This window comes from Agelaius tricolor, unplaced genomic scaffold (genome assembly GCF_023055355.1).
Source record: "Agelaius tricolor isolate 1412-34295 unplaced genomic scaffold, bAgeTri1.0.p SCAF_6, whole genome shotgun sequence".
In the NCBI taxonomy this organism is placed as follows: Eukaryota; Metazoa; Chordata; class Aves; order Passeriformes; family Icteridae; genus Agelaius; species Agelaius tricolor.
The window spans coordinates 8,447,469-8,502,432 of record NW_027269266.1 but is presented as its reverse complement, the minus strand read 5'-3'; the positions used below and the strand labels follow the sequence as shown (position 1 = coordinate 8,502,432).

The 54,964-nt window shown below is 39.3% G+C and overlaps 1 protein-coding gene across 2 annotated transcripts; it reads right to left on the bottom strand.

Annotated features, from left to right (window-relative positions):
* Positions 1 to 7,250: 7,250 nt before the first annotated feature.
* On the bottom strand, positions 7,251 to 51,726 carry WDR37 (WD repeat domain 37). 2 transcript variants are annotated; one of them, XM_071428636.1, is made up of 15 exons: positions 51,495 to 51,725; positions 46,372 to 46,403; positions 42,397 to 42,574; positions 39,689 to 39,785; positions 37,943 to 38,038; positions 37,711 to 37,775; positions 32,491 to 32,626; positions 31,064 to 31,135; positions 29,083 to 29,127; positions 27,322 to 27,398; positions 25,374 to 25,611; positions 24,317 to 24,458; positions 13,336 to 13,470; positions 11,920 to 12,034; positions 7,251 to 10,379 (listed from the first exon to the last, which is right to left on the bottom strand). In XM_071428636.1, the coding sequence occupies exons 3-15, from the start codon at positions 42,532 to 42,534 to the stop codon at positions 10,248 to 10,250; spliced, it is 1,488 nt and encodes a 495-aa protein (XP_071284737.1). In that variant the 5' UTR covers positions 42,535 to 42,574; positions 46,372 to 46,403; positions 51,495 to 51,725; the 3' UTR covers positions 7,251 to 10,247. The 2 variants fall into 2 exon arrangements, with proteins under 2 accessions (XP_071284737.1, XP_071284738.1); XM_071428637.1 differs by lacking the exon at positions 46,372 to 46,403 and having other exon boundaries at positions 51,495 to 51,726.
* Positions 51,727 to 54,964: the final 3,238 nt, after the last annotated feature.

The following is a 54,964-nucleotide window of genomic DNA, read 5'->3' as shown; positions in this document are numbered from 1 at the left end:
AGGAAGATGCTGAACACAGCAAGGAAAAACCTTTTCAGGAGGCAGAGAGAACAGTGGAAGGGACACCCCAGTGGCTGTGGCTCTCTAGTGGGAGGGCAGAAATAAGTGATGTTCTGGGGTAGGTGGTTCAAGGTAAAATGCCAAACAAGCAGATGAGGCTCTCACAAACCCTCGACTGCTGCAGGCTTGTGGGGGCCAACAGTATGGCATGGAGGGATGGGGTGTGGAAAAACCAGAATGCATTTGGACACTTAAGGACCCAAAAATAGGATGCCTATGTGTCTGTAACACCAAACACTGTGTTCCTGGAGCACTCAGGGCAATGCACAGCACTGCTGCAAGCAGTGTCCTGCTGGGGAGGCCTCATGCACAGAGAGGCTTCTGGAAGGAATGACTGACCTTGTGGCAAAGCCCTCTGTACTCAGTAATACAAACTGAGGCCTCTCTGGTAAGGAAGATATCATTCCTAAGGTATTATTCCTATTATTCTTTCTTAAACTCCAGCTATAAGGCTGACCTTTTAGGGGTTTGAGGAAGAAGATATTTTTTAAGACTCAGATGAATTCGATTTCTCAGCCTGTGACACCAGTCAGGATCCAGCTGAACTTGCTCCCAGAGCCTCAGCCAAGTTCTCAGATACTCAGTGTTCCTGCTCACTGCCCTGGATCTCATCAGCTCCTCCAAAAGAAAAGTGACAAAACCATGATGTCACCTTACCTGCTCCTCTTTTTACTCTCACAGACACTGACTTATGTCAGTTTTTTCATTTTCTCAACTCCTTTGCTCACTTCAGTGACTAAAGCCCATCACCCTCACACCTTCTCACCCTCTCCTGTGATTTCATGGTCGAGCTGATGTTCCCTTCCTCAGGGTCCTTGTCCCAGCCCCCTGCACAGCCACCCAGTGCCACCAGCCCCAGCCCTGACAGTCCCACAGAGCTCCTGGGGGAGGCTGGAGCCTGGACTCCTGCAGCATCACAGGGCCCTTCTTTGGTCTCTTTGCAAACACCAGCTGAGCTCAGGTACCTCTCTCCAGCTGTCTCTCTCCAGACCTCTTACTTCTACCCAAATTCCTACTTGCCCAATCTCCCTCAACACTCACCTGGTACTGAAGCAGGGCAGAGCTGCTTCTCCCTAAGTTCTGCCTGGCTCTTGGATATTGCCTTTATTTCAAGGTTTAGCTCTGAACATTTTTTTATTTATGTTATGTTACACCATCAGTGAATCACAACCTTTCCCTCTTCAGCCAAACTAAAATGATGGTTCTGGTCACACCCCAACTTCCTGCAAACTCCTTTCCTTTAGTCTCACAGCTGGTGGAGCTGAAAATGACATTCTCCTCTGACCATATCAAACATCTCTTTAAGAGCTCTGCACATCAAGTGTTGTTTTGTTTTTGTTCGTTGTTTCTCTCTCAGTTTGTGGAGGCCCACCCTGACCAGACACTCAATATCTTTCCAAGCAAACATTTCTGTCCAGTGCCTTATCCTGGCAATGCTCTTCACAAATCCCTTGTAATTCATCTCCACCTTCTGTCCCCATGGTTCCCACACAGCCTGGCACAGTGCAAAGAGCTGGCATGAAGAGGTGGAAGGGGAAGAGGGAACTTGCAAAGTTCTGAGAAGCCTGAAAAATGTGAAGGTGGAGCCTCCAGTACCTGTGGGTGTCTGTGAGCACCCACTTGCTGTCTAACAGCTTCATCTGTGGAGCAGGAGCAGCCCTTGGCATGCTGTGCTGGCAGGGTTTTGCCAGTACTCCCTCACTGCTTAATTCTCCAGAAGCAGCTCTACCTGCTGGTCTCTGTTTCCAGCAGAGCAAAACTTCAGGATTTTGGATGGTCTTGCCTGCTGATACTTGTATTTTTCTTGTGACTGCTGGTTTTGTGTGGAGCACAGCTAATCTCCACAGGAATATGGCTCTAATATGCTCTTGTTGTTAAATTTTCCTTTAATTCACTGTTCACAGCTGATCTGTTTATACCTGCTTTTTTAAGACCTTGCCAGAATGTTTCCCCAAAGCAAACCACAAGTTTGACAAAATAAATCATATCATTAAAAATACTACTGCAAACATACACCTGCATGGACATAAGGAAGATGCTGCAGTTGAGCAAGAAAAAAAGAAGAAAAAAATTCAGGTTTCAAAAGGTGGCTCCATCTCTTGGTGGCACAGAAAAGTTACAAGCAAGTTTTATTTCCTGCCATTTCAGGTGCAAGGGCTCACATGCCTGCACCAAAGTAAGTAAATGCTGTGCATTTGCTTAATTCAAGGAAATTGTATTTTCTGGTTAAAAACTATTTGGAGACAGAAGTATGTACCTCCTCTGTTACCTCCTGTTTTTACACTTGTTTCTGGACATCAAAAATCCCCCTTGGTAACTCATCTGCAGATGGACATCCAGTAGTGTCCTCAAGTATGCACAGGAGAGATCTACCAAAACATCATGTTTTCACAGAAACCCAGCATCAGTTTGGATGGTCAGAGGCATACACACATAGGCAGGTTTGATTTCCTCCATTTTGCTGGTAATGGCAGAAATGTCTGGGATTTTTATCTATCTATCTATGAAATTATAGAAATGTCTGGGCCTCTATGAAATCCCAGAAATGTCTGGCATTTTTATCTATCTATCTATCTATCTATCTATCTATCTATCTATCTATCCATCCACATTTATGATCAGCTAATCCTTCCATTTCCTTTGCTATGGAAGGCTCATGCTATGATGACTGCATTGGTGAGATTTTTGCAAGATGAAAAATGAGCATCTGAAAGGAAGTGTTTGTTCACTGAGCAGTAAGCAGTTATATCTGGAACTGATGCAGTGTAGCTTCAGTTTCCCAACAGTAAACTCTAAGTAGCCTTATATAATTTGGGAGGGAAAATAATTTCTCTGCTTTTCTTATATTTCAGCAAACCATGCATCTGTGGCCAAGAACTTTTCAGCTCATTAATTCAGCAGCAATATAAAATATATACAAAATTAGGGTATCATTTTCAAAAACAGGCTCCTGAAATGAAGTTTCTAGATCCATATTTAGGCTCATGAATCTGATTTTCCGAGCTGGCAACCGCCCGCCAGACTGTGCAGAATGCTGAGGGGAGCTCAGCACCTTTGAAGATGGCACCACTCAATGACAGCATCCAACATCCTGACAGCCTTCTGGCAGAGACAGCTTCCACAAGCTTCAGAAAACATGAGAGGCCAAAACAACATGTCTGGCAATTATCCACACTGAAAAACAACCTTAATTAATAATGATATCATCACTACGCCCTCTACCCTTTAAAGTGCTGCTGAAAAGTTTTGCCTTTCCTTCATGTCTCTCCCTTCTAATGCTTAATACTGTTCTTCAAGTTTTTATTACACCATCAACCTGATTTCAGTGGTGTTTGTGGTGTGGTGTGTCAGATTTTACTCTTTCTTGTCGTTAGGATTACTCACCTTTCTATATGCTCAGACATCACAGAGTACACACTGCTCCACAAAATACTCAGGTTCAGTTTCGTGTCTGTACAAGGCTGATCTCAGTGACATAGCAAAGATTTATATAAGGTTTAAAAAAAACCTAACAAAATTGAGATTTCTGCCTTTATCCAAATTAAGCACATTAAGGAATAACATGCTTTAAAAAATCATTAAAGTATTAAAAAATCATTAAAAGTAGATCATTAAAAGTATTAAATGCTAAACCCACATAAGTGCATGACATTATTTGATGAAGTCAGACAGTTATTTGTTTTCCTTGCTGTCAAAATGCCACCTCTGTGTAAGACTGATCCTGTCTGTATTTAAGATTTATACTTTGACCAAAATCAGTGGGGCCAACTGGAGTCAGACTTTTGATCACTGAAGTCAAAATGTATACATATTTTCACTTGGATTTGTGAACGAGACTGTCAAATTTTGACAGATCAACAAGGTGGAAATTTGAAGGAAAGGCCAGTTCTGCCTTTCCCAGAACTAAGGCACTACTGAAAACACAGCAGTATCTCCCTGATGCAATCTCTATGTTTGGATGGTTTACTTAGACAGATTCCCTAGTCAATTCAGGCTGTTCAGGCCTAAAATACTGAACCTTCCAGTGCTTGAATGGGGTCTCTAAGAAAGTTGGAAACAAAATTTTTAGAAGAGCCTGTTGTGATAGGGCAAGGGGTCAACTTAAGTAAAAGAGGGTCAACTTAGACTAGATATAAGGAAGAAGCTTTTTATAAAACTTCACTTGTGCCTGTGTTTCACAGGATGCCCAGGGAGGTGTTGGATGCCCCATCTCTGGAAACATTCAAGGTCAGGTTGGACAGGGCTCTGAGCAACCTGGTCTAGCTGGAGACATCCCTGCTTATTGCAGGATGGTTGGACTAGGTGGCCTTTAAAGGTCCCTTCCAACCAAAAGCACTCTGATTCTTTCTGGACTGGCAAAATATTCTCAAAGGGATTGTGCAAAATATCATCTTCTTCTTCCAAATCAACTATTCACTCAGGAAATTTCCAGTCTGGGAGTGACTTCTAATTAACCTCATGCCCTGCTGCCATACCTGGAGTTTGTATGTAACATCTGCACTTCTCTGCTAAGATTACAAATCCATGTAATTTGTAATCCTAGCAATGCATCAGCTGTTGAGTGATCTCTGCACCATTGCAACACTTGAAATGGAAAATTCAATGTATGCAAATGAATTTGTCTCTATACATGCAATAAGCTTTTCCCCCAAAATCAAGGACATAGAAACCAAGAACACTGATTTAAAAAACGCAAAGGAATCTTACCTTCCAGTTGTTTCCATTCTAGGCTCTAGCCATAAGCACATCCCAATATCCACGCTTCCCCTGAGCTCAGTCCTGCTGTTTTTCCCTTTGCAGGCTGGCCCTGCCCTGCTCCCATCTCTGCTTTCCCTTCTCCTCACTAAGGCAGGGGCATTCACCAGACACTGACTTCCCAGCAGTTTATCCCCAGCTGACCAATATCTTCCACCTTTCAGACATGCACTCCTATGAACCACTTTGCATTTTCTTTCTGCCTACCTCCCACAGCTGTCCCAATTTTATTCCAGTTTCTCATTCCCCTTCATTATTCTTCCTCTGTGTTCCTCATCTACAGTCTAAACACTTTCACCACAGATGTGCCTCTATGTTTCTCAAATGATCTTAATTCCTTCTCAAATGCTGGGTCACCACTCTTGCATACAGCACAGAAGCTCCAAACTACAGGAAAGTCTTTCTCCATAACTCTTCTGCAGCACTTGAAATCACTGTATGCTCCTTTCCAGAGCCTTAAGTCACCTACAACATCACTACAAATCTATTTTCTCTGAGCAGTTAAGGTGCACAGACTTGATTCAGCCTTCATTAACCCCAGACCATAAATGCATACAGCCTTCAGGCAACTTCCGTTACTAAAAATAATTTTAAAAAATCATGAAGATGAAGAAGTGCACATGGAGATCAGTCAGTTCTCTCCTCCCAGCACAGGACAGCTGGATGGCCTTTTTTCATTGGTATGGGGCTTTGAAATAAAGATGTAACTAAATTTGTTCTGTTCTAGGGAGAAGAGAAATACCACAAATCCAAGTGGGAGAGGAACTACACAAAATTAATGTTAAACTTAAACAAATGCCAAATGTGACAAGTTTCAGTGGAAGGAGGCAGAACTGTAACAGTTTCCAACAAATGGAAATGAAGCTTCAAGCAGAGTCAAGCAATACCATTAACATGCAATGGTGTCATTCCACTGCACAGCAGTCACCAGTCAGGTTGAACCTTCCATTTTCAAAACAGAGGCTTCCATTTTCAAGGCAGAGGCAGAACTTTGGGGTTTTTTCTACAATAACTCTCTTCTATTGTACATGCCACCACTGACACTTTGCACCATTTCCATTTTCCTAGACTAAGTCTGAATGCTTGAATTCCAACTTCTACATGGCATGCTGAACCATTCCAGAAACTCCCCAAACCTGTACGAGACATCCAAGCTGCAAATTCAGGAACTTGGGTTCAACACTGCAAACACCCACCAGCCTCAACCCTAAACCTCTGAGAAACAGCCCCTTGAGGTAGTACTGAATATTCTCACTTGGAGGACATTGATAAGCAGCACATCTACAAAATCCCACACTGCTCCAGTAGAACACCTCTCCCAGTTAATGCTAAGTTTTGACCAGGATTTACTGTTTGAATTAAACAGGATTTCCTCTGTAAGCTCCTGCAAATTACTTATGTTCAGAAAACTGACCTGTGGGAATTAGAAAAGGTAACAACACTCCTTAAAAATAAAATATCACAAGGCTGAGTAATTTTTCAGTGACATACTCAGGTCTCAACAGAGCATTAAATAAAATTTCTATGCCGGTCTAAAGAGCAAACTATGGTGCATGACAGAGTGGTTCTCCTGCAGCTCATCTTCAGGTTTAAACATAGACAGACTCCTGAAACCACTAGTTCTACATGATATTCACTCAGCTGTTTAAAATGATACTAGAAATACTAAGTTTAAGTCAGTTGGCAGTAAAGCCTGATTTGAAAGCCCTCAGCTAAAATCAACTGAAGCCCAGGGTTTGGCATTCTATCTCAACCCAGCCCTTATGTCAGTTGTGCTACCTTGGAACTCTGGTCTCTTATTTTTGGTCCATTTCACCAGCAACTGTGATTAATCCCAAATGAGAGATCCAAAGCACATTGAAGGAGAGTAAGGTGCACTCAGGTATCAGTCAAAACTCTGCCTTGGCTTCTGAAACCCAAGGCTTTCTACAACACCAAGTGCTTTGGGTTTTACTCCAACACTACACAGCTTTGGTTTGAACATGGGTGCAAAAAGCAACCAGCCTCTAACCTACAGAAAAACTGAGGGTGGGTTCTCCTCATCAGAGTCGTTTTGCAATACTTTCACTGTATTCTAAACATTAAAAAATTAGTTTAGATTTCATTTTAAAATATCAAGTTTGTAACGTGGGGTGAAAAGTCATGGAAATTTCTGCATAACAATATGCAATTACAATTTTTCTCCATACAGAATGGGAAAAGACAGTACAAAGGCAGTCCTGAACACCCTTTACTGGCAGTGTGACCATTAGTGCTACAGAAAACCTACTGTAATAAACAGACTTGGCCTTCTCTTCTAAACTGTGCTCATCAATGCCTCAGAAACAAACTTTTTTAGTAGAAGAGTGGAAAGTGAATAGGGAGATCCTCTGACTACAAAAAATTGAAATATTGACATCAACAGTAACCTTAATGCAACACAGAAAAACAGCAAATTGCAAAAAAAAAATTGTTGAATGTTTTAATGCATTTTGAATTGTAATGAAGAAAAACATTTTACATCTAAAAACAAATTAGCAGAATAATAAAAAGTGGTTCCACATAACTTATAAATTCTTTTCCCCAAAAGGTAGTTTTCACAGATTTAGGCAACAAATAAGATGTTTCATTCCAGATCTTTCTGATTGTAAAGTATACACAAACTTTGTGAAAATTGCTGTGCATTGCTTGAGAGAAAGACACAGAAGCTTGGTTTTGCCTGGTGATGAGTTTTCTGTGAAATTCTGCACAATACTGAAACTGTAACTGCAACTCTGCTCCATTTAATGAAATGCTGGACATTGTTAGTGCTGAAAAAACACTCTTTAGAACATTTAGAGCCATGAAATGTTTTAGTCAATGTAGTATATTCACTACCCCTGCTCATATGTTTAGCTTCAAGAGGAATGGCAGTTTGGCTTACCCTTCACTACAGTATAGAAAACTAAACTAAGTGATAGTTCAGTGTTCAGCTGATTTAAGTATTAGCCTGCTCATAAGAACGTGGCTCTAGCACCTTGTTTGGTTGATTCTTTTCAAAATGAAACCATGTAATGTTTCACCCATTCTGGTGCCAGCAGATGGCCCCTCTGGTGATATAAAAAGTTTGCAGCAATGATGATTAAACTGCATAGAGTCCAGTGGTTCTGTACTACATATGTATGAGAGAAGCTTAGACACTTTAGTTTAGCAGGACCAAAACCAGTGACCCTCTCCTCTGCCTCAGGTAATAAAGGAGAGCCATTGTCCAGATCCTACATGCAGGCCATGCTGGAGAAACTGTTTGTACAGGCCAGACACTTTTCTCTTTTTTTAAAAAAACAGCATAAACCTTTGTAAAGTTCTCTCTGTTACCAACTAAAAGAAAGTGAGTCTTGTTTTCTTAAGGAATAAAACCTGTAACCCAACATCAAATGGTTTTAACCCAGAGCAAAAAACCCAGGAGAAAAAGAAAAAAAGTGAAAATAAACATTGTCACTATCATTTAACTCTTACCACCAGAAGACTTAAAACTCTGCAGCTGCTTTCTGCAACCTCACTAGTTTGAGTATTTAAGATTATTCCAGTGCAGTTGTCCACCTTGCACCTCAAGAAAAAAACCCAAACCCCACAACAGAAAAAAACGTGGGATCAAACCACTCTGATGACATGTGACATGACAAAGACACTACATATATTCTCCATTAAATATTTTGTGTTTCCTTAATGTTACAGTCCAAAACAATGTTTAGGACCCCCATTTCCCTTCCATTCCTCACTGATGCATTCATTATCCCATCCCATCCCACACAAATGTTAGTTAACAGGAGAACCAGCTAACACATGTCTTAATGTCATTACAAACAGTGATGCAGAGGACATGAGCACAGCTGTAGTTGCACAGAATCATGATGATGAGATAAAAACCTCTGAATACATCTGCCAAGCCACCATGAACCCCAAGATTCCCACTGTCAGAGTGCACCCTTCCTTACCTTCACCCTTCATCTTACACTGTGATATGTCAGACAGTTGGGACAGCATCTCCCTTCAGCCAAAAGCAAGTGTCTGTCTGAAGCAGCCCCTTCCATTCCTTCCAAGACACCAGCTGCCACCTGCATTTACTGCAGCTGCAGAGTAACACCCCACTGCCAGTGCAAAACACCTAAACACAGTGAGGAGCAAAACCAAAGATCATTTGGGAGAAAGAAGGGAGAGCTATGCTAATTGCCCCCTTTTGGAACAGGACAGAGACTGCAGTGCCCCTGTCATGGCTGGGTGACACACGATGCTGACAGTGTATTGCTCCACTAGCTTTATGTGTTAACTACCTTAAGGATCACATGTAGTATGATTGTCTTTCCTCTCCTGTCAGAGATAGTACTTCAGCCACAGACCAAAGGTGCTTTTTTCTAGGCTACAGAGAGATTTGATGCATCTTGACCAACATTCATTTTTGAGGTAGTACTCATTTACTTTGTATTGCTGGCTCAAAATAAAAATATGGGAAGTGAACACAATTAAAAGTATGCTCACTGTAGGTACATAAACAAAATCATCAACCCCCAAATAAACTATTTCCTTTCTGGGCAGATAACCAAAAGGAATTAATCCTTCTCACAAAGGTTAGCTAACATTCACTGGTAAAGTCAAACTTTCATAAATGGTTTATAACAATAGCTATAAACTAAAGTGCTTCAGAATTTGCTTGACTAGATTTCAGTGATTAGAATCATAATATCCTGGATTTTTGCTAATATGAAATGTGATGAGGTTTCAGAATCACTTTATATAAGAAGGGCAGAATGAATCTTTTTCTTTTTTCAAAATAAAAAGTACAAAAAAGATTACAAATAAACCTGGCAGTCTGTACCCACTACAAGTTTCTTGCATTTTCCTTCTCAAATCTACTATTTCTCTAGTAACTAGAGTAAAAATGGAGTTGAAGTTGCACTATATGGCAGCACTAAAAAAAGTATTTAAATCAGATGCAAACAGGAAAATGTTTACAATCATACAACTAGCAAAATTCACACTTCATTTCAAAGTTTTAGCCCTGCAGATTCCTTTTAACACAAGGCAGATATGTAGAGTCATGGAAAAACGTAACAGACTGTATACACTCTCTACAGTAATTACATAAGTTTCACATTTATGTCACAAATGTAATGCCCTACTGTGTAACTATTAAATGCTAAATAACTTATGAACATTTATGTGCTCTACGCAACAGTGAACATATTGACCAGTGGATGGCAAAATATAAAATTTCATACACAAGACAAACTAATTTTTAAAAAATCACATTTTTCTGTACAACCCATGCAAACTGTGCACAATGTGGTAACAAGAACAACACTTGCTCAAGTCTCCCCTCAGGGAAGAGCTGTTACAGCGACAGCAGACCAGTGTTCAGAAAAGTCTGCCCAGGTGTAGAAGTCCACAGCGACACAAACGCAGAAACTCCCAGCATTTCACTTCTCCTGTAGCAAAGCAGGGATGTTGATGTTCCAGCCGATGGCCTGGCGGTCAAACCCACACGTGAAGAGGTTGCAGATGGGATGGTCCTCACACCAGGCACAGCAGCAAACCATCCTCCTGTGCCCCTGCCACCGCGCGGGAGGGAGGGAGGGAGGGAGACAGCGCCGTTACTGACACGGACTGGGACTGCTGGGAACAGCCCACTGCAGCTCAACCCTGCCAACCCTCAGCCCACTCTCTGCAAACAGCCCTGAGAATCCTAAAGGTCACTGCTACCTGCATCTGTAAGCTGAAAGTCTTCAGAATGATGTGACTCCTCAGCACCAGCACTGCATCCATAAGGACAGATGCAAAAGGCACATCAAATTTTTTTCAGTTTTCCAAGGTCTGTTTGCTATCTAGTTAAATAGGCCTTTTTCATTACATTTTCTTTACAAAAGCAAATCAAATTTTGATTTTAGCATTTTTAATTATAAAAGCAGTCTTAAAATAAGGAACTACTTGCTGGCAACTACTTTGTAACAAGCCTGCAAGACTAAGTGTCCATATCATCCATAATTCAGGAGGGATAATACTGCAGCAGGAAGAATGTCATACTGATGAAAATAGTTCAATAGCAATAAAAATGTCTAAAATAGGGTTCTGACCAACATTCAGGTTAAAAAATAAATAAATAAAGTCATTATTTCAGTAGTGTCAGCTTGAATGAAACTACTAAAGAAAAAAGGAAGATGTGCACACATACACAAAAAAATCCCCTCAAGACTGTAATTAATAAATTAAAAAACCTACCTAAATTAGAAAAAAAATCTGAAAGAGATTAAGTAAGTCTTAGAAGTCCTTCCTAAATTCTATCAAGAACTGCTGAATCAACCCCCAAAAAGGCCTATTTATGTGACATAATCCAATTAATTTTACTTAGTCTGATTTGCTCCATTAGTGATGCCTGCCATGCCAAATAGTGCCATGAATGCACAAAACCTGATGGCTGCAGCGAGGATGGTTTATTACATGGTAGGATGTATCTAGAATGTATGTGAATAAGCATAGAAGAAAAAAATTAAAATTTATCACCAAGTCATAAAAGGTGAGCTCACAAAACTGACCCTCATGTTTTCCCTCTATGTCTCTATGTCATGGAATCACAGAATGGTTTGGGTTGGAAGGGACCTTAAAGATCATCTGGTTCCAACCTTCCTGGCATGGGCAGGGATGCTTTCCAGTACACCTGGTCACTCAGAGCCCCATCCAGCTTGGAATGTATAAACCAATTAGATATTGTGTAATTTAAAAAGAAAAATCACCATGAGAAAATCACCATTAAACCTCATAGTGAGCCATTTTTCTGACATGATTCACATCAGGACATTAAAACACATCAGCAATGCTCTTACACACTTATTCCATTTCATAGAGAAGGCAGATATGTGTTGCACTTTAGCAAGGGAAAACATCATGATAAAATTCACTTGAAACACCATCTCCAACTCCAATAAAAACGTTCAAAATGTTTCACATTGGCACGTCGGTTATTTTGAATAACTAACAGCATATTTATTCAGACCAGGCCACTCAGCATTTGTTCAGCTGTAAGGCAGACAGACCAAATGCCATTGAACCCTGCCTGAGGAAGGCCAGAGGCAGGGAGGGCAGCCCTGCAGGTACCTGTCTGTTGCTGCGGGGCAGCCGCGCCAGCCGCACCCCGGACATGTCGAACAGCCGCACCTGCCGGTTGTCGTGGGGAAGGGCGATGATCCTCTGGCCAACACACACGTTAATCCTGCAGAGAAGGGACAAAGGAGGCTGGGGAGCAAACAACAGGCCTGGCAAGCAGAAACTGACAGCACAAATTTAACCTCACAGGAAGGGATGCAGCCGAATTTTTCCTGGCTAGAATTCACAAACGGAAAGAGAAAAAAAATATTGAACCATTGAGGTATTTTTTGTAAGAGCTGAAATGAGGGATGTGGGACTCCAGGCAGCTCTCCAAAGTGCAGTTTATTCCATCCAAGATGTTACAGCAGCCCAGGGTCGTGGGTGACAGAGACTGTGGCTACAGCTGTCAGCTCCAGCTGCAGGCAGGCCTGGAGACCCCTTGGTTTTGGTTACATTGCATTTTATACTTTTCTTTGCTGAGCATCTTAATACAGCAGAACCAATCTATACCTTAACTATTATCTATAGCCTATCATAACTACCATAATTACCATATTCATTACAGTTTAAGCTAGAAGTTGTTTTTCAGTTTTCTTGCAGTGGAAAATTCTGAGACTTTTTTCCTACTTGCAACATTTGCTGACTTGTTTGCCTGTGCTGTCTTTCTGCTTGGTAAAAACATCTTCTTGTTTGAGGTGGGTTTATCCTTTGCTCTAAGTCATAAAAACCCCTTTTAACTAACACACCCTTTGCCTTCTTGGTTATCCAGTAAGACTGGCTCAGCAATTCTTTTCTTCTATATCAAAACTTGCTTCCATCTCTATTCCTTCATCAGACTCTACATTTAAAAATCTTTCTGCCAAGCATACATAGCTATGAGACTTTCTTGTCAAACTTTTATCTTCCCAACAATTTTCTATTGTACTAGATCCTCAAATAGCCTTAACATCAGTATTTTCTTATAGAAGATTTCTTAAAAGCAATGTACTTACTAAAAATTAATGTTGATCACACCTGCACTTTATAGAACCATTTCAGACCTTTTTCAAATTTCTATAAATCTCAAGTTTAATTTCAGGGACAAAAAATAAATATATATTCAGTGAATTAATAGAATAGACTATTTCAGTTGAAAGGTGCCTGCAACAATCATCCAGTCCAACTACCTGACCAGTTAATGCCTGACCAAAGCTTAAAGCAGGTTATTAAGGGTATTGTCCAAATACTTCTTAAATACTGGAAGGCTTGGTGTATCAACCACCTCTCCAGGAAACCTGTTCCAGGATTTGACCACCCTCTCAGGAAAGAAATGCCCAGTCTACATCTCTGTGGCACAGCTTTAAACCATTCCTACATGTGAAAGTAATTAAGAATTCATTAAGAAAGCATGAATTAAGCAAAGCAGTAACCCAGAGATCTGCTCACCTGTTGACTGCAGAATCTGTGCGGATGGTTGCAATAGGACTCCTCATGTTTTTCAAATCCCAGACTTTTACTGTACGGTCATCACTACCAGAAACAACGTTGTCTCCCACAGTGAAAACTGCAGATGTCACAGTGCTAAACAACCAGGAGTAAAGACAAAGATGTCAAACTCTAAACTTCTTTATTAAGCTAGCATCTGATTAAAAGTTTTATTTTCTGCTCCCGTGCTTCCTTTAGCACATGTAGCTTGCCTTTTTTTTTTAAGCAGAGTAATCTGAAATTTTAAAATTCCAAGTAGTTAGGTTTGAATTAAAAAATATTCTTACAAGAAGCTATGACACTCAAGGTGAACAGGGCTTGAGTGGCCTGAGTGCTAAGAGAAGCAGCCCAACAGTAGAGACTCACTCTGGAGGCATCTTTCATATTCCACTCATTCTGACATGAGCTAAAGAGGCCCAGTCTTGGGCCTGAATTCACTTTTGAAGTTCTGCAGGTTTATCACACAACCCCAACAGAATTAGTAGCACAGAGTACAAATCTTCTTAAGTTATTTGAGATCAGTAACCAAGCTTTTCTTTCCACCCAAGATTTCTGTAGAACTATCCCAGACATTTTCATTCACTGCACAGATACTGAGGAGATCCCAAACACCTGAGATGCAGCTAAAGCTGTTCTGTACACACACAGGAACATGCTGTAATCCACACACAGAGTCTCCAATGTAGTTCCACTACCAATAGCTACAGCAATTAACAATCTCCAATGGTGATTTCTAGTCCTGTTTTACAAGCAGCTGAAGTCTGAGAGTCAGATAAAAAATGGCAAGTAGCAGTAAGAAGGACAAGCATACAGTTCTTCAAATTTTACCTAGCATGCCTAGAAATGCACAAGGGCAGTCAGAGAAAGACTGAGAATACATACTCATGAGAATATTTCTAGCAATTGAAAGTCCAACATATTACTTCCAGTAGCTATTTTATAAAGAATTGTTTTTTAGAATTTTATTATCTTTGTATTTTACAGCCTCAGATAACAGTATGTCATCAATATATTGGGCTCAAACAAACAATTTTCAGAATGATTCTATAACTATTTTTAAATACTTTACCTTTATTTCATATTAACCAATTAAAAGCTTTTATACTACAATTTTCATTGTAATTGTGTGAACTCCCAACTCAAAGCCAGTTATTTTCTGCCCACATAATGTACTAACAAAGCATTTTTAGGGAAGGCTTCTCAATTTTGTTTCTACAGATTTGATTTAATGACCTATCTTGTAACTTGGGTCATGCACATCAATTTCTTAGAACTTAGTAATTTTAATTTAAGTTGTCAGTTGTTACTGTCACTTTAGTTGTTCTGCAGAAATTTGAATTCATGTCCTATCCAAGCTGCTGATTAAGATTAGCACAAGCCAGGTCACAATGGACCAGTTTATGCAAGCCTCTTAATTTAAATTGACACCAAATTAAGTTTTAATTAGGATGAAGACCCACTTTTTCATGATACCAAGTTTCCTAACACATTATTAGAGTGCAGCTAAGCCACCAGGGAGATAATTACAGAAAGAACCAAGAGGTCTTCGAAGAATCTTCTGGACTTTGTGAACAAAAAGTCAAAAAGTTAAAACATACATGAAGACCACAACTGCTGAGTCACTTTCATCAGGCACCATCTCATTTGGGAAGAAAACTCACTCGTGCAGTCAAGCTGCTGCACAATACAGCTGGCATCTTCTTACCACCAAACTTGTCTCCAACCAGCCCAAACTCCTTTAAATTTACCAACACCTGCACTTCTCACTAGTTCTCTACAAAGAAGCTCAGAAAAAAAAAATCAGGCTTTTATTAATCTCTATACTGCTGCAATACATTTGAAACAAAGTGTAGAAGTTTAAAGTTTTCTATTCAATCTCCATAATTTCCACACACATTGGGAGACTTCCTAGCACACAACAGCATAAAGAATTCAAGTCATAGAAAATCTCCAGGTGAATGAATATACTGTGCTTTAGTATTCTGCTGCCAACAAACAAATCTGATCTCTTTCTCCATCATACATTTTACTCCAATTACAGCTGGAATACATTGGGAAACTGTCTTAAAATAACCTTCCACTTTTGGGTGCTTTTTTCAAAACTTTAAAGAGCTTTCCAGCTTCTTTGATCTCATATTGGTTTTGCTTTATCATTTATCATTTTCAAAAATGGTTAAGTTTCTTTGACCACATAAGGTTCTCTAATCCCCAGATTTATCATTTTTAAATGAAAACATTCAAAACTATTGCCAGGAAAACAGAATGCCAACCCCAGGTTAGATCAATCCTTCCTGCTCCTCCAAAGACTCTCAAAAGATAACAAAATCCTTTCCAGCTTAACTGTTCAGATATTACTGGGTACACCAAGCAAAAGTTTGTAAAATAAAAATGCACTTAAATTCTTCTGTAGCTCTCTGGAAATAGGGCAAGAGATAGAAAGGCAAAGGGAAAGCTGCTGGTCTCTTTTTAGTGACAACTTTAAAGGTGCTTAGTGGTCTGAGCCCTCCATTCACCCTCAGCTCAGCCCTGCAAGGCCCTGCAGGTTGGGATGTGCACTATCTGCAAGCACATGGGACTATGAAAACAATCTTTTACATAAGGAGCTTTGAATTTAATGGCTAAATATAAAAACACTTCTCACTGGACCCAGTGTTTATGACCAAAAATTTTGGTCCCAGTTCCAAAGCAGACATTATATGGATGTCTGCATAACATTCCCTGTGCTTTTACAAAAATGAAGCATGACTCTTCTAAGGGAAACACTCAATTCAATTGCCAAAGACATCTCCTTTTCCAAACAGGATTGCAGGGCTTGAAGTTTTAAGTCTAGAAAGGCCAAAACAGTATCACCATTCCCACAAACCTGACAATTCTGGGGAGGGTTATCAGCACTTCATTCATCAGAGTAAAGACAAAGTGGTTTTTTGGGTTTTTTTTTCTTTTTTACTTTAAAGTAGTACATAATGAATTAATATTTTTAAAAAATCACATGCATTAAAATTCAAAAGTACACTCAACACTACAGATCTAAAACATGAGCAAGTGCTACACTCACAGATCTTATGCAGTACAAATTACATTCTGTCTCCTCTGGTACTCCAACTGAGGCATCTCTTAATATGACAGATGCATCTCAGCTTTTTTTTTTGTTTTGTGTTTATTTGTTTTTTTTTAATTAAAACAAAATAGAAGAAGAAAAGCCACTTCCTACTTATAAACTAAACCAGGATTTCAGCCCAACTAAAGGGGAATGGTGAGAAGGAAGAAAGGGACACAAAATCTGTTGGAAGAAAGAAGTTAACAGAATCAGCCAATAAACTAATAACCTTTCAAAAGTATTGCTTCCATAACCCCATCCATATCACAAAAATTAAAAGCCTTTCCCCTCTATTTTCATGTGGCTAGATTTAATTTTTGTTTATATTAGTCTTCAGTTTGTTCTCACTCAGATAAAACTCTGGTTAACATCCCCTTGGCTAAATTAATAAAAAGTGTCAACAAAAGATCATCAGCCCCCATGTTAATTGAACGCTAGAAGACATTAGATTTTTAATAACTCAAAAAGATGACAGGTATTGTAGGACATTAGAGAAAAAAAAGAAAGAAACAAGCAAAGAGGAAGCAGTCTTATGACACTTCAAACTGTGGGTCCCACAGGGACTTTGGTGTGCTACAACTATTCTCCAAAAAAGCTTCAGCCTCCGCCAAAGCCCAGCAAAACTCATTTATCTTGTCACAGGGAGCAGCCGAGCGTGTACTTCCAGCTGACAGCGTGGCACTTCCTCAGCACACACCAGTGCCTGGCCTCCACCATCCTGCTCCCTGCGTGGGTCTCAATCACCAGAAATGCTGCGCTGCTCGCACTCCTCATTAGGCCCAACAGCTGTCTCCCAGTCACACTGAGACACAAAACTGCTTTGCATAACAATCTGCTGAAATTTCACACATAGGGGAAGGGGGGGAAGGAAAAACGTGGAAAATGTTGGACCATGAAATGCTGATGCAGAACTCTCGCTGGCAATGCACCAAAAAAGAAGTTAACACTGCTCTTTCCATTTTGATTTGCAACCTAAACTGGGATTTACCATCAAACTGGGAGACAACACAACTTCATGAACAGGCATCTACATGCATTAATCTGTGTGTGGGATGAAAATGGACTAAACCAGAGCTTTCAGATGAATTTATTCAAGGTAGCTTGAATACATACAATTACCTACAGTTGTATGCAACCAGCACAATTTGAGGGCTCAAATATGGCTCTCATTTTCAGTAGTAAAACTGAGAAACAAAACCTAAAGGAAGCTCAATTTGGTAATACATTTGCTGCACAAGTTTCCTTTGTTTTAGAGGAACAAAGCATATCCCCACATTAAGCAGTCTGCAGCCTGAGGGGAAGCCAGGAACTGTGTTTAAAACCTCCAGATGTGGACAACCCCATCTCAACAGGAGAAGGCACTGGCCACAGGAAGCCCAGGTAAGGAGCCCACCCACATTTGAGTGCATCCAGGCTTCAGAAATGCTAAAAGCACTCAACTCCAGCAAGAGCTACACATATCATTCCACATAATTCCCAAAGTCTGTCTGTGGATTTATCTCCAAATATCAGCAGAGCTTTTTTTCTGCAACTTAAGAAATGGTAAGAGCAAACCACGAAGGAATTACAGAAGCACAGAATCATTTAGGTGGGAAAAGACCTCAGAGGTCATTGAGTCCACCCTGTGATCAAACACCACTGTGCCAACCAGACCATGGCACTGAGTGCCACATCCAGTCTTTCCTTAAACACCTCCAGGGACCATGACTCCACCACCTCCCTGGACAGCCCATTCCAATGTCTAATCACCCTTTCTGTCAAGAAATTCCTCCTAATGTCCAACCTAAGCCTCCCTTAGCAGCTTGAGACCATTTCCTCTTGTCCTGTCACTGGCTGCCTGGGAGAAGAGACTGACCTGGCTACAACCTCCTTTCAGGGAGCTGTAGAGAGTAGCACTTTGATAACTCCATGCCAGTATCAGGCTGGCAGAATGTTAGAAGAGAAAACTGGGAATTCAAGCTGTGCAAGGGAGCAAGAAGTGGTGGCTTGGATGGGCTGAAGGCATGTAAAACATGCTGGCCCTAGTCTGTCCTGAAATAGATCTATGGAGAAGCACTCAGCAAGGGAAGGGAGGCACATTCAAAGCTGGATCCCTGAGCTATCAGTTATTAAGGCTGCTAACAAGTCTCAGAAAACCACTGAATTCTTATCATGCTCTATCTGTGTAGTAAATGCAAACCAAAATGTTTTGTAAAAATGTCCAGAAGCACTAGAAGCATTTCAAAAAAGCTAACCCTAGAGCTTTGAGCCCAGGCCATAATCTTCATTTAAAGAATATTCAACATGCAAATGTAGGATCAGAACAGTGTGTGAAATGCAAGTTTGGAGCCTTTTTTCAATGAAATGCAAGAGGAAAATGTCCTTCAGCAGACAAAACAAGGTAGGAATATTAATAGCAATATCAGAACCATCTAGTTAATCAGTGAGGCTTGGGAAGAAAACTGAATGTTTCATCACAAAAATTTTGCATGGGGAATGCCTAAGGCATTCTTTGATGAGCAACAACAGAAAAATAGTAGACAAAGCATCACTAAAGTCATTAATAACTGAAGCAAGAACAGGACTATCTTGAAAAGAACAGATGTGTTAGACTGATCAAACACCACTGATAGCATCCAACTGGTTACACTTTGTTTGGCACAAAAGGTTTTAACTAAAAGCCCAATTTAGTCAAAGGTGCAAAGCCTGCATTTTTAGGACTAACACATGCTTTAACTTCACCAAGAAAGTGTGGTTGAATAAGAATACCTAGCAGTGACCTTGTAATATTGGGCATATCTAGAATAAGACTGCTTCCAACAGGGATGTCTAATGGCATTGCTGCCTGGATAAGAGGCACTTCTACCCCTACCATGACTTGCTCTTTCAAGAACAATATATTCAAAACAGACACAAATAAGATATGAGAATTAAATCTTGCAGACCCAAGAATCTGAGAAAGCCAAATGACCTTGGCAAACCCAAGTGCCCACAAAAACTAAAGCAATTACTGTTCTCCTGAAACAGAATGCCATTTTGACATTAACTCTCAATTCACTAAATGTCAGAATTCAGCCCAGCATCCTAATCAGCAGCTGCTTAATAATTTTTGTATTTTTAATGTAGATTCTTCAGGAAGCATAAGAGTTGGAAAACAAAGTTGAAACAAGACATATTTGCAATTCTCTAATTTCGAAGTTCTCAGGATGAAGCACAACTCACCATTCAGCTGGCACATTCAGAGACATACAGGCAGCAAATGAACAGGAACTTTCCCTTCTGGTCTCTTAGAGCCACACAAGCAGAGTGAAAGGAGATGGAATATGCTGCAGTCCAAAAGAGCTATAAGCTCTTTGTAAGAAATAACATAAGATCCACAATCAGCAATTTTTTCCCAAGTTTGCCCAGAAAGTAACACTCATACAGATTCCACAGCTAACACACATTCATGCTTGATGCACTGGCCCAATTTAGCCACAAGGATCAGTAAGTTTGAAAAGTAGTAAACAAACTTTTTCATTTTTTTGGGCTAGGACAAAAATACCCACTCCAATTTATGGGGGTTTTTAAAGCGGAAAATGCATTCAATTGCCATGACAAAGTGGTGCATAACTATATACTGAACAACCAAAAAGCATTAACAAAGGATATTCACTTAAGGGTAGCAACACAAAGCTGCTTCTGAAGATATCACTTTATTCTTTGAAGGATGGTATTTGCAAATACAGACTTGGAAGCCCTGCATATTTTTTTTTTAAAGCATTTCAAGAGCAATGTCCCCAGCCACTGTGTACCTCTGACAGTCATTAAAGAAAACAAAACCTTTTATTATTTACCAAGTAATTTTTCAGCTGCGTATAAGCATCAATATACTTCAAATGTATAGCAAAAGCTGCAGTTTAAACACTGTATGTGAATCCACTAGCTAATAAACATTCTGTTGCCCATAGGGGATTAATTTATTTCCTGCGTTACTAAACTGTCAGAACAAATGTATAAAATCTGTAAAGTACTGGCTAGACCTGTATAGACTAAGATTTTTTTTTTTAAGCTGCAAATGGTAAACATTTCCAGCATTAACATTTTAGAAGGCTCCACACATCGAGACGCACCCCAGCACATGCAGAGTGCTAAAAGGGACAGAAAAACTCATCAAGCAGATATTCAAGGGCATGTCAACACCAGAGTTACTCAACCAGGCCACTGTATTGGGAAAAGCAAGGCTTCACAGCTGGGACAAGATGGGCTGTGCAGGTGTCAGCAAAGGAAAGCACAAGTGAAGTGGAATGAAAACTGCCATGTAGACGGCAGAACCATTTTGCTCCACGGAACAAAACCTTAGTTCAGTTTGAAGAGCTCTAATCAGTAACCTCTAAATTGAATAATTTCTCAACAGGAGAACAGATGTTATTATCAATCATGTATTTCAAAGCAGTTTCTGCTGGAAAAAAGATATTGGAATATGAGTCACCAGTATGATTTTTGGAGGCTTTAACTCAGGAGATCAATTTAGTTAAAGGCCACAAGTTAGTGCCTGGATTATAACATAAATGTAATCTTTTCCCAGGGCTCTATTAAACTCCTCATATGGGGATGTGACTGGGGATTCACAACACTACCAAGACAAATTCCTAATGGTGCACATACAAAACCAGACAATAAAAAATATTTATATTTAATAAACATCAGTCTTATTTCCACACCATTTCGTATTTTTTTCATCAGTAAAGAATACGTGAGATGAGCTGGGGAGCATGGCAGATCTAAAACAGTAAGTGACAAGATATTTTTACTGCTATGTGAGTAGGGCACAGGCAAATAAGTCATTTATTGAACTGAAACAGTCATATTCATACACACACACACATATATATGAAAAATGTAAACAAGTAATGTTTACAGAACTGGAAACTTCCATGGTAAGATACAACTTTGAAAAAGACCCCAGCTGAATGCAGACTCGAAGGGCAAAAGTACTATCAGTGCACTATACTTAGTCTATAAATGTCAAAATATACTTGGAAACAGACTTTGAGGCAAATTAGATGACTTGTAAATAAGAACAGAAAATACAAGAAGAAAATACAGGAAATTTCCACAATTAACATAAGAAACAAAGATCTTGAAGATAAAAAAGCCATAAGATGAATCTGAAGCTAGGGCGACTAGGAAGCACAAATTCTATAAGTTGCTTGTTTAACTTCTCTTGTTTAACAGGGAAGTTAAACAAGCAACTTATAGAATTTGCCAAGAGGTAAGTTGAAATCTTTACCATTGGAACAACCTAACACACAGTTGGCAATTCTAAAACTACCCCTTAATTCAAAACAGTTAACAATGCAAGCAGCTCAAGACAGACAGGTTGATCACTATGATTCCTTCTGGCCTTACTGGAAGAGAATTTATTTTCTTAAACTGTCTTAGTAGTAGATGATAAGAAACATTCTGCTTTTAATAAAGCTATGTTCAGGACACTAAAATGAAAGGTGATTTCTCAGTCCACTTAAAATACAAATAATCTCTCCCAGATGATGACATACCGTCACTTTTACATACAGGACAACGCACTGCAACTCTTCATTTTTTGACATCAATTAACTCTATAAAAGCTTTCTCTACTCTGTCTGTAACAGGATTCTTTATTCTCTCAGCACATCAGCATCAGTTTTAGTTTTTACACGATAACGAGCCGCAGCCCCAGCGTCGCTCATTAGGGCCAATTAAAGGCGCCGGCTGGGATCGCCCCGCTGCCTCGGGCCGGTGCTGCCACCTGCTGGTGAGCGGCGGCAGCGCGGATGCCGCGCCGGGAGGAAGGGAGGGCTGGGATGAGATTTTGGGTGTACGACACAATAAACACGGAATGCTGGCCTCGGGATTGAGATGTTTGGCATCTAATTATATTGGCATAGCGCATTAGGAGTTGATCTGGTGAAAAAATAGCTGCTCTGTGAGCGCCAGATTCATCAGGTACTATTCAGCCAGAGGGTGTTAAAACTTATGGTTGAGGACTTTAAATCATCAGTGTTAACAACTGTAACATCCAATTTATAGAAGTGATGCCAAGGGCCTATCAAAATATTAAACACTTGGCAAATTATTCAAACAGACATTCAGAAAAGCCAAAAAAAAAAAAAAGTTTCTACTATGCTGCTTACTGTGAAGAGATTGTTGCTGTGTTGATTAGAGGGTAATTTAAAAATATTTTGCCAGTAGGCGGTACAATAAAAGAACAAAAATAAAATTCCCCCAAGTATGTCTCAACTGCAAAAATATCAAACCCCTCCATCTTTGCTCTGTCTGCATTCACCAGTGAAACACCTTCTGTAATAGAATTACCCCTTCCACAAATGAGAGACCTCAGCAGCCCAGGCCACTGAAAAGTAAAATCAGTTTTGAGACCATCAAATTTAGGCTCTTTCACCAAATGCACTGTATGTCAATACTAAAAACTCATACATTCAAAGTACAAAACAGAGACAGCTGATACAGCAGAAAAACACAAATATAAAGATGATTAAAAGCTAGAGTAAGAGTGACTGAAGAGGTTGCACAAGGTCTATTCCATTCCTAGACAATAAACTCTGCTAGTTTATAGATCTCAGCAATAGAAGCCAAAACACCAGCTAATAGTTTTTACAGTATGTACCATCAGCCAAGGTCAACATCATTTGGTCTCAGCAAATATATGGGAAAACACAAGTGTCAGTCTTGGTCATGTCTCTAAAAAAACATCCTGAGACAAAGCAGTTAATCAGCTTGGGGGAAAATGCAAGCACCAATGGATACAAAACCTTACAACTTTATACAACGTTCTAGGGAAGTGATAGAAGAATACAAAAGTGATGAGATGAAACAATTCTAGGATGTAGGCCACAAAATCAAGCTTACTGCTTGATCAGGAGAAGATGGCCACTTATACAGGATGATTGTGAAGCACCAAGTAATTTATCAAGCTCAGGAGTCCAGAGCAGGTGGGGTTAAAGAGGTTTCTGGTTATATGTAGGCTATGAGAAAATGAAAAAGAGGTACTGAAACTCAGTCATAATGTAAATTACACAATTAACAAAAACCAAAACTGAGTAAATACTTGGGGTTTATATTTTAAGCTAGGATTAACAATCATCTTTTATTCTGAAGGAGGGAGGTGAATTTTTTTCTGAAACAGTCAAGCTCACACACTCACAAGTCAAGAAAAGATTTGCTTCCTTGGGTAAAGTATTTCCAAGTTACACCTGCATTTTCCATGTATCAGAGCTCCAAAACCAGCAAGTGAACACAGAACCAGAACACAGATTCTCAGGACTAGATTTATCCACGTTCAATAGTAGTCAGTATAAAAACATTAAGCCTAAATTGGTAACTAAAAAAGTTACATCAGAATCACTGTTTTGACAGAACATGACAATCAGTGCCTGTGCTTTTATTTCTTATTTTATGTAAAAATTAGAGGCTTTTAAGAGTAAAAATTAATCCCTTTGTATGCACTGGTTTCAAAGGAGTAACCTTTACTTCACAGTCAGTATCAAGACAAGCAGAGGCAATCTGCCAGATCCACTGCATTACAGCAATAACCCCAAACTGCAAGCATAACCAATGCCAAAAAGAACCTCATACCCTAAATCACCTTTAATTGTAACAATTTTTATCAAGACTTACCATATGAGCAAGAGCACACCAAGAGCCCTGGCTGCTGTTTTGGAAATTATGTACTGCTACATTTGAAGGAGGACAACTGGGGGTTTCTGTGAAAATCAGTCTCACAAAACAGGAATGAACTCAGCACCTCAAAAAGCACACAGGAACAGTTCTGGGCAGATTTGCAACTTTTCAAACTTGAAGAAAACCTGTGAAGGAGCTGTCACTTACTCAGTGTGGCCCTGAAAGACATTCACAGAATGGATAGAAGGATCTCTGAAATCCCACAGGCGGAAGGTGGTGTCGCGGGACGATGTCACCACGAGGCGCTGCGTGGGATGCGTACAGCAATGCGTGAGCTCCTGGTCGTGCCCTACGGCCACACATCACAACGTGTCAGGGCATGAAAATAACAGCTTTCATTTCCACATACACTTGGAATGACATGCTGATGATTTTTTCCTCTTTTTCCCAAACAGAAAGGAGTAATGGTCATTCTGAAATTTAATCTTGTTATGTAGGGGGATATAATATAAGTAAATAAGGGTTGTATAGAAAGTAATCTTAACCCCTAAAGAGTTGCAGCTGGGTTAATTATTAAGGATTAGAAGCAGGCCTGATGTGAACAGGCCACAGATGTAGCCAATAAGAAGAGTGTTATAAAAGAGAGGATTGGTTGGTTGAGGGGAACTGGAGTCAATTGGCTGCTCTAAGGACAAGGAAGAGTCAGTGCCTGGAGGAGCTGCCTACAAGAAACATCAAGGAGGTACAAAACTCTGGCAATATGGAACCCTTGCAATGAAATGATAATAGAATCATTGTAATGAATGACAACAAATGGTGACCCCTGATGTGATTTGGGAGAACAAGGACTTAAATGCTAAACTATAATGACAACACTGTTACTGCTGTAAAAGTTTGGGAATTTTGAAGGCAAAAACCGCACTACTTATTTCCCATTCAGTAGTGTAGGTTATTGCTGCTTAACACACTATCAACACAGCAAAAGCCTTTTGCAAGACCTAAAATTTGGGTACATTAAAATTAAACAACTATTTTTTCACAGGTTAAATCATAAACTTAAAAGAAGACAAATTCACGCTCAGAGGATTTACAATTTCAATTACAAATTTGCTATTTCAAAAACTACTACAACACTGAGCAGCAGATTGTACACACAACCTGCTCCAGAGAAACAACTTTCTTTTCTCAATGTTTTAGTATCTACAAATAATCCCTCATATAAAAACAAACCACCAATTTAACTTTTTTGCAAGTGAACAAATACCTGTAAGAGAATGGACAAGTTCAGAAGTCTCTACATCATACAGGTTTGCTGTCCTGTCCCACGATGCTGTCACAGCTTGCTTCCCCCCAACAAGCCAGTCAGCTGCTATGACCACTCCTTGGTGGCTTTTCAGTGAGGTTAATGGGGCTCTGACAGTGGGGCAATCACTGGAACCATCTCCATCTCCATCAGGTTCATCTTTATCTGAGATTTCAACTTCATCTTCTCCAGACACTTGCTGTAAAATGCAAGGGAAAAAAAGATATAGAATAAAAGGGAAGGAATGTCTCTAAGTTACATTTTGCAGTGTAAATGCTTCCCAGTCCCCTAAATGTGAATGTGGGTAAATTAATTCTGCTGCACCTAGCCTATTCCAGTACTCACTATCACAAACTTAGTTGAAGGAATATAACCAGTAAGTTAAATGCAGTTTTAATAGCTCCTTTTAACAACTTGCTGATGTGCAGCTGAGGGAACTGGACTTGTTCAGCCTGGAGAAAAGGAGGCTCAGGGGGGACCTCATTGCCCTCTACAACTCCCTGAAAGGACAGTGCAGCCAGGGAGTGTCAGTCTCTTCTCCCAAGGAACAAGAGAGAGGACAAGAGGAAGTGTCCTCAAGTTACACCAGGGCATGTTTAGACTGGATATTAGGAAAAATTTCTTTACCAAAAAGGTTATCAAGCCAGGGAAGTGGTGAAATCAACATCCCTGGAGGTATTTAAAAGATGTGTAGATGTCACCCTTAAGCACATGGTGTAGTGGAGGGTTGTGACAGTGCTGGATTAACAGCTGGACTTGATGATCTTAAGAGATTTTTTCCAATCTAAATAATTCTATGTATCTACTTTATTTTAAAATCTCCACCAAACTCTTTAGCTCTGAGTATCAGTCCCCTTTACTATCTGGTAAGTGTATTATCCTAGAGTTTCATTGCATCACAATATCAAGGGACTTTTCTCCTTTCCATTTTTAGAGCTAGGAAGCATCTAACAAGACACTGACTATGTTAATCTTTGGGAAGACAATAATTTACAGACATATTTTTATCCATTAAAAATCAAATCATTACAGCAATATTTGTCTGTTGGTCAATACACAGTCATCATGCAGTGCTGATGTAAAAACAAATTCTTTTGTTCATCACTAAACATCAATCTCTGAACTCCTTTTACACAAGACAGAAACATCTTTCTTTTATGTTACTTGGTGGTGGAAAAGATAACATTTGTATTTTCTTTCAAAATGGAAATGCCAAATCAAATAAACTGAATCAAATATTTTCCATTCAGATATCTGTCTCCTTTTACACAGTCAATTCTTGCTCCTACTTAGCCTACTGAGAAGCTCATGCTATAAACTATGTTTTCTTCACAATTTAGTAAGGGTGCTTTTAAGTAAAATTAGCATTTAACAGGTTTATACTTTAAATTAAATACTGACTAAAGAAAGGCCTAGGGACAACAAAATCAGACAGTGTGATATGTGCTGGCAAGGACTGATTAGAAATCAATGAAGACTCAAATAAATGCCAAAATTACAAGTCTTTACCATCAGTTTTCAATCCACAGGAACTATAGCTAATACAGGTTTCTCAGTAAGTTATGCTACAAAAATTTAACCAGTTTAAAAAGAACTTCATTATTACAAAAAAGAAGTTGTTTGACTGCTCATTTACACATTTACTACCTTGAACAAAAAGTCAATTCGTCTACTTGAAGCTGTAAATTCTATTCTGCACCAAATGCTTTTGAAATCATGAGGGAGTCTCTTTTCAAAGAAAAGCTGAAATGCAGCTGATAAACTAAAACCTTAAAATCCCACCTTTGGCAGTCCTGAAATCATGTAATATTAAATTATGTGTAAATTTAACATTCAGTCTTATCATAAAACCTGTATCTGATGAAATTGCTGTGCAATTAGTTCAGTTTGCAGCAAGCTGATTGCTTACATTGGAGTCTGCAGTTGGCTGAGGTGTAGGCAACTGTATTATGTATCTCCAGATGTGAGCTGTCTGGTCTCCAGATGCTGCACAGAGGAAGAGAAGCAAAAAAAAAAAAAAGAGAGAATAAGTAAGACTATTTCCATGGGCAATAAAAATAGGCTTTAATATTACATTTAGCAGTACTCTCTAAGTTGCATCTTTTCGTAACAGAAACCAGTATGAACTTTATGGTAAACAAGTCTCAACATCTCAAACATAAGTCATTATGCAAGATATAAGCAGCTTCCAAATTAATCACTCCTACAGTGAAACATGCACTTGAATACTGCACATCAGAACGTGAGTCTCACCCCTGCTCAGTATGTAGCATTTGAAGAAGGCATTTAATACATCACCAGATATTCATTTACTATTGCTCAAAATCCTGGGGTTCTTTATTCAATGATTTCTGCCATTAAATGTTTTTTCATCATGGTTTTAACAAGAAATCCAAAAATAGCAAGTGTGAAGCTATTCCTCTTCTGCCTTAAACAACTCAGCTTAACTAGTGGCAGTTTACAGCTCAGAAGGCACCATGTGGTTTTAACTCCATCTGTTTTAAAATAGACTTATTCATTATTAACTAAGGACAAACTCAAGATTGTCCTTGCTGTGGTCAGAACAAACATGTTCTAATCCTGCAGGATTAGAACTGCTCTCCAGCCACTCCTCTCCCAACTTATACTTGTGCTCAGCCTTACTCTGTTTTAGCTGCAGCATCTGGCATTGGAACTTGTTACATTTCATCCCATTAGTGGGATAGCACCCAGTGCTCTCATTTATTTGGATCCCTCTGAAAGGCCTCCTGTCCCTCACAAGAATCAGCAGCACCTCCCAGTTTGGTATCACCAGCAAACTTGCTAATGATGCATTTAACTCCTGCATCGAGGTCATAAATCTATTGATCAATCTATAGAACAGGACTGGCCCTAGAATTGATTCCTGAGGAACACCACTGGTGATCCTTTGCCAGGCAGACAGCCCCTTTTACTGCAACCCTTTGAGCTCTGCCCTTCAGCCAGCTGCCCACACAGCAGACCATGAACCAGCTCATCCCACAGCTGGACAACTTGTCCAGAACAAGACTGAAGGACAGCACCAAAACCCTTACTAAAATCTAGACAAACTTAATCCACCACATCTTCATCCACTGGACAGGTGACCTTATCCTAGAAAGATGTCAAATTAATTAAACAGCACCTTCCCTTTGTGAACCCATGTTGACAGTGCCTGATGACTGCATTATCCTTTAAATGCCTCTCAGCAGTATCCAGTATAATCTCCATAATTTGTTCAGGAAGTGAGATTGGATTAACAGCTCTGTAGTTCCACTGTTCTTTCCTCATACCCTTTTTGCAATATTGGAATAACACTAGTCAGAAGAGACCTCTCCAGACTCCCAAGAACTTTGGTAGGTAATCAGGAGGTATCCTGCCATAACACCCACTAGTTCTTTGAGTACTCTGGGATGAATTCCAGAACATTCACCTGATGTATGATTCTAAGTGTCTGGTTTGGAGCAGACAAGCACAAATGACAACATGACATGAAAAACACAGATGGCAAGATCTAGCTCTGATTTGTTATGCCTTCAAATGTAAAAATAATTCAATCAACAAAGATGCTGACAAGCAATAGGGAGAGAGGCTACAACCAGAACAAACTAGCAAATTACACTTATTTTCCATCAAGATTAACATACTTAACATATGAAAAAGCTTTACATACCTGTAAGAGCCACTTGCTCAGTGGGATGAAACTTTATGGAGTTTACTGTATGAAACAAAATAAAAGTTTTAAGTTAGTATATTAAAAGAATTGATTCACAATATTTTATCATTAAAAGCATTGAAAAATCAAGTAGTCTTAAGTTTTCAGCAATTTTTGGTAGTCATCTTTAAGGTGATATGGAAGTGTAGTATCAAGGAAAACAGCTACAATTGAAACAATTGAAAGCAGCTACATACAACACATTTTGTAGCAAGTTATTTCCTGAATCTAGTACAAGTGGTTCATGTTAGAGAGGATAGACAAACCACATTCAAATCATATGTAAGCTGACAGGAGATAATGCTCTGGAATTCCATACAGAGAATTTAACCATTCATAATTATTTCTAACTCAATGAAAACTTACTGTATGTTACCATTAACATCCTGCTTATTACTCAGCATTGCAAGAACAAATGCCTGAAAATCTGTTGCAAGTAACACAAATCAGATTTCAGTCCTGCAATCATATGTAATGAAAACAGGATGTCCTGCAAGAATGTCATCAACTAACAAAGCTCTTCAATTCATTTCATATGATTCATTCAAGACAAAACTTAGAACTCACTTCCATCCATTATACAAGTAAAATAGATGCATATGTTGTTGGGAGAACATGGTGTAATGAGTCTAAAAAAATACTCCTTAAACTGAACTAACTGAACTAACTTTATGGTACACCAGCTGCTGGTGCACCACTTCAAATCAATTGTCAAACAAAAGAAGTTTTATTACATAAAAAATACATTATTTCTATTAAAATTTATAGATGTATATAGTAATATAAAATGTATATACAATACAATTTATCTTTCATTGTTGTTCAAACACAGTTGTTTAAACACAATTGTTTAAATACAGGTTAGAACTTGTTATTTTCATAGTTATCCAAATACCAATTTTAAAAGAAAACTACCAGCATGAAAGTTCAAGTGAGTGAAGTTTTCAAACATGACTTCATAGAACTTAGAGGTCCATGCAGCAAACAACCTGAGATATCTGAAAGCATTAACATGTTACCAGTTGTTTCTGTGCATTTATCTTCGTGCTGTAGGAGCTAGAAGGAATGTAGCAGGAAAAAAAAGTACAACTCACAGCTGAAGCAGTTCTAAAGAATTTAATATTATTTGCACCCTTGCCACAAAGTTCACGTGATGTGCTGAGTTACCTAACCAAACAATCCTGGTCAATAACTGGGTTCCTCACTTTCCCAGGGTATGGTCACTCAAAGCACACAGGTAACAACAGCAAGTTAAAGCTATGGAAAACCTCTCCAGTTTTGGTCTATAAAATCCTGTATTCTAACTCACTAAGAGGCAGAAGGGTGTTAATCAAGTTTCTGTCAAATTGGACACCAAAAAATAACATCAAAGACACTCACTGCACTGCACGTCCCCACCCAAAGAGGGGTTTAAAAAACAGTTTCCACAATATTCATACTGGTAAAAAGAAAGAAAAATACCCATATTTAATTAACTGTCTTAAAAACAAGATCTTTGCATTATGCAGCAGATTATAGAGATCTTAAACAAAGAAGTGCAAAAAGATATTCACCTAGCATCTGTAGTTCTAACTCAAACAGAGATCCTGCAAGACAGCTAATTTCTGATTATATAAGCTTCTTTTGTTCTCCACATGCACAAGACCACAATGAGTTATGACATTTCACTTCTGAGTGTCGTAACTGTGCCTGTAAATTTCTTTATATGGACTTGTTTATTCATTTAGCATTTACAGAACTGTCTTAATGTGCCTCTCCAATAAAGAATCATATTAGAAAACATTCTCTGTATGAAAATTAGAGGAACTTCGCAATTGACTTGTTAATGATGTTGGCAACCCTGCAAGTGAAACCACAATAAACATTTCTGTAGCTGCCCAAAACACATTTCCCCCTCCCATGCTCTGTTCCCAGTTTCCACAACATGCCCTTATCTTACCTGAGCCAACATGCCCTACATACTTGACAAGGCACTTCCCTGTTTCTATGCTCCACAGCAAAGCAGTGTGATCTACAAAGATTAAAAAGCAGCTGTAAATAGTTAAAAACATATGTTTTTCATTTTTACCCTTTCAACAAACAAGTTATCTTCCACTGTAGTGCATACCATATGAAATAGATTTTAAATGTAGAACTCTTGACTACCACCTTATATACAAAACATTTTCTTATCATTGTACACAACTCCCCCAAAAAGTAAAGGTGCTGTCCTAATCAGATTAATTTTCAGCAAGGCAAATTGAAAGGCAAATTCTGTATAATGCTCCAGCTGTGTATCATGAGACTCAGGGGGAAAAAAAGAGGAAGCACTCCATGGTGAAAAAGGCAGCCACTACAAACAGGAATTCTATGCACAATCTATTTACTTCCTGTATGGAAATCCCAAATGCACACAGGTCACTGCAGAGCCCTAAAAAAATTAATTTAAAAAGGAAATCAATCCAAATGCCACTCCTTTATCCTGCCACACCCAAAAATAAATAATTAATTTCAGTATTTAAGTGGGTAGTACCTTAAAGCTGAATTGGAGAATTTCCAGGAGGTTTCCAGGTTAAATCAGGACAAAGACAAGATGTCCCACACAAAGACAAAATGTGCCCCCTCAGCAGGCACATAAAAATTGTAACAGTTCAGTTCAAGAAGCAGAGATTTCTGGTCCATAAATATTAGTCTAGTAAATACCTTCAGATTCTGTTCCAGCTTCAAAAGAATGTCACTTCAAATTGACTGATTCTATCTGCTTATGATTTATTTTCCTAATAATTTTCCAAAACTACACAAGTCTCTACATTGATTTTTAGACTATAATAGATTTAGTGACTTGTTCATTAGTACTTGTACCCCTTCAAGTGGAAGGAATAAATCTAATAAAGTAAATAGGACTGAAAATTAAGATTTTTAGCTGCCCCAGTGTCCTGAGGCAAAAGACAGAATGCAAGAATACAAGAATATGCAAACTATGACCACATATACAGCTTCTATAAAACAAAAACTAAACAATGCTAGGAGAGAAAGCCTGCAGGGGTCTCTGTATCCAGCCATATGGAATTCTGGGCCAGAGGCCTCCCCAGGCAAACAGCTCCCCATCCCACCCACCCACCCCACCCAACATGCCAGAGCTGACTAAGGAGAGTGTGACCAGCATGGAAGGGAACTGGCACACACTTTAGGAAGACCAACAAGCATGCTTGAACCTTCTAAGGAAAAGGAAATTCCAATTTTAAGAATTTTTCAGCTACAGAACTTCTTTAAAAGGACTCTTTCAAGTGTGAAGCTCAATTTTTGAGTATGCTTTGGATCTGTATTTGCTATAGCTTAGGGACTTAACCAGAATTTTCTAAATATTCAAGCAACACAAAACTTTACCAGCAGATGCAGTTCCCAACACCACTGGCTGAGTTTTCGCGACACTGACATCCCAAATACCATCCCTGTGGCCAACATATTCCTTTACCAGCTGACAGATTGCCCTTGATGTTGTAGTTTTAAAACTGGATACAATCTGAAATAGCAGAGACACCAACATTTTTTTTCCACATCGATCCAAGATAAGGTAATTATCTCACAAATAAAAATAAATATTAACTTTTCCATGATCCTTTAATATTCTGACAAATCACTACTGTCAAAAATTTGACATTTGATGGTAGGAAAGTGAGTTTGGATGCAAACATATCTCTTTTTTTTTTTCCTTTTTAATAGCAGCCATTTTACAGAATGCAAGGCAAACTATTCTGTACTACAATAATGCAATCTTATTGGAATAATGAGTTGTACAATTACAGAGGGCATGTCTCATTCAGTCTGGGTAAGGATTTTAATGGGAAAAAAAAAAAAAAAGAAGAGCAAACCCAGCAAAAGACCTTAAAACTTTCCTTGCCTATTCCCAAACAAGTACATCTGGCAACTCAGATAGTCACTGTTAGCCAGTGTAATGTCTTTGAAAAAAAATGTACTTATTATATAACTCTAGTAAAACCAGAAACATTCCAATTTAAAACACTCATGGCTGCTTTGCTTTAAAAATGCATGAAGCTAATCAAATCAAACATTAACCTGAGAGCATATGCCTGTTTATTTGTGTAATGAAGCTTTTAAAAATATATGTCAAACTCATCTAAACATTTGATAAGCATGCTCCCTCCAAGTTAAGCTATTAGGGGAAAAACAGAGAGGGCTCATTAAATCCAAATTACTATGTGCATAAGTAATATCAAACAAAAGGAAGAAAAGTGTAGTAAAAAAGTAAAACTACAAGTCACTACAGTGCAGGAGTGCTCAAAACACTCAGCATCTACAGAAAGGATGCAAATTGCAGAAATTCTACATTTTCAGATAAAGGAACTGCAATATTCAAAAAAAAAGTTTCTCTTGCTGAACACTTCCAGAGACAATTGAAACCAAGAGTCATGAATGATGGCTTAAAAAAGGTGAGACCACCATTACAAATACCCTATTTTTACCCCACAAGTCTTGAAGCTCCTAACTCTTCTTTGAGAAAGACTACCTCAAAAGCTTTGTTAAACTGAAACAAAAAGACAACTTCAATTTATCAGCGTTTTCCTCTGCATGGAATTACAGGCAGGTATTTGACCAGTTAAATCAAAACCTTTAAATACATCAACACAAATCACATTAAGACTTATCTACAGCTTAGTAAAAGGTAGAAAGTTAATTAAGTCTACATTTCAGATACAATAAACTATGGTTAAATCCCATTAGTTTCTGGTATTAAAATAGAAGGTCTTAAGTATGTCATTAAAGCAAATTACTTCAAAAAAGATTTTTAAAGCTAAAAGAAAATCTTTAAGAGCATTCCAAACCCTGAGCATGTCAACTCTCCAATGATGAAATGATAATGCCCTATTTGAATTCCAAATTATCAGCTAATATGCATTTTGGTTTCACAGCAGCAGAAGGAACAGTCATTACAGATGCACTGAAAAGAAAATGGGCTAATAGTAAAGATTATTAGTTCAACCATACTGCAGAATTTCCTACATTTTGAACACCATCCTACAGATACAACTTTCACATTGAATACAGTCCTCAAATTAAATGGACTCATGTATGAGAAATGGAACAGCTGAATTAAGTACTAACAGGAAAGGACTAATACAGCACTCAGCTCAAACTCCAAACTTGGTATTTTCCAACTCAGCCTGTGCTTGCATTCTATTCTGTCTTTCTAATGTTGAGTCAAACCCCTATGCAGAAGTTTTTTAGGAGAAGCTATCCCCTACCCATCAACAAACACAGAACTGCTGGACAGTGGTTTCACTGATTATTTAATGGCAAGGATGTAAAAATCCTTTTGAGGTATTAGCAGTCTTTAATTAACACACAGAAGAGTTCAAAAACACTATCCAGCAGTAAACATCCTGATACAGATATTTACTCAACACACACTTTTTCCAAGCTCTTTTTTCCTTTCCTTTTTTGCTGCCCTTCACCTCACAGACCAGTAATTGGATAAACTAGACAGGGCCTGGGCTACTTCCTGCTTTGCTAAACACACATAAATAATGTCCCAAGCCAGGAAAGGAAGTATTTAAAGAACATGCAACTTGCTAAAAAGAGGTGTCTGTAGTGCAGAAAATTTCTGAAGTAACTTCTGTAGATCATCATACACAAATAAACGACCAAGCACATTCTGAGTGTGTTTCAGCTTTGCTTGTCCTCTTTCTTAAATTGATACAGTTTCATGTACTTCCTTCTACAAAAATATTTTTAAATAGGAAAACAATTGTTTACTATGTGAACAAGTGAAAACTGAACACAAATGAAACAATTGCATGGCAAGCAGAGTGAGGCACCCTGTAACAAAGTTTCTTACACAAACAGGCACATTAGAAATAAGCATGAAAACCTGATCAACCCAGGATCATTACACTGTGCCTGATGAACACAATGTCCTGTGAAGCAACTTTAGGCAGTGAGGTCAAAACTACATAGCCAAAAAAAAGTTTTTTTCCTTTTAACTAATGGGTGCATAAATACTTTTTTTTTAAGAGACTTTATCCTGATCTAGACAAATCAGAGATCCTGGTATTTAGTTTGGATGGAGCAAGTTACATCATTTCAGCTTATTTTAGGACTCTGCATAAACAATTGATGCTTCCCTGATGTTGTAACAACTTTCATAAGCCAGGCTTCATTAACAGCAGCTATTACATTTTGTTAATATCAAAACATGAATTTCATATAGTGATTCCTGCATCTAAAACCAACTGCAGTTAAATTATGGAATCTTGTCCATTAACAAAAAAATGACTTTTAACAGTACCAAATGTTAAATCTACCTCTTCAGGATTTGGACACTGGTGGAAAACCCTTGCTGCTAAAACCATGCTTTTCTGAAATGAGTTTTGCCAACTTGATATATAGCTAAGTGATGAAAAATATTCCAGTATGGAAATTTCATATGAAGGGCTTGAATTAAGAATGTTTACTTCAGCATTTTCTCCAAGAGAATGAACAGATTGCTTTAGTATTTCTTACCTGTCCTACTATTTTTTACCAATATTAAAGCAGTCAAGGATCAGCCTTCTCATTAGATTAAGCAAATAGTGAAAGATTTTTTCAGGAAAAAAAATAATTCTATATGCACTGCCAATCTGAAAAATGTAGCTGTGTGCAATTACACAAAACAATTGGTTTGTAAGACTTAAGCCTCTCCTAATCTTCCACAGGCAAAAAAAAAAACCAACCAATGCAAAAAAACCACAGACCTAAGAAACCCCTGTATGGTAGTAGTATAAAGGCAGGGCTGAACAGAAAACTTGTGACCTCCTGCCCCAGGGAGTTTGGAACACAACCATTTTGGGAAACAGCATTGTTCATTCAATGCTCATAGAAGTACAGCCATAAAACTTTCAAAGCTGCTGAACTCTTAAAACTCTAAATGTATTTTTCCTCAGACAGGGTATTGGGGAACTACATCCAGTCAGGGTAGAGATGGAAAAATCATGGTTTGTTAGAAAGTTATGTTTGCTATAGTCTCTCTGTGGGTCAAGAGGCAATAGTTTACAGCTTTGACTCTTCTGTGTGGGGAGGAAGGAGAGGTCGAAATAAAGCACCTCTGTGAACTGCATTAAGATCTCAGAGAACACACTGGACAGAGATATTCTCAGTGTTGTAACTTCCTTCAGCTCCTGTCTACTCCCCAGTACATTCTGACTCCAAGTTGCAAAATACATCAGCACATGCAGATATCTGTTGGCTACCAATTGATACAAGAGATGAGCATAATGTTCAGGTATTAAATTCTTCATGCTCTACTACTCATGGCTGCTTTGCTGTGCATGCATATCAGCTCCCCAGGAGTCTCCTCCTCCTCATACTTCCCAGCTTCCCATGGCGAAGCTGTGAGGTCTGCCTGTCTTGCTCAGGAAAAAATAAAAGTGCTACACTGCAAGAAAGTAAAAGAAGACAAGGATTTAACACTTGCCTTAAAAGCCCAAAAAAAAAAAAAAAAAAAGAACCCCATAAACAAAACAAAAAAAAACCCCACAAAACACAACACTAGAAACACTAGAGGGTATTAAATTCATAACTACATAGTAGGTGCACCAAAACTATACAACCCCTATTAATATCATGTTGTCACTATTAAAGTGGTCTCATTAAAAAATTTTCAAGTCATTAAGTCTTGAAAGAGGCACCTTTATACATCAAATTGGCAAGAATAAAAGTTTGAAAAACAACAAAATAAAAAGGAGACCACATAAACCACAGTAGCTTCAGTCTATTTCACCACCCTATTCTTACTCTCAAACTTTCATACTTAAGAGAAGGCATTTCCAAGACACCTACACCACATATCAGCCTGCATTACAGGTCACCACAGAGCTGACTATACAGCTGGTTCACATTCCAGATTCCACTGTGGTTTGCTCACATTTTATTTAACCTTAATAATGTATCATTAAATGACTCTGATATAGAGGAAAAAAGAGCAGCAGGTAAACTCTCTGCAAAAACTGAAAAAGAGGAGAGAGTGAGGGAAGCAAAAATACCAGGCTGATGCAGATGTACAAAATAAAAAGCATCAGAAAGGTTAACTGTGCCAGTACACCAAGCAAAAAAACATCACTAGCTACTGATGAGCAAGGCTTGCAACATAAAGGAAACAAATTGTTCTAGCCTCATAGCTAAAATTAAAAATTATTTTTAAAAGGAACATGTAATAGTACACATAGAGGCGCCTACTTAAATCCCCATTTCAACTGCAATACCCAAATCTTTATTCAGAAATCCACTAGCAAGTTCTCTATTTCCCTCAGAAACAGAATTATTTTTTTAGTCCTGTTTACAAAACATCACTCCCACATACACATGTGCACACTCTCTCCCCTCCAATATCCCTTCTTCAAAAAGGGTGAGCAATTATTGTAACAATATCATATGGTATGGTTGAAGTAATGGGTCATTGATGAATCCAAGATAAACATACTGCTCTTCAGGAGGCAGATTTATTTACAGACCAGTGCTACCCAGCTAAAAAAAAACCACAATTCACAACTTAAAAGACAATCACGTTAGTTTCACAAGTACACATGGAGTAGAGATTAATTTGTCTCATACCTTGCTAGTAGATGCCTTGTAAGTTGTCTTTAATTTCTGAGAAAGCTGACTGGTACTATGACTGGCTGTGGAGACAAATAAGTTCAAAGGAAGATATTTCAAATACAGCATTAGCTTGTTTGTATAAGTAACTGGTATTCATTCCCTTCAGTAACATTCTAAGTTTTGGTCAACAAAGTACAAAAAAGTGGACTCAAAAATACTGGTTTAGGATTCTTTGTGGCTGTCTTACCTTTTGTTTTCAGTTGTCCTTTGCTCAGTTCAGCACCATCGACTGTCTGTCCTTCACCCGCTAGGCGCTCATTCAGCGTATCAATCTCCCGTCGCACTAACAAAGCCAGAAATTCACATTACTACAGAAACTGACTATCATTAATAACAGCACTAACACATTATTTAAGAGCTGTTATGGTTAGTAAGTAAGGTATTTTCTGCTAAGGAGAGGAAAGGAGATGAACTGGGATTTTATAAAAGCAGGTCTCACCAAGACATAAAGCAAGACTCATACTGAATTTTCCAGAGATCAACCTTGACCCAGATACCACGCAAAGTATTGGAGGCTTCTAATTACTCTTACTAATAAATGAGGCTATTCAATTTCTGTGAAATGCATGGCCCATCTGTATTCAGTTAAATCCAGCAGAAGACAGAAAACTTGTGGCATCATAAATATTTTAGCCACAGAATTAGCAAATCCTTTCTTAACAGAGGTTTCATTAACCACAAAATAGCATTCTTCCTGAATACTTGTCTACTACTAGAGTCTCACAGGAAATGTAGTGCTGCAAATGACTATTTTTTATACTTTGGAATTTATTTTTTTTTTAATTCTGTGTACAATAACTCCTGCAGTAGTGTAGGAATTAGACCAAGAATAAAAAATATTAGACTGAGCACGAGAAGAGAAAAATTTAGAAATTGTCAGGGGGGTGAAAAGAGATCACAATCATAATTAGAGCTGTGAGGTGAAGAAAGATAAAGAAATGGAAATGGAAAAGAAGGAAAATAATCATACTCTGGAGGGTACAAATCCACCACTTGTTTTCTGACAAGTATTTCTGAAGGCTGGGGATGGAAATTCTACTTTTCTTGCTACCAACCAACTTCTCAGCAAGAGGCCAAGAGTTCAGTTGTGCAAATTGTCGCTAAAAAATGCGTACTTTTGATGACAGCCTTTAACCAAAATAATCACAGGTTTTAAGAGGAAAAAACCCAGAACATGTCAAAAAAAGCTGGCAGGAATTTTTTTTTTCCATAATGTGTCTGGTTTAAATGTGGGAACTGATTAGGTGTGGAAAAAAAATTGACTTGGACCCAAATCAGACATATTCCACAATTCAGAATCCAAGCCAATGTAACACAGCTTGAAATTCCAGCAAGGGAATTTTATAGACCTGTATTACTTAACTTTGGATCCTCTTACATCACCTTGGATCACTTACATTATCAGACAACTGCACTGTCATCAAACAAATATCTTTTTTAAGATAACACCTGGAATTTTTATCTGACTGCTTGACTTCAAAACTCCTGAACAGCTGCAGGTGCTGGTTATGCAATGTGTAAGTAGTTTGATCCAAAACCACCCCATTTTACACTTTTTCAAGCAAGTAGGTTTTCTAATTTTATTTACTAATATTACATCATTAAAATTAAGCCTGTAAATATAAAACATTGCCAAAAACTTCAAAGGCTGGATGGAGTTTCTGGAGATTAACATAACCAGAGCCTACAACGATAAGGAGACAGAACCTTCACTGGCTTCCACAGACATCAGTTCTCACTGCTTGCACCAAAGAGCTAATAAAGTGCTTTTTCTGAAAAGGTACAAACTCCATCTTTGGCTACAAGTTTAGAACAACTACTAAACTGCTCCCAGAAAAGCTACACTAATTATACTGCATTATCCAATGTAAACATTTTAATTATGAAATGAATATGAACAATTCATAAGTTGGAGAAAAAAATAGATACTCACATTCCAAATTTTCAAGATACAAGTTTTCAAACTCCCGCTCTATTTGCCCAAAAAGTTCAAGGAGTGTATTCCGGACAGCAGATGGTAACTTAGAATCCTAGGAGGCAAAATACTGGGGGGTTATATTTTTCTTTACATATATTTGATAAAATTACTCTTCAGTCTTGAACTGATTTTAACAGTTATCTCAATGTCCCAGCAAGGAGGCAAATTAAAACTACTGCTAGTGTAGAAACAAAACAAATAGCTCTGTGCATCATAGAGTTATTTATTTTATATATTCTTTCTCTTTCAAGGGATAGAATTCAAATCACCTATGGAATTTGTTTTGGTTTTCTCTACTAGAGAAAAATTATAAAATCAAGATGCATGTACAATTCATTTAAAAAAATAGAAAGTGAGAAAAAATTCTTTTTAATATCAATATGATTCCAGATCAAGAAGAAAGAATACCTTTGTTTGATAAAGTAATGCAAAAGTTGACTATGCAATGGGTTAGAAAGTTATGAACACAATGCATCTTATTACCAAAGCTTAAGACAAACTACAATTTTAAATGTATTTTTGACATTTACCTGCTTTTGTCATTAACCATAACTAAGTGTGAAGAAAACTACAACTTCTAATCCTTCCCTCTTCAGATATTACTCAAGCATTCTATTCTTCAGATGCTCATAGACCACAATATGTAAATTGGCTTGCTACATTTACTATTTACCCAGGTAGCCAGCTATAAACTTCTTTTTAAAAAAGCTTTCACTTCACTGAGTCACCTTCCGCCGCAGCCCCGGGAATTGTCTGCAGGCACAGCGGGAGAGGCCGCCCATGACCCTGGCTGGGCAGGTTATTTCCAAAGTTCAAACAGAGAGCAAGAGAAACCACTCATAGCCATGACACAGAGCACACCTGCTTTGTGCACAATTTCACCCAGGTTCACAGCTGGTTTAAGCTGTGGCACTGTGCTGGAAGAAGTGGGACCATGCTCCTTATGCCCCTCTACCTCATTCCTTTCTTCATCTGCCTCTCCCCTGATAGCGTGAGACCAGAAGCAAAACAAATCCTAATTAAAACCAACTTGAAACAAAACTGATTAAACAAAAATACTAAATTAAGCACTATTAAGAAAAACACTGAAGTTAGAAGAATTATTTCAAATTCAATTACCCAATAATTTCACACAGCAAGGAAGAAACTAACTTATTCTTAAACAACTTTTGCAACAAAAAGGAGATGCAGAAAAGTTTTTCAAACCAATTCTCAAAGCCTGAAAGTATAAACAAATCTAAACTTGTAATGAAGTAAACAACATAGTAAAATGCATTCACTTCCTTTCCTCTGTTTAAAGTTGGCATTGCTTAAAACAGCTTATTAAAACAGCATGTAATAATGTTATCTCTTTATCTGCAAAAGTCCTTAGCTAGATGTCATGAGGTTTACAGCTCCACTGTGAAGGGGCACTAATACCCTCTCTCTACTTGATAGAATCTGCCACCCAGCTGCTCAAGGTCAACAAAATCCAACAAGATGATAGATAAAACATTTTAAACATCTATGCATTACAGCCTAATACACTTAGAGTTTGCTAAGAAATACTAAAACAGCTTAACATTTTGGTTTACTATGCAGGGCTGAAGCATATCTTGACCTCTCAGCTGCCCTTCACACCTTTCCTGAAGAAAGGCTGCAGTAGTTCCAAATGCATGAAGAGTTTTCTATCTAAATACTTGATTCTCCAACTTCTAGATGACTAGAAGCAACAATCTAGGCTCTGTTAATTCCCAGAAAACTAATGCTATGATTTACTTAAAAATAGATTTAATTAAAATAAAACAGTCACAACACTGAGAAAACACCAGGTTTTCCCTTCAGTGTTTCTGCAGACTTCAGTGTGAGGTTTCTCGTAGCCAAACTCCATTTGTATTTCAAACCAACTGTCTCATAAAAATCAAGCTTTGCATCATCTTTGCCAGTCCCACACTAACACAGTGTAGTCAATTTGACAATAAATACTTTTAAACTGGTATTTGTTTATATTTGCCAGTACTGCTTCTGACAGAAGCCTTACCTACAGGTAATCTCAGAATTTTTAGGTGCAACACTCCAAGTCCAGATTGCACCCACTACTCTGACATGATTAAGAATGCTACAGAAGCAGTGGCTGCTGTTCATTCCCTTAAATTTAATCCCAGAATAGCACACCTTCATTTGAGCCAAACAAGAAAAAACCCACACAAACAAAAATCTGAGTTAGCTCACACTTCTGTCAGGCAGGCAGTATTTGTTTACTTTATGGAAAGGAATGCAGAACAGCATTCCAACTAATATTTTCCCTATCAGAGTCATCATAAGAAGTATTTGGTTATTCATACTTCTGGATTGCTGCTATTCCAAGAAAGCAGGAATCAATCTTGATTTTTTTTTTTTGCAGGTGGGAGGGAGAGGTTGCAGTGAATAAACAGGCTGTTTTATGGCTTGATCATTCACCTAAGAAAACACAGAAGCTGATAAACTCCACAGGTCTCAACACAACCTGAAACACTGTCAACATTCACATCAATGATCTCCAAAGGCAGTGAGCACTTACAAGCAACAAAATCTGCTATTCTTGCAGCTTTACTGGACATACCTCAATATTTAAGTTTGTTTAGCTTCTCCCCACAGGAAAGACATAAAAAAGTGATGCAAGGTCCCAAGCAGCAGCACCTTACCTGCCCTTCCAACATGTCTCTCTGCAGCCCCGCCCGCTCCTGCTCGGAGCTGTTGGTTCTCCGGATGGAAAGGCTGTGTGATTTACGTTTCTGCTTTGCCTGGCGAGCAGATGCACAGCTTCCACTTTCTATTGGCATTACTTCAAAAAAACAGCTTCACAGAGGCTCCTATGATAAACTAAGGACAAGCATTATACATTACTAATTGCTTTGCCAAACAAACCACTATTTAAATATTTTTCTCAACGTGGAAGTATTTAGTTCTACGGAACTTTGGAGTTGTTTGGGTTGTCATTAAAAAGAAGAGATCCCTCTTACTTACAGCTGTTCTTCAAATAACATTAAGTTCAAAACCATATGCATATACGTAAATAGAATGGAATTGCTTCTGCATTATTTATTCATTAGCTAACAAACCTCCACAAAAGGAAAATAAATTCCACTTCCTTCCTCATTTTGGAGAACACCAGCAGAGACAGCCCCAAAATGCTTCCAGGAAACAACTATTATGCATACTATAGTTCACTGAAATGCATGCAAAATTAAAACCCAGCTGGAAAATGAAAGCAAACATGGTAATTCAGGGACACTGTCAGGTTAAAAATGTATTATTCAACTTTAAGCATTACTATACAAAATTTAACAGATGTCCTTGTTCAGATTTAGGCAGAAACTAATTTTCATTACAAAAGTTCTGAAAACTACCTTCCACCATTTTTGGCAGCTCACGGTTTCACTTTCTTCAATAATGAAAATGCCCATGAATTTATGAGAGTAGTGAAAGTGTGCCTGACTTAACAGGCTGCTGGTGATGTGGTTCATTTCTGTCACCTTGATAAAGCCAAATATATGCATTTCAATATGCCTAAAACCACCTGACAGTATCACCAAACAGTATTACCATGTATGAGCCAATGCTTCCCCTGTTTAAGAAAAATCAAATTGTCTGATTTGTTGCATAAATGTGGAGAATATATATGAAAAATCAAATTAGGTTTGATTGCATAAATATGGAGAATATGTTCTTTACTTTCAAAATCTTATTTTTCAAACATTTTATTACTGGATTTTTTTAATTTAAACCCAACACTCAACAGAAATTAATTTTTGTTTCATGGAGTACCAGTTGTTAAATATTTCAAATGCTTCAGGATTGATTACCCAAAATTTTTCAATCATGCACAATAAGAACAAAATAAAAATTCATTCTCCAGCATAAATCATTTCTGAAACAACAATCAAAACTTAAAATAGGTGCAATAGTCTGCAGAGAAATAGGAGAGCAGAGTTGGCAAAGCTAACCAGGCAACTGAGCTTCCTTTTACACAAGTTGATCAGAGAAAATTTAAACCAAACCCAGGACCATTTCCAATTTAAGATCCGCCAACACTCTGGATCTCACGCTAGGAATGAGCACCGTGGCTATGAACAAGGCAGGCATTAACCACTTCAGGGCTTTGACATGGTGTTTGCAGCTTTTACCACATCATAAAGCCAAGGAAAGCATTACTAAAAACACAGTATGCACTGGAATAACATGAGCTTGAAATCTCCTTTGGGTTTTATATCACAAAATGAAAATGTATAAAGATACAGATATTAGTATCAAAAATGAGACTAGATTTAGTTAAGATTTTAATGCCCATCCATCCTTATTAAAAAACTTGGTATTTTAATTAGCTTTTGGAAGAACTGTGTTCCAGTAACCTGACACAAATTCCATAGTGAATCTAAAATAAAATTTAGGTTGCACCAGTGACCTGCACTGTACTAAACTTTATTTTTCATATCCTCTGGATTCCACAGAGTCCTCCCCTGCACCTAATCCCATCAGAGCTTTTTATGTGTGATTAATCAGTAGTAACTAAATAGCTATATTCACAAATTAAAGAAGAGACTAGAAAAAATTACCATTGGGTAGCTCCTTATTTGCCTAAATTCTGCTATTCACTGTGGCTAGACTCCTCTACAAAATTTTCTAAAAGTCCATCCTGTAAACAGTTACTGCCAATTTTCTGGGCTTCACTAAGTATCTTCCTGTTCATGGACATATGGTTCAAGAACGAGGAACAGGTTTTCCATGCTCATCACATTTCTATTTCTTTTCAAAAGAGAATCAAATCCCAAGCACACACATATATATTCTCCCCTCTTCCACCCTGCTTCCTAGCTCCCTTGGGAACCACTCTTTCAATGGCTTTCAGTTACCATATTCTGCAGTTTGGGATTACATTTTAAGGCCAGTGTACACACAGGTAAATTTGTTAGGACAGTTTTATTCATACACATAGCTACATATAATCCCATAAATCCATTAACACCATTTCACTTAAGATCTGGGGGCAGAGGGGGGTAAAAAAACCCAAAAGACAATTTCTAATCCCTGCCAAATGTGGCTCCTGGACTGTTAGACACAAAGATGTTAATGTGGCTTATGCCTTACAAGCCATTGTTTTAAGTATGTCAGTTTCCACCTGCCCTTTCTGCCAAGCTACTTCATTTTGGAGGACATTACCCAGCAATATCCTTTTTTTGAGTAGAATGATTTGCATTGGAAGGGACCTTTAAAGGTCCTCTAGTCACACTGCTCTGCAATGGGCAGGGACATCTTTACCTGCATCAGGCTGCTCAGAGCCCTGTCCAACCTGACCTTGAATGCTTCCACAGGTGGGGCATCCATTGCCTCTCTGGCCAGCCTGTGCCCATGTTTCACCACCCTCGTTGTAAAAAATTCTTCCTTCTATTTAATCTCAATCTACCCTCTTTTAGGTTAAAATCATTGCCCCTTGTCATGTCACTATAGTCCCTGGCAATAAGTCTCTCTTTCTCCAAAGTTCCCTTCAAGTATTGAAAGACCCTGCTAAGGTGTTCCCAGAGAATCCTCTTGAGCTAAAAACCCCACCTCTCTCAGCTTTTATTTCACAGAAGAGGTTTGCAGCACACTGATAACATTTGTGGCTCTTCTCTGGACTAGTTCTAACATGTCCACATCTCCTTGTGCCATTGCCTGTCATTAGCTGCATGCACACATTTCTGCCTGATGTCTGGTTTTTCATGCCCCAACACTCCCAGGTCCCTCTCTGCTGGACTGCTCTCAATTCAAATCAATCTCTGCACTGATTTTGGGGACTGCTCCAACCCAAGGTACAGGACCTTGCAGTTGGCCCTGCTGAACTTCATGAGGTTTGCATTCCTGAAGCCTATCACAGTCCCTCTGGGTGCTATCCCTTCCCTCAACAAATCAACTGCAGCATCAGTACATGCAGATTTGGCAGCTATACACTCTAGCACATGGAATTTAAAGGGACACAGTCATATGCATGAGATTACATCTTTGCAGAGTGAAATTCTCACATTCTCTACATAGAAGTTTCTACTTTGGCAGCTCGTGAGCAAAGGCAGCAGACTGGGTAGGAATCACTGTCACTGTCTCTGTTGACCTGCAGCCAGTGTCACTGCCAGGGACTGCCCTCTCCTCATGCAGCAGCATGACACACCACCCATGCACGTTCTGGAGAGGGCAAACATGCAGCTGTTCCCAGGCTCGGCAGGAGGGCGCACACAGCCACAGCAAAGCTGAAACCAAAGAGGCCACAAGCAGGCATGTGCATACAGAGGATGGCAAGGAGAAGTTAAGGGGAATAGCTTCACTGCCTTTATAGAATTGTTCTGAATCCCACCAAACAGCCTGACAAACTTTGAGTCATGGAGCGATAATCAACACATTTTTTTGAGAACAAGGATTTAAATTCAGTTTTAAAATAGTGACAGTGTCCCTTTAAATATTAACTTCACTTTGACAAATTTCAGAACTCTTCTGATTCCAATTGCAGCAGTAAGAAGCTGTAAGTTTTTCAAGAGTAGATTTCACAAAACAGATCCTTGGCAATATGATGCTAAAAAAAATTAGGTGCTCATTTCTAGCAGTTACCTGATTCCCCTTATTATGTAAGGTTTTCAAACAATGAAAATTACCTGTCCAGAATATCAGTGTCATGTTACATATCCTATGAAAACCATATTAAATATTGATTAGTGAAACAGTCAGTAGTACACAAACCAGTCAAAGTCTTTCAATTCTTTGAAACTTTTGTAGTTAGAACACACCAGACAACAGGAAAGGGGGATGAGGGAAAACATAAACACAAGTCAAGGCTAGACACCAAATCCCAGTGAAACCAAGTAAGAAAAAAGTGCTTCAAAACAATCCATTATATGTTATTAGCCAGATATAGTTAATCTTAACTTTTGAGTGTTCCAAGTGGGTTCTGAAAAGAAAAATTCACTAGGGTCACTTTCCTTCTACTCAGTAACATCCCAAGTAGGATGGAGAAACCACCAAGAAGTATTGGAATCTTGCTTCCTGAATCAAATGAAGCTAAATTCACAGAAGCTAAAAATTAGCAACCAAGCATAATAAAGCCTGAACAAATGTACTTTCTGAGAAAAAAGGGAGAGGGGGAGAAAGAGGAAGCATATTGTATTACTAAACTATTTTCACTAAGGGTGGCAGTTCACAAGTGCCGTATTACTAAGAAGTGAGATTAAGAGACATACTGAGCTATTCTGCTCCGTCGTTTTGGAAAACACCCCATTTGCACAGACTTCACACAATGATCTGTCAAAGCCTCAGAGAACCTTTCTAGCAACATAAATCCGCAGAAGTAGGGGAGTAAAAGGTGTCCCAGAGAACATCTAGACCACAGGTGGTTACTACTTGCTGAACACAAAGACACTCCAGTATTTCAGATATGCTGTTTAATTAAACTCACAGGATATTTTACAGCGTGTTAAATTAAAGTTCCACCACCTACCTTTCTGTAACAGATGTACTCAGTCACAGGAAGTATTTCATCAGAGTAACAGTAAAGAGCAGATGTGTAACCAATTACTGTTTAAGTCAGCTACAACAGAGAAACAGCACCAACAAAGAGTGCACACACTGGCCTTTCCAGACTTAAAAACTCACTGCAGCAGTAACTAATCATACTTGCCTACTTCTGCTCTTGAACAGAGAACAAGGAGGCTGCTGAAAGGAAAGAATTCCTGGGATATGCATGTAGCTGAAGCCAGGGAGAAAAGCTGTGCTCTGCTGTCAGAGCACAGACAGAATGGCTACAGTATTGCATTTCCTTTTTTGTTCATTCAAGACAACACACAAGTCTGTAAAGGGAAAGCATCAGGAAGATTCAGCAACATCTTCCCCAACATCTCCCTGCTCCATTTTCTTTGGAATTTAGAAATAGCAATAGTTACTATTTAAATGATGGTGTCAAATGAAAAAAAAAAAAACCATACAATTTTAGTGTATTTGTGTGTGCTTAAATCTCTTCATCTCATATCTCCCGTTTTCAAACATGGCTTAGAAGAAAATTTCTGTGTATACTATATAAAACACAAAGACATTTTACAATAGTAATTATTGTCTAGTGCAGCACTAAAACCTTACAATACAAAGATGCCCATTAATGTAGGGGAGTGTGTGGGTTTGGGGCTTTTTTTTCCACAAAGCAGGGAGGGAAAACAGAAAGAGAGAAGAATGATTACAGTTTTTAGGTTCTTAATTACATGGAACTCAGTTTGACAGCATTATTCATGAGTTAAGGGAATTTAAGTATCAACATATGCCACTACACTCTTTTATTAATATGCAAAGAAATCAAATTTAAAGGAGTAAAACTTTCATTTTGAGGTCTTCAGTGAACAATTTGCTTCAGTGATGCTGTACATTCAAGTGCCATTAATTCAATGCAAGCTGCAAGACTAGAGCACACCTGAGAAAGATCAGGCTAAACAGACTGCTTTGTAAGACTAGCTGTTTTGCTAAAGGTAAATATTTAGGAAACAAAACCATTTCAGATCATCACAGATGATGCTAGAAACACTAATAAGTGTGCTCAAACCTTGTGAAATCCACTCAAGCATTACAACATTGATTTTTCTTTTTCTAAATTTAGTACAGCTTTCTTTCAAATGAAACGGGGTGTTCCTCGAAATGTAAAAGGGGAAAGCAGGCATCCACCACTGAAGGTGACAACCTCCTTTCAATAGCAAGCAGAGTAAAGAAGCTGCACCAATAAATTTGAAGTATGTTATACAGCTGAAATCAAGGATAAAAACTTTAACACATTAATGAGTACATGCTCTAAGCAAGCTTCTAACACCAATATCCAAATATAAGCCAGCCCAGTTCTGCAGCTAGCAAGCTTTGATCTTGCTAATTCAACTATGTCAGCAAATGCTGCAGTCACACCAAAATGCAGGGCTGACCCAGCCTGCCATACAGTCTGCTAAAGCAAAAAATGTAACTCCCACCATACAAGCTTATATCATCCAATACTAAACAACAATAATTAGCGGATTTGGACCTTCTTTAATACAGTAGAAACCTTCCTGGGTCCACTAATAATCATCAGACCTGAAAGCTTCCTTTTGAGACCAGTGCCACCTGTGCTCACTGAGGGTGCTCACTGTTTGAACTAGTTTAAATGGTGCAAATACAATATAATCTTATGTTCAACACTAGTTAGTAACCTATCAGTATATATTGTACCCTCCTTTGTTTAGAGGTACTGATGAACTGGCTTTACTGAAGAATTCAACAGACAGCATCAGTTCCTGCTAAATTACTTACAGCTGGTTAACTCCTAAAATATGTTTGAAGGGTACTTTATTTCCTCAGCTGTTTCATAGACACTGCAGCTCCCATTTCTGTATTAGCAAATCCCTAACAGCCTAGGAGCAGCTTCCATGCAGGCACAGGGATGCAAATACAGGACCTGAGGGTGAGGAATCCTAAGGAAGTTCAAGAGCAAAGGCAATTTAACCAGGTGCTTGTTCAAGGAGGTACTGCACCACACTCAGAAGCCAGACTCTTATTCTGCTAGTCCCTAAACAAATAATATTTGTGTACTTGTTATGGATCTATTAATTGCTATTATGGTCTTATTCAAGCACAGTGGCCTCTAGTATCACTGCTCTTCATCTGGGAATATATAGTAAACTAAAATCTTTTCATTCTTAAGACTTGAACAAAAGCAAGTAATTTTGACTCTAACTGTAATATATCTAGCAAGCTCTTCAGAAGCACCAATAAATAATCTCTGTACAGCACATTCTTGAAGCATTACCTCATGTAGTCCAGCACAGAGAACTACAGAACCTACCAACAGACCATGTAAGAGCACTGTGAGCACTCAGCCTACCATCTTGAACAGCAAGCCTAAAAATAGTCAGTACATATTGCTTGCAGATGAGAAAATACAAATCCTGATTCCTGTCCATTCCTCAGATGTCATTCACAAAGCAGTAACCAACTCTCCCCCACAGGGCTTTGAAGGGTTGGCCTCCAAATAAAGCCCCTCACCCTGGCTTTCATCTCACAAGACAACATACTAGTCTTAGCTCCAAGACTTAAAATTCCATGACATAAAATGATCCTAATCTCATCTCAAATTTGTAGAATGCAATACCACTTAATTCCTCCTTGCTTGGCACATACTAGTTCTGGCTTGCAATTTCAGGATTTCATAGACCTTCTCATCAGACATTATCACCACACTCACAATATTTGTCTTGTGACTGTACCAACAAACTTAAGCACTTCAGTCCATACTAAAGACTGCATGCTTTAAACAAGTCCTGAATCAAAGAAATAGATGGTGGAAGGGCCTGTCTATATTAAATAGGCAGTCTCATCTTAAAATCTTTAGATAAACATGATAAATCTAGTTGAGGGACAAACATACACATAAACAACTGGCATTAAAAAGACAATCAACATTACAGTTGGCCTTAAATGCTAATGTTTGGTGCCAGCACCTTTTCTTAAAATAATTGCCCAAGTCCACAACACAAAGTGACATCTAAAGTTACTACAAGACACATTAGAGCTGACATCATGCGCAAAGATTATCTAATCTAAACTATTCATTAGAAAACATACTTGTGGGTTCTTGGGGTTACCAGCTCTCTTTCAAAATCATCAAGAAATGCCAACAGCAAAGTACCTTGGGAAGCAGTTTCAGAAATTTGCTCAAGGAAAATGATGCAGCTGTAATGTTGTAAAATGGGTGCCTGAACAACAGACGTTTGTATCATGTCAAGGTGTACTCAATGACACTGAATCACTTCCAAGAAGCTGTTCCACCAGTTCCTTACGTAAACCTTCCATGGCATTACTGTTATAGAAAGCCCACTTTAACAGCAATAACAAAATAAATTTGACAAGCTGGACAAGAAAGATAAAAACAGACATAGAAGTTTCTCTTTCCTCACAAGCATCATGATGTCCTTGAGCCACAGATCAACACAACTTGAAAGAAGTTTTCCTTGTCTTTGCATAAGGAATGGAACCTAACATCCACTCAACCCCTGAATACATTAAGCATATCTGTTGTTCCCTCGAACTTATTTTCATGGGGTTTTAGCTCAGAAAAGGAGAGAACTAGTGAAGATGGCTCTTTGCAGACAACTTTTATCCATCTTGGACACTCCCATGCCATCCTCCCACTGCTGAAGGCCAGATTCACCCCATGCCACCATAAACTGTGCTCCCCTCATCATTTAGCTGTGCCCCACTTCAGAAATTTGGGGGTTCCATGTTTACTCCATTTGTACAGGTGTCAGAGGATCTGAACTCCACCTGTAAACTACTGCGGCTCTAGGCCTGGCCTGCCCTCAGGATAGGCAGCAGCACACGAACAAAGTTAGCGAGAGGAGTCTCCTCACAGCACCCTCGGCTTCCCCACCGCAGACCTGGAACCATCCCTACAGCCTGGGGCTGGAAGCGCTCAAAAACCGCCACACACCAGAAGAGGAAGGACAGCTTATTTTCGCTTATTTCGGGTTTTTATAGGAGAACGTGCAAGTCATTTCACGCGGAAATCAAGCAGAATAGGACGGGCGGGGAGGGGGTGCCCGGGCAGGAGCCCCGGTTTGCGCCGCGGGCCTGGGCGGCGGCGGCGGCACGGCGCAGGTAGCGCAGCCATGGTGCCACCGCCGCTGCCCCGGAGCCCGCCCGGACCCCCGCAGCCCTCAGCCCCTCGGGCGGCCGCGAACATGGCGGAGGGTCCGCGCCCCGCTGCCCCCGCACTCACCTGTCAGCCACAGCCGCGGCGGCGGGCGGGGAGGGGCAGGGCCGCAGGCGGCGCGGAGAAAGAGGAGGGGAAGGATGAGGACAACGAGGAGGAGAAGGCGGGAGGGGCAGCAGCGGAGGCAGCAGCAGCAGCGGCGATGATCGCGGCGCCGCTCGGGCGGGACGCGCCTCCCCGGTGCCGAGCCCTCGCGGCGACATCCGGCGGAAGCGGCGCGGCCCCCGCTCCGAGCCGCGATGGCGACGGGCTGGCACCGGGACAGCCTCCCGCCCGGTACAGCCCGCGGGCTCGGGAACGCCCCGGCCTCAGGGAGAGCCTCCCGCCGGCACTGCCCGCGGGCTCGGTAACAGGGAAAGCCTCCCGCCCAGCACGGCCCGCGGGCTCGGGAACAGGGACAGCCTTCAGCCCGACGCTGCCCGCGGGCTCGGCAGTGCCCCGGCCTCAGGAAGAGCCCCGCGGGCTCGGCAGTGCCGGGCCGGGCCGGGCAAGAGCTGCCCCGGCACCCCCGCGCTCCCCGGCGCCGCTGCTGCCCGGGTCAGGCAGTGCCGGAGGTTAAACAGCGGGGTGTGTGCCGTGCCGAGCGCTGCCCCCGGGGTAACGCTGTGCTCCCGTACCGTTACTGGTACCGAATTGAAACCGCTGCTGCTTTGGTTAGGCAGTTACCTCCACTAACACTGCATCAGGTGGGCTGACAAAGGAGATGAAACTTTGCTGGAATTCCGTATTTTGTTAATACAGAAGGGCCGGGAGATTACCGAATGTGGAGTGTTTCCGCTGTGTCTGCAGACGGAGTGACAGGGGCAGTGCATCAAAGCTAACCACGACGTTCTGCAAGCAGGCTGTTCACTCTGAAGCCTACAAGGCGTAATTGAAATGCGATTAATTCCTCTGCTGATTAGCACTTGGAATAAACCTCCACCTAAAATTCTTATTCATTGTAGCAGATAGTGAAAGTCAAAAGAGGCCTTCGCCTAATTATTTTCTCTCTTCCGGCAGATTATCTTAACTGCCTTAGAAGAGGTCTGTAAAAAGGCCAGAAGAACATGTGCCAGTGAGAGCTGGAAATATTACATTTTCTTTTAATGTGCTTCCTAACTACAAATCTGCCTGCAGTTCTCATTTGTCTTTTTTCTTTTCTACTCACTTCTGTGCAATCATGTCTTAAAGCTGTATTAAACAGCAACAAAAATAGTGGTTTACCTATTTACTAGCATATTTCTCATTATTGGAGGTCATTCTCCAAAATCACCAGCCTAACTGGTTGAGAACATCCTGTAATTTTAGCCTATTCCCTTCCTCAAAGCCACTAAAAGGGAGCAAACTAAATAGCTAAATGGCTTCAAGCAGTGGAAAAGAGGGGAGACTGCACAGGCAAAAGGAGAGGGACAAGAGATGGAACAGAGGTGCCCAGGAGGAAGCTGAACACAACCTGACCAAATGCCCCAGTTAGATGCTTTGAATTCTCTTTAGAGTTGGTGCAGTTGTGGGTGGCTCAGCCATCTTAGGCAAGTGAATTCAAGTTCTCAGCTGTTCAGTTTCTAACTAGACATTTTTAAGCCTCATAATCCCTACCAAAATTACTTTACACTAATATAACTGTACTGTACTGTAATAATTTTAGCTATATGTATGAAGGAAAAAAATGTCCAGTACAAAGATCCACATTAGAGATTTCCTGGGGAGAACACCTGGCAGCTTTTTTCTCCTCTGGAGTAGCACACTCCCCAGGGGCAGAGTGCATTACAGAGATGAACATTTTTTCACCTGAAGAAATGCAAAATACTGAAATGAGGAAAAATGGGCTTAAACAACTTTTTCCTTGGTACAGGGTGCCTCACCTGAAAATGAACAGGCCCTGTATGGATGCAGTTGCTTTTTCATGAGAAGAGAATGACAAGTGGCCTGTTGTCACTCTAGCTCTGCTGCTGGTTTGGTTTTGTCACGGCACTGCAAGAGTAGCAGGCGCTGTGTAATGTGTAGGAGCAAGTACAGAACAAAAGAATGCTTTTCACAAACTACCTGATACAAAAGAAGAGACATAAATAGCAATACAGGAGCCTAGGGAAACAGGGCAGTATTAGTCAGCACCTTTTCAATAGTTTTTTCATTAAGAATACAGTAAATAGAGTGGAAAAAGGTTGTCCTGGACGAATCTACTTCTGCACCCATGGCTGGACTAGAAAAGACAAAATAGGAAGCTTGGGAAATCAGTAACACAACAGAGCAATAGCTGAACCTCCCAAATTAGCATTTTTCAAACCTGTAAATATAGCAGGAAAAGGCAAAGCCTTCTGTCCAGAGCTCAAATGAAAAGAAATAAAAACAAAACCAAACCAACCAAACAAAAAAATTTAAGGGAGAAAAGGACTCAAGGGTTATTTCTTGATTCATATAGGAAACCTTCTAATAACTCCTTCCTAGAAGAGTGGTTTCCTATACCATTATTCACTCACCTTATGCTGTATAAAAACATTTGGAAGCCATCCATCACAGCACTCTTTCCATCAGCTTGAGATAACAGAACAAATGCAAATACAACATCCTACTTAGATATTTAGCATATATGTATTACATTCTTACTACAAAGACATCTGTCTTCTCTGAAGCGAGCTGAAGCCAACCCACTTCCCTGAAAGAGGCCTTTTAAGAAGAGTCAAGGGAACAGGAGATTAGCTAAGACTGGGAAGAATTTACCTCTCATTTTAGATAAAACCCAGGTTGTTTCTCACTAAGCACATGAGTGGATCATTTAGACAAATATTTTCTGAAGAGCTACAGCTCCAGGCAGGAAAGGACTCACAAGATAAATTCTCTAGGGAGACCAGGAACAAGGATAGCTCTGTAGCTGAGAAGGGTGAAGTGGAAGTCTTAAATATCAGAGCAAGTTAACAGGAAGGTGAAAAAGAACAAGTTTGGATGTGAAGGGGGGGAAAGAAGCCCATTAATTTTCCTTGACAAATCTGAAAACTGAGGACAAACATTTTTCAGGAGTTTATGCATTCTAGGCTGGGGTCAAATCCCAGGTTTGTTCAGCATTTATTTCATCTTGTAGCTTGTGATCATCTTGTTTAACTTGCTGAAGAATTAAAAGATTTTTCTTCTGTTTGGTGGGGATTGAACTTCCCTTTCTCTTAGTAGGCACCAAAACTATGTCAGGGGTTTGCAACTGGTTGGATTTTCCGGTGAATGAAAGACTTTCCACTTGTTACAGGAAACTGTCTTTCCCTTGTTAGCTGAATGTTTGAAAACAGTCAGCAAACTTCAGGAGATGCAAAAATTAAGTCTCAAAAGCATTTGTATGTCACTTCAGGCATTCTGTTTATGCAGGGTAGACTAGAAGTTCTGAGGTTATAGTAGAGGAAATGTATTGTACTTGAATATCTGTATAGAGGCTTTGCCCCAGAGGTCCCGGTTGCCCTTGATGGGCTGCAGCTGTGATGCCCTTAACTGGGCTGCAGCTGTGACCAATGAAG

Excerpts from the sequence above, each read along its gene's own strand:
- WDR37 (XM_071428637.1), bottom strand. The coding sequence starts at position 42,534 with ATGCCAATAGAAAGTGGAAGCTGTGCATCTGCTCGCCAGGCAAAGCAG. Across the intron at positions 25,612-27,321 it reads AGCCAACTGCAGACTCCAAT|CAAGTGTCTGGAGAAGATGA; the intron begins GTAAGCAATCAG and ends TGCATTTTACAG. Across the intron at positions 13,471-24,316 it reads GTCTTTCAGGGCCACACTGA|CACTGTGACATCTGCAGTTT; the intron begins GTAAGTGACAGC and ends CTGGTTGTTTAG.